The sequence below is a fragment of the Hyla sarda genome, chromosome 6 (assembly GCF_029499605.1).
Source record: "Hyla sarda isolate aHylSar1 chromosome 6, aHylSar1.hap1, whole genome shotgun sequence".
In the NCBI taxonomy this organism is placed as follows: domain Eukaryota; kingdom Metazoa; phylum Chordata; class Amphibia; order Anura; family Hylidae; genus Hyla; species Hyla sarda.
In genome coordinates, this window is record NC_079194.1 from 147,402,694 (window position 1) to 147,474,782 (window position 72,089).

Consider the following 72,089-nt stretch of genomic DNA (forward strand, 5'->3'; position numbering starts at 1 on the left):
GAATAAATATGTGATGTTGTGTTTACCGAAAAGTGCACTGCATAGAATCAGAAGCCCCCAAAAGTTACAAAATTGTGTTTTTTTGTTTTTTTACTGTATCCCACAAATAAGTTTTTTCTTGTTTTGCCGCAGATTATGGTATAAAGTAAGTGATTTCATTAGGCTAAGTTTCTACTTATTTTTTTATTTTTTTTTTAAAACGCCAAGAAAAACACCAATTCTGCCGCATGGCGTTTTTTCGGCCCTAAAAACGCTGCGGCCAGATGTTAGCTGTAAATCAATGAGAAATCGCTAAATTCTTATTCCACTTGGCATTTTTCACTTTGGCTTTTTTTTTATCCTTTTGGCGTTTTTTCACTCTTTTTTGGAGTTTTTCAGCTCTTTGGCGGTTTTCCTAAATCGCAGCATGTTGAGCCACTGGCGATTTTCTAGTCAAAATCGTGGCGTTTTTCTCCCATAGAAGTCTATGGGAGTGAAAAAAACGACAAGAAAAACGATATGTGGGTTTTAACTTTGGCGTTTTGCAGGCGTTTTTTATTATTTTTTGGACTTTAGCTTTCCAAAAAAGTGATGGAGATGCCTTTTTTAATAAAATTTCGGAGGGTACCATTAAAAAATTAAAATGATACAGTAGTGAAGGAAAAAATTGTATCTAACGAAATGTATCTTTTTTATAACAAAATTTTTATTAATTTTTAAAACAGGGATCAATTTGGCAGGCAGGGACCTAAAAATGTAGCCGACAATAATAAAAATGTAGTATGTGCGTATTTTTCACTTTTTCTTTATTTTTTACATTTTGTAGGTAGTACTACTACTCCCAGCATGGAACACACTGTTCAATGATGGGAGTAGTAGTACCTGTACTAATTGACAGATCGCCCGTTGCGATCCTCCTGTATAATGTATAGATGCGGCGGGCTGCTCTTCTATGGTCCCCTGCACTGACGTGTATATATATATATATATATATATATATATATATATATATACACCTATTCATATTTCCTGCAGAGAGCTGTGATTGGCCAGATGGTTCCAACCAATCACAGCTCTCTGTGGGAAATATGAATATGTGTATATATATACATCAGTGCAGGGGACCATAGAAGAGGAGGATCACAGCAGGTGTCAAGAGTGACATCCACTGTGATCTTTCCTTAACTGCAGGTACTACTACTCCCAACATGGAGCACACTCTGCTCCATGCTGGGAGTTGTAGTACCTGCATTAATAGACAGATTGCAACAGGTGTCAGAAATTACACTTGCTGCGATCTGTCTATTAATGCAGGTACTACAGCTCCCAGCATGGAGCAGAGTGTGCTCCATGTTGGGAGTAGTAGTACCTACAGGTAAGAACAGATCACAGAGGGTATCACTACTGACACCCGCTGCGATCGTCCTGTCTATTGCAGAGATGGAGCGGCTTTCTCCTGCACTCGCATCTCTGCACTACACTCTGGCCGGCCATTCACTCATTCATATTTCCCTCAGAAAGCGGTGATTGGCTGCAACCATCCGGCCAATCCCCACTCTGGAAGGAAAATATGAATGAGTGATGTTCTATTCACATCACTGGCTGGAGTACAGAGCCGAGATGCGAGCGATGTATAGAGCCGCTCCACATCTCTGCTATATTGTGGACGATCGCATCGGGTGTTACGACTCCTGGCCGATATGTCTATTAGTACAGGTACTACTATTCCCATCATGGAACAGTCTGTTCCATACTGGGAGTAGTAGTACTACCTAAAAAATGTAAAAACATTTAGAAAAAAAAGTGAAACACACACTTTATTAAAAAATAATAAAAATTTTGTTAGAAAATATATACATTTCGTTAAATAAAAAAATTTCCATCACTACTGCATCCTTTTTTTTTTTTTTTTTTGGTTCCCAAAAAAACCTGCCAAGGTGCAATTTCCACACAAATGAAAAAACAGCAGAAAAAACGGCAGACGCAGGAAATTTCAACCCAAAAAACACAGGACAAAAAAACAATGAGAAATTTAGCTTCACAAAGTACAATTGGTGACGCAAAAAAACAAGCCCTTATATGGGTCCTTCGGTGCCAAATTAAAAGCGCTATGATTTTTAGAAGGGGAGGAGAAAAAAACTAAAGTGCAAAAATTTAAATTGGCTGGGTCCTTAAAGGGTTACTCTGCTCCCTAGCATCCAGAACTCAATGTTCCGAACGCTGGGTGTGGGCTTCAGTGTGATGTCACGTCCCGCCCTCTCAATGCGGGACGTGACATCACGTGACTCCACGGAAGCCCACACCCAGCATTCGGAACATTGAGTTCTGGATGCTGGGGAGCGGAGTAACCCTTTAATGCCAAACTGGTAAGGCCTAACTTGGTCCTTGACTTTTGAAATATGACTATGACTAGAGATGAGCAAATTGAACCCACAGAAACCGAATTCGGTCAAAAGTTTGATAAAAGTTTGGTTTGGCTAGAACTTGAACTTTGGAATAAGGAATTATCACATGACCTCAGGGAATCTCATAATGCCTTTTAAACAGCTCTCCCAGCCAATCAGGAGGCCGTATAGGGGTGATGTCAAAACTACTAAAAAAAACCTATGCAAATAGTTTCAGCAGCCATTTAGAGATAGCAGATGTTAGGTGAAGATCTCTGTGAGGGACACTAAGCGATAGGACCACATGTATATAATTATAGTAAAGCAGCACTGCAGAGAGCATTCAGCAGCTTTTCTGTCAGTACAAAATTGGAAGTCTAATTGAGAAAAAGCCATGTATAGAGGGTTTTGTGTCACTTGTGTGCACTTTCTAAGATGCCAATTCTATTGCTATGCCCCACAGCTTGTAAAGAGCCATTGCATCTTCACTTTTCAGGCAGAAAACCTGTTTCTGCTCCTGATCACTTGGAAAAAGCCATTGTTTTGATACCTCTGTATACATATAAACACCGGCAGGTATCTTCCTCCAAATGTTGATTTTAAAAAATCCACTTGTCCAGTGTGATTTTTATTACATCTGTTCCGGCGGGTACCATACGTTAGCCATACATATTGTCATAACCTTTAAATTAACTCTACCTTAAAAAACAGCTCAAAAATGCAATTTTCTGACGCTTTTTCTGGCGTTTTTACATTTGAGTTGAAATTGCATTTTTGGCCCCTTTGGCGTTTTTTTTCAAAATGTGTTGGGTACCAAAAAAAAAAGGATGCAGTAGGGATGGGAAAAATTATTATTTAAGGATTTTTTTTTTTTTTATAATGAAAATTTTTTATAAAGTGTGTATGTATGTTTCACAGACTGTTCCATGATGGGAGTAGTAGTACCAGTACTAATATACATATCGCCCGGGGTGTCAGTCCTGACACCCGATGCGATCGTCCTATCTATTGCAAAGATGTGGAGCGGCTCTATACAGCGCTCGCATCTCTGCTCTGGACTCAGGCCAGTGATGTGAATAGAACATCACTCATTCACTCATGCAATAGATAGGGTGTAAGGTGTAAGGACTGATATGTCTATGATACTCTACTGATATGTCTATTAGTACAAGTACTACTACTCCCATCATGGAACAGTCTGTTCCATGCTGGGAGTAGTAGTACTACCTACAACTGCTGCTCCGCATCTCTGCATTAGATAGGACGATCACAGCAGATGTCAGTAGTGCAGGAGTGACATCCGCTGTGATCTGTCCTTAACTGCAGGTACTACTACTCCCAACATGGAGCACACTCTGCTCAATGCTGGGAGCTGTAGTACCTGCAGCTAAGGAAAGATCACAGCAGATGTCACTCCTGACACCCGATGTGATCCTCCTGTATAATGTATAATAGATGCGGCCGGCCGCTCTTCTATTGTCCCCTGCCCTGACGTATATATACACCTATTCATATTTCCCACAGAGAGTTGTGATTTGCTGGAACCATCTGGCCAATCACAGTATCTTTTTTATTATAATTTTTTTTTTTAGTGGTACCATATAAAAAAAATGTATTTAAAAAGGTCTTCATTACTTTTTTCGGATCGCTAAAGTCCAAAAGAGAATAAAACCACCTGAAAAAACGCCAACGTTAAAACCCACATGGCGTTTTTCTTCTCAGACTTCTATGGGAGAAAAACGCCACGATTTCAGGGAAAAAACGCCATAGGCTCAACATGCTACAATTTTTGCAAAACCACCAAGGAGCTGAAAAACGCCAAATAAGAGTGAAAAAACGCCAAAAAAGAGTGAAAAAACGCCAAACTGAAAAAAGCCAAGTGGAAAAAGAATTTTGCGATCTCTTATTGATTTACAGCTAACATCTGGCCGCAGCATTTTCTGGTCGGAAAAACGCAGAATTGGCGTTTTTCTTGGCGTTTTTCCCACAAAAAAACAAGTGGAATTCCAGGCTTAGGCTGAGTTCACATGGCAGAATGTACACACGGAAACTCTCTGTGTGGACATTCTGCAGACTTACTAATGTTCCCACGTAAAGTGTGGTGGTTTTGAGCTCTGGAGAAGATGGCAGCTCAGTGCTTGTGCAAAAAAAAGCTAAATGTAGGAAAAAATACCTGTCGGGAAAACCCCCTCACAAAGAAAATAACACTCTACTCTTAGTGAATGAGGCCCAGTATGAATAGGCCATCAATTTTAAAAGTCTGAGAAACTCCTGTAACATAGTTACATAACAGAAAAATAATTTAATTTTTATGGCTTTAGGGTCTATTCACACGTACAGTATTCTGCACAGATTTGATGCGCAGGAATCCAAGCTGTGTTCAGTCATTGAGTTTACATTGAAATCTGCAGCAGAAAATAATGCACATCCAATCTGCGCAGAATACTGTACGTGTGAATAGACCATAAACCTCTTAAGGACGCAGTCCATTTTGACCTTAAAGGGGTACTCCGCCCCTAGACATCTTATCCCCTATCCAAGGATAGGGGATAAGATGTCTGATTGCAGGGGTCCCACTGCTGCGGATCCCCGCGATCTCTCCTGCAGCACCCCGAGTCATCAACTCTCCGGAGCTAAGTTTGCTCCGTGGCTGATGACAGGGGCTGGCGGTTCGTAATGTCATAGCTCTGCCCCCTCATGACATCACACCCTCTTCCATAGACTTGCATTAAGGGGTCGGGGCGTGATGTCATGAGGGGGCAGAGCCATGACGTCACGAACCGCTGGTCCCTGTATCGTGAGTCATCAGCCACAGAGCTAACCATGGAGAGCTGATGACTCGGGGGGCTGCTGAAGAGATAGCGGGGGTCCCCAGCAGTGGGACCCCTGTGATCAGACATCTTATCCCCTATCCTTGGATAGGGGATAAGATGTCTAGGGGCAGAATACCCCTTTAAGGACGCAGCCATTTTTTGAAAATCTGACCTGTGTCACTTTAAGCATTAATAACTTTGGGATGCTTTTACTTATCATTCTGATTCCAAGATAGTTTTTTGTGACATATTCTACTTTAAGATAGTGGTAAAGTTTTGGGAATACTTGCATATTTGTTTTATGAAAAATTCATGAAATTTCATGAAAATTTAGACATTTTTGCATTTTTCTAACTTTGAAATTCTCTGCTTCTAAAGAAAATGGACATGCCAAATAAATGATATATTGATTCACATATACAATGGGGGAGATTTATCAAAACCTGTCCAGAGGAAAAGTTGCCCAGTTGCCCATAGCAACCAATCAGATCGCTTCTTTCATTTTTAACTAGGCCTCTGCAAAATGAAAGAAGCAATCTGATTGGTTGCTATGGGCAACTGTGCAACTTTTCCTTTGCACAGGTTTTGATAAATTTCCCCCAATATGTCTACTTTATGTTGGCATTAAAAAGTTGACATGTTTTTACTTTTTGAAGACATTAGAGGGCTTCAAAGTATAGCAGCAATTTTCCAAATTTTCATGAAAAATTCAAAATCTGATTTTTTAGGGACCAGTTCTGTTTGAAGTGGATTTGAGGGGCCTTTCTGTAAGAAATCTCCCATAAATGACCCCATTATGAAAACTGCACCCCTAAAAGTATTTATAATGACATTCCGAAAGTTTGTTAACCCTTTAGGTGTCACCCAGGAATAGCAGCAAAGGTGAGGAGAAAACTCAAAAATCTCAATTATTTACACTAACGTTTTCTTGTAGCCCCATTTTTTTTTTTTCATTTTTACAAGGGGTAAAAGAAATGGTTTTTGGGGGGCATGTCACATTTAGTAAGCCCCATGGTGCCAAAACAGCAAAAAAAATTAATAAAACCCACATGGCACACTATTTGAGAAACTACACCCCTCAAGGAACGTAACAAGGGGTAAAGTGAGCCTTAACACCCTACAGGTGATTGACAAACTTTCGTTAAAGTGAGACGTGAAAATGAAAACTGTTATATTTTTCACTAAAATGCTGGTTTTACCCCAAATTTTTTATTTTCACAAGGGGTAATAGGAGCCAGTTTGCTCTATAGTGATGATGGCGGGGTGCTGCTGCAGATATTGCGGGACCCCCGCGATCAGACATCTTATCCCCTATCCTTTGGATAGGGGATAAGATGTCTGGGGCGGAATACCCTTTTAAAGGGGTACTCCGGTGCTTACACATCTTATCCCCTATCCAAAGGATAGGGGATAAGATGCCTGATCGCAGGAGTTCCGCAGCTGGGGACGCCCGTGATCATGCACGCGGCACCCCGTTTGTAATTAGTCCACGGAGCGTGTTCGCTCCGGGACTGAATACCGGCGACCGCAGGGCCAGCGGCGTGTGACGTCATGCCCCCGCCCCCGTGTGACGTCACGCTCCGCCCCTCAATGCAAGCCTACGGGAGGGGGCGTGACAGCTAGGCTTGCATTGAGGGGCAGAGCGTTACGTCCCATGGGGGCGAAGGCGTGACGTCACACGCCGTCGACCCTGCGGTCAACCGTAATCAGACCCGGAGCGAACACGCTCCGGGGACTGATTACAAACGGGGTGCCACGTGCATGATCACGGGCGTCCCCAGCTGCAGGACTCCCGCGATCAGGCATCTTATCCCCTATCCTTTGGATAGGGGATAAGATGTGTAAGCACCGGAGTACCCCTTTAAAGTTGGATGTGAAAATGAAAAATTTCCTTTTTTTTTCACTTAAATTCTGGTGTTATCCCAAATCTTTCATTTTCACAAGGAGTAATAGGAGATAAATTCCCCCAAAATTTGTAACCCCATTTCTTCTGAGCATGGAAATACCCCGTATGTGGACATAAAGTGCTTTGCGAGCATGCTACAGGGCTCAGAAGAGAAGGAGCAAAATTTGGCTTTTGGAGAGAGAATTTTGCTAAAATGGTTTTTGGAATTGCATTGCAATTTAGGAAGCCCCAGAGGGGCCAGAACAGCAAAAAAAAAAAAACACATGGCACACTATTTGGGAAACTAAACCCCTTTAGGAACGTAACAACGGGTGCAATGAGCAGTTTTTTTTGTTGTTGTTGTTTTGCATTTATGTCAGAACTGTTTCAACTATCAAACATTCCCATGCAAATCACCAATTTAGACCTTCAATGTACATGGTCCGCTCTCACTCCTGAGCACTGTGGTGCGCCTGCAGAGCACTTTACGTCCACATATGGCATATTTCGGTACTCGGGAGAAATTGTGTTACACATTTTGGGGTCTTTTTCTCCTTTTACCTCTTGTGAAAATAAAAAGTATGGGGCAACACCAGCAAGTTAGTGTAAAAAATTTCTGGTGATGCCCCCAACTTTTCCTTTACATAAGGGGTAAAAGGAGAAAAAGCCCCCCACAATTTGTTACGCAATTTCTCCCAAGTACGGAAATACCCCACATGTGGCACTAAACTGTTGCCTTGAAATACGACAGGTCTCAGAAGTGAGAAAGTGCCATGCGCATTTGAGACCTGAATTAGGGATTTGCATGGGGGCGAACCCGGACCCGGAGACACCAAAGATACCCTGCAGCAGTGTTTCCCAAACAGAGTGCCTCCAGCTGTTGCAAAACTCCCAGCATGCCTAGACAGTTAATCATGGCACGGCTGTCCGGCAATGCAGGGAGTTATTGTTTTGCAACAGCTGGAGGCTCCGTTTAGGAAACACTGCCGTGCGAGCAGTTTTGAATTTTTATGGGGGGGAGAAGGAAACTGTGTAAGGGTGTGTGTATGTAATGTTTTACTCTCTATGTTGTGAAGTGCAGTGTTTTAAGGGTACATCCACACGGGCATGGGGTTCACAGTGAGTTTTCCCGATGGGAGTTTGAGCTGCGGCGGAAAATTTATCACAGCACAAACACACAGGGGGAAACTCACTGTAAACCCCCACCCATTTGGATGTGCCCTGTACTTTAATCTTGGTGGTGGCGGGGTGGGGGGAAACTACAACTCCCAGCATGCACTGACAGACCGTGCATGCTGATAGTTGTAGTTTTGCCACAGCTGGAGGGTGGGAAAACAATGAGTTAACTAACAGACCCTAACTCAGTGTTTTGCAACCAGTGTGCCTTCAGCTGTTGCAAAACTACAACTCCCAGCATGCGCTGACAACTGAAGGTCATGCTGGGAGTTGTAGTTATGCAACAGCTGGATGCACACAACAACAACTCCCAGCATGCCCTTTGGCTGTCCGTGCATACTGGGAGTTGTAGTTATGCAACAGCCAGATGAAAAAAGTGCCACTAGCAGCTGCATAACTACAACTCCCGGCATGCACAGACAGCCAAAGGACATGCTGGGAGTTGTAGTTTTGTGCCTCCAGCTGTTGCATAACTACAACACTCATCATGCCTTTTGAGTGTCCGTGCATGCTGGGAGTTGTAGTTATGCATCAGCTGGAGGCACTTTTTCTATCAATAAGTGTGCCTTCAGCTGTTGCATAACTACAACTCCCAGCATGCACGGACAGCTGAATGGCATGTTGGGAGTTTTAGTTGTGTGCCTCCAGCTGTTGCATAACTACAACTCCCAACATGCCTTTTGACTTTCCGTGCATGCTGGTAAGTGTAGTTATGCAACCGTTGGAGGCCATTTATTTCAAGCAAAAATTGTACCTGCAGTTATTGCATAACTACAACTCCCAGCATGCACGGACAGCCGGAGGACATGCTCGAAGTTGTAGTTATGCAACAGCTGGAGGAACACCACTACAACTCCCAGCATGCCCTTTGGCTGTCTGTGCATGCTGGGAGTTGTAGTTATGCAATAGCTAGAGGGAAAAATAGTCAAAGGGCATGCTGGGAGTTGTAGCTGTGTGCCTCCAGCTGTTGCATAACTACAACTCCCAGCATGCCCTTTGGCTGTGTATGCTGGGAGTTTTACTTATGCAGCAGCAGGAGGCACACAGCCATATCCTTCTGCAAGCTGCCTTGAGGTCCCACCGCTGGTCTTCCTCCTCCGCTTCCCGCTGCTGCTACTGCTGCCGCCGGTCCTTGGATGCCTCCTCCCGCTGCCCTCAGGTACTCCAGCCCCGACATCCCCATGCTCTGTCCCTCCCAGCAGGCGCCATGATTAGCTGGCTAGTCCCAATTCATGGCGATCGCCAACAAGTGATAACAGCAGCCATCTCGGCTCGATCCCCTCGACCAGAGTCACGGCAATCACGGAACGCAGCACTGTACATGGCTTAGCTATGTGCTAAGTGACGCTTAGCAGCGCCGTACATTTACGGCGCTTGTCCTTAAGGGGGTTAAGAACAAATATGTTACCTATTATTCTGTAATGTTTATCCAGTGGAAAAAACTCATCGACTTAAATGTGCCATGCTAAAAGACAAATGACTCTTCAAGTGACTATGGGGGAGATTTATTAAAACCTGTACAGAGAAAAAGTGGTGCAGTTGCCCATAGCAACCAAATAGCTTCTTTAATTTTTCACTTTTCCTTTCCATAAGTTTTTTTTTTTTATCTCCCCAAGTTACCTTAAATATTATAAGACTCAAGAAGAAGTTCTAGGCCCCTCACATACATTGCCCCCATATCCCCTCGCATTGCACCATATATTTCCTGATATTGACCACATATCCCTTCACATTGCTCCCATATATAAAAGGCCCCTCATGTACATTGCCTCCATATATAACAGACATCTTAAATACATTGCCCCCATATTCCTAACATTGCCCCCTCATTTATATTGCCCCCATGTGTAGCAGGCCCCTCACATATATTGCCCCCCTTATTCATCACATTGCCTACTCACATACATTGCCATAATAGTTGTAGAACGTCCGCAGCAAAAATTCTGCTGTGTGATGCTGTGGACTGCGGAATCCCTTTGGGAGATTTATCAAAACCTGCGCAGAGAAAAGTGGTGCAATTGCCCATAGCAACAAATCAGATCACTTCTTTCAGAGGCCTGAGAAAAATGAAAGAAGCAATCTGATTGGTTGCTATGGTCTGATATTCCTCTAGACAGGTTTTCATAAATCTTCCTCAATAGGTTTGAAACATATGCAGAATTTCCATGCATATTCCAATGCGGAAATCCATGCAGAAATTCTGTCATGTGAACATAGCCTGCCTGTCTGCATGAATTCTGCATCCGCATTGGTTCTGCAGTTTTTAAATACATGCGGAATTGGTGTGTAATGTATGAAGAATTTCTGCATGGATTCCACACGGATTCCGCAGCTCAGTAAAAGACAGACTTTATTTAATTAAACAGTCAAAGTTCGTGCGGATTTTGTGTGGAATCTGCATGCATTCCGCATGCTTTCTATGCGAATTGCGCACAATTTCTGCAGAACTCAAGCCCCATTGACTTCAAAGGTATTCCACAGAAGTCCAGAAAAAGTAAGACCAGACTTATATTATTCCAAAGCACGGAAAAACGAATTTCAGCAGCGAAATTCCACAGGCGGAAATTCTGTTGTGTGAATGACATTGTGAAATCCCATTAAATAAATTTAGAAGGAATTCCATGCAGAAAATTCACGCAAAATTCTGCACAGAATTTCCAACGTGTGAACGTGGCCTTAATGGGCAATGAATTTAAGTGGAATTCTGTGCTGAAAACACATGCGAAATTTCCACCATGTGAACGCGGCCTGAGGCCGGATTCTGCTGGCATCCCCCACTGTACAGAATGTCCGCACAGATATTTTCCGTGCGGACATTCCGCCGTGTGAACGCGGCCTAAGGCTATCAGAATTTTGGGCACGAAATTCTTCATGAAATGAAAATTCTGCAGTAGATTACTCAGAAATGTATTGCCCATTAACTGCAATGGGCTGTGTGAATGGGACAACAAAATCCCATTGGCTGCATTCACACAGTGGAAATTCTGTGCGAACTTCCGCTCGGAATGTCCACACGTAATTCACAGGATTTTGCTGCGCTGTGCACATGGCGGAATTTCCATGCCAGATGTTTCTGGTATGGAAAATCCATTTACATGTCGCACAAAGAATGAGCACGTTCATTTTTAGGAGGAGTCCACATGGAATGGATGGCCATCTATGAGACGGTACATTCCGTGCGGGCCACTATACGGAATGTCCGCACAGAGATTTTCCATGCAGACATGTAATGGCAATAAATACATGCAGAATTTATATGCAGAATTCCATGCAGAAATTCTGCCGTGTGAACGTAGCCTTACTGAGCACACCGCAGTACATACAGACTGCAGACAGCTCCCTCTGCACAACCAGAGTTCAGCACTTTCGAAATAGCACATAGGTCCCAAATGGAATCACTAGGGGGGAGATTTATCAAAACCTGTCCAGAGGAAAAGTTGCTGAGTTGCCCATAGCAACCAATCAGATTGTTTCTTTAATTTTTAACAAGGCCTCAGCAAAATGAAAGAAGCAATCTGATTGGTTGCTATGAGCAACTCAGCAACTTTTCCTCTGGACAGATTCCCCCCCCCCCCCCCCCCCCAAGTAACTCAGTTCGGCCATTAAAACCGATAAGGTCCGCTGCTTCTGTTTAGTGCATACGTCAGCACACTGTTCTCGGCAAGTGCATGGCTGTAGTGTGAACCTACTGTGGTCTTTTTTGGGACCTAAAACAACCCAGAAACATCAAATTTACACCCCAAAAATGTTCATTCATTTACTATTGAATTTTATTGTTCTCAATAGTAAAATGTCTTTTAGCTCCCACCCATAGTAATTTAATGATCATATTTGTCAGGCCCTTTTTTCAGATATTCACATGTCATATTTTGGCATGTTATTTGGGAAGTATTGTTGGCCAAATGAAAGAAAGGAGCTTTTGCTGAAAATGTATCCCAAGAAATGACCGTACTTTGCAGCTCAAAAACACCCCAAAAGCAAAAATAAAAAAAATAAAAATTTCTGGACTGTATTTACCGTTAGGCAGCCATGGGCCTGTGCGATTGATGGGGGAGATTTGTGCAGAGGAAAAGTGGTGCAGTTGCCAATGGCAACAAATCAGATTGCTTCTTTCAGCAGAGACCTGTGAAAAATGAAATAAGAAATCTGATTGGTTGCCATGGGCAACTGCACCACTCTACACCACTCGTCGTAGGTTTTGATAAATCTTCCCCAATATGTTGTGGATTTGTGGTTCATTATACCACTTCTGTGCATAAGGATGAGATCCACAGGGAATCTTCAATAAAATCTGCATCCAAGGCTTGTTTTATTTATTTCCGATACTCATTTCATTTAGAGAGAAACAGAAATTGAAAATAAAGGTTAGGGATCCCATCCATTGCAATGGGCTTTTTTTTTTTTATCTCTGTTGTACTCAGTTATCATCAGTTATGTCTCATTTCAGTTATTTATAATAGAGAAAAATTCAGTGCATGCAGTTTTTTTTCCAGTCATAAATAACGGATATTCTAATGTACATTGAATATCTATGGCGATGGAAGTAACCTCTGTTAGGGTCTAATCACACGTACAGTATCCTGCACAGATTTGATGCGCAGATTTGATTCAGTTTACATGGAAATCTGCAGCAGAAAATCCTGCCAATTAAATCTGTGCATCAAATCTGCGCAGGATCCTGTATTTTATTTTTATATCCGTTTATTTTTATATACTGAGCATGCTCAGAAAAAAATGGTTAAAAAATAACAGAGATAAACGGATGTTTTAACGGCTAATAATGGATGTTAACGGTCTGATTTTTTATATGCACATTTTACAAAATCATTTACCATTTCCATTAACATCAGTTTCATATCCATTATGAATGACCTCATGTGTCAATAACAGACATATCATAGCACATTTGAACAAGATTTTTTGCTTTGTTTTTTGCATGAAAAAATTCTGATACTTGTGGAGTCACCCTAATAGGGTGTATTTAGTCCCAGTGCCTAGAGCAGCACCAGCTGTGAATACAGCAGTTGTTACCATCACGTCACCGGTCGGGGGCCTCTTCTTGTGTTGCCCTCTCTCTATCGTTGACGACATGGTTATTAACTCCTTCAGAGAATGTAGTGTATGATTTTCTTTTATTCACAGGATGCAGTGTGTGATGCTCTTTTCTTCAAGGAATGCAGTGTGTGATGCTATTATATTCATGGGATGCAGCGTGTGACACACTATGTTTCTACTCGCTTAAAGCGTACCCGTCAGATCCAACGAAAAAAAATATTTTAAATATATCACTCAGTACCTAATCCTGACCATGTATATCTAATTTTTATTTGTCTAGCACCTTTATATTTTTTTTATTGCACTTTTAATTTAGCTCACTATTCTGAATTCCTCTCAGAGGGAGAAGGCGTAACCTCACTGTGCAGGTCTCCCCCCCCCCCCGCCCTCAGTATGGTGTCTGCTCACATCTCCCCTAGCATTAGAAAAACTACAACTCCCAGCTTGTCCTCGCTGACAGTAGCGGGACACAAGCTGACAGTGCAAGGACTTTTCCTCCAGCTCTGAGCCCTGCACTCACAGTTGTCAATCAAGGAAGTGTGTCCATGACATAGGTGATGATGCAAGGACAAAGCAGGACTAGTATGTGTCCAGGCAGGCAGGGGGGGGGCAGTTGTTTGACTGGCTTTTTCCATATGAATTACAGAAAATTTTCTAATGAAAGCAAATGCAAAAACTATTGGTTTTGCATGCTTTACAACATATCAAAAGTTTTTGTATCTGACAGTGCCCATTTAAGTCATATTCATCGGCATCTCACCAAAAATGGGATGCCAGAGTAACGTTTTCAAAAGGTCAGGGCCTCCAGACAAAATGAAATACATGCACACTTGCACACTGCTAGTTTTGTGTTACCAATAAGGGACTAGAGACAAATAATACTGCCACACCATGACCACCAATAACATTGACCAATGACTGACCAATACCGCTATACTGTTACTGAATGAAAACCACTATACAAAGATTAATATTCCCATAGAGTGGTAGATACCTGCTTACACTAGCGCTGTGCAGACCATATATTGCAGTTACATCCAATAAATAACAGATTGGAGTTGTTTACTGTTCCATTTCTTCTCCATCCAGCCCAGACCATCATGAAGAACTTTCCTGGTCATGACTCGTCTCCACACAACCTGCCAGAAAAACATTTTAGACCCCTCGCACCAGTACAATCCTTACCTCTTCAAAACTCCTGGGGGGGGAGATTTATCAAAAAAGCATATTACGTGTCCATTTATGCTACATTTTTATTCATCTTTTACAAACATGGGGAAGATTTATCAAAATCTGTGCAGAAAAATAAGTGGAGCAGTTGCCCATAGCAACCAATCAGATTGCCTTGTTTATTTAAAAGCAAAAACTGGTGCAGTTGCCCATAACAAAAACTGGTGCAGTTGCCCATAACAAAAACTGGTGCAGTTGCCCAATCAGATTGTCTCTTTTATTTAAAACGAAAAGGCCTCTAAAAATAAAAGACACAATCTGATTGGTTGCTACGGGGAAGTGCAACACTTTTGCTCTGCACAGGTTTTGATAAACCTCCCTTATGGTGTCTCAGGGACAGATTTATCAAAACCTGTGCAGAGGAAAAGTTGACCAGATCGATTCTTTCATTTTTCAGAGGTCTTTTTAAAAATGAAAGAAGCGATCTGATTGGTTGCTATGGGCTACTGCACTACTTTTTCTTTACACAGAGCTTGATAAATCTCTCCCCCAATGTGTGTCACCCCTCACAGAAAGGCCATGTTCACATGATGGAATTTCAGAGCAAAATACTTTTCAGAGAAAATGTGGTGCAGTTGCCCCTAGCAACCAGATTGATTCTTTCATTTTTCATAGGCCATTGAAAAAAAAAAAAAAGAAGCCATCAGATTGGTTGCTATGGGCACCTGCTCTACCCTATGGGGTAGAAAGTGGGTGGAGTTTCATTAATACCTAATGTGGGATATCTAGAAAACCAAAACAGCTTAAATGTTCATTTTTGTTGCACAAAGTATGCAACTTTTGTATTCATCTTTTACCAATATGGGGAAGATTAATCAAAATCTGTGCAGAGGAAAAAGTGGTGCAGATGCCCATAGCAACTGATCAGATCGCCTGTTTTATTTAAAAGCAAAAAACTGGTGCAGTTTCCCATAGAAACCAATCAGATTGCCTCTTTCATTTAAAAAAAAAAAAGGCCTCTAAAAATAAAAGCCACAATCTGGGGTTGGTTGCTACGGGCAACTGCACCACTTTTGCTCTGCACAGGTTTTGATAACTCTCCTTTATGGTGTCTTAGGGAATGATTTATAAAAACTGGTGCAGAGGAAAAGTTTACCAGATCAATTCTTTCATTTTTCAGAGGCCTTTTTAAAAATGAAAGCGATCTGATTGGTTGCTATGGGCAACTGCACTACCCTTTACACAGATTTTGATAAATCTCTCCCGTCCCCATGTGCATTGCCCCACACAGAAAGGCCATGTTCACACAATGGAATTTCCAAGCAAAATCCTTTGCAGAGAAGAGGTAGTGCAGTTGCCCCTAGCAACCAATCAGATTGCTTCCTTCATTTTTCATAGGCCATTGAAAAAAAATAAAGAGGCCTTCAGATTGGTTGCTATGGGCAACTGCTCCACTGTTTCTCTGCACAGGTTCTCATAAATCTTCCCCATGGGGTAGAAAGTGGGTGGAGTTTCATTAAAATCTAATGTGCAATACCTCAAAAATCAAAGCAGCTTAAGGGTGCGTTCCCACAGGGCGTATACGCAGCGTATATGATGCCACGCAAAATTTACAGCAGCAGCAGGAAATACGCTGCGTATTCCTTGCTCACTATACACACGGGGCTTTCCGGCGGCAGCCCTATGCGTGTAGTGAGTTTTGGAGGCAGAGTCGCGCGTCACAGACGCGCCGGCACACAGCCCGCCTCCAAAACTCACTACACACATAGGGCTGCTGCCGGAAATCCCTGTGTGTATAGTGAGCAAGGAATACGCAGCGTATTTCCCGCTGCTGCTGTAAATTTTGCGCAGCATCAAATACGCTGCGTATACGCCCTGTGGGAACGCACCCTAAATATACATTTTTGTTGCACAAAGTAGGCTACTTTTATATCTTTTAGAAATATGGGGAAGATTTATCAAAATCAGTGCAGAGGAAAAAGTGGTGCAGTTGCCCATAGCAACCAATCAGATTGCCTCTTTCATTTAAATAGATAAGACCTCTAAAAATCTGGTTGGTTGCTACGGGCAACTACACCACTTTTGCTCTGCACAGGTTTTGATAACTCTCCTTTATGGTGTCTTAGGGACTGATCTATAAAAACATGTGCAGAGGAAAAGTTTACCAGATCAATTCTTTCATTTTTCAGAGGCCTTTTTAAAAATGAAAGCAATCTGATTGGTTGCTATGGGCAACTGCACTACCCCTTACACAGATTTTGATAAATCTCTCCCGTCCCCATGTGCATTGCCCCACACAGAAAGGCAATGTTCACACAATGGAATTTCCAAGCAAAATCCTTTGCAGAGAAGAGGTAGTGCAGTTGCCCCTAGCAACCAATCAGATTGCTTCCTTCATTTTTCATAGGTCATTGAAAAAAAATAAAGAGGCCATCAGATTGGTTGCTAGGGGCAACTGCTCCACTATTTCTCTGCACAGGTTCTCATAAATCTTCCCCATGGGGTAGAAAGTGGGTGGAGTTTCATTAAAATCTAATGTGCAATACCTCAAAAATCAAAGCAGCTTAAATGTCCATTTTTGTTGCACAAAGTAGGCTACTTTTTTTTATCTTTTACAAATATGGGGAAGATTTATCAAAATCTGTGCAGAGGAAAAAGTGGTGCAGTTGCCCATAGCAACCAATCAGATTGCTCCTTTCAATTTAAAGTAAAAATGGGTGCAGCTGCCCATAGCAGCCAATCAGATTGCCTCTTTCATTTAAAAAGAAAAGACCTCTAAAAATAAAAGATTCAATCTGGTTGGTTGCTACGGGCAACTGCACCACTTTTGCTCTGCACAGGTTTTGATAAACCTTCCTTATGGTTTCTCAGGGACAGATTTATCAAAACCTGTGCAGGGAAAAAGTTGACAGATCCATTCTTTCATTTTTCAGAGGCCTTTAAAAAAAATGAAAGAAGCGATCTGATTGGTTGCTATGGGCAACTGCACTACTCTTCCTTTACACAGATTTTGATAATTCTCTCCCTCCATGTGCAATGGAATCTCTGTGCGAAGTCCTATGCAGAGAAGAGGTAGTGCAGTTGCCCCCAATTTAGGATTTAGGAAAACCTGTCCAAAAGAAAAGTTGCTGAGTTGCCCATAGCAACCAATCAGATTGCTTCTTTCATTTTTGAAAAGGCCTCTGAAAAATGAAAGAAAACCTCTGATTGGTTGCTATGTGCAACTCAGCAACTTCCCCTCTTGACAGGTTTGGATAAATCTCCCCCATTGCTTCTTTCATTTTTTATTTTACTAACTACAACTGCCAGCATGCCCTGATACAGTCTGTGGGCCAGCAGCTGCCCCAAATGAAATCTACAACTCCTAACAAGTTGGAAAACTACAACTCCCAGCATAGTATACAGTATAGGCCAATGTTTCCCAACCAGGGGAGCCTCCAGCTGTTGCAAAACTACAACTTCCAGCATGCCCGGAAAGCCAACGGCTTTCCGGGCATGCTGAGAGTTGTAGTTTTGCAACAGCTGGAGGCACTCCTGGTTGGGAAACATTGACCTATACTGTATACTACTATAAACCCTTGATAAACCATTTATTTTTGTTCAGCACTGAAAGGGTGTTGGTGATTCCAGCCCTGGAGGAGGCGTGGCCAGCTAATTAAGGAGACTTAAATACAGCTGCTTGAGTGCAGCTCTGGTTACATGGAGGAGGTGAGGACAGCTCTGCACCTACAGCTGGAAGCCAGGTAAGTGACCCTCATGGTATAGGACAGATACTCTCTTTCCATGTGAACATTGAGCCACAGAACTGTAGAACTGTGTAAGTAACCATGTTAGCTGTTGTGAAACTACAACTCTCAGCATGCTCTGACACTGCACCTTTTTTGGAGCCATGTTTTGCTAACATTCCCACTAGTCTATGACCTGCCATTAAAAAAAGGAATTACCTGGATTCTTATGGGTGTTTGTTTGTTTTTTTTCCCTCCAAAAACTGCATTGTAGTAGTCTATGGATTTTCTGGTATTGTGTAATGTGGAGCTGCAATGAGCCACAGAATAAATCAGCCATGTTTTTTCTCCTCCTGTACGTATTAAGATTAAACATCTAACAGGAACGGTCAATGCTGCCTCCTACTGGACACCAATTCCCAGGACAGAGGGCCAGAACCACCAACCTTGGCACCAGTCTCTACCACATCCAGTCATCAGACATCAAACAGCTAAGTTCCTAAATATATGTCCTGTGGCATTTCCTTGTTCTATCACATATATTATGTTCATTATTTGCCCTGTCTTTATTTTATTTTTTTGTCAGATCGATTTTCATTTTTCAGAGGCCTTTTTAAAAATGAAAGAAGCAATCTGGTTGTTATGGGCAACTGCACCACTCTTCCTTTACACAGGTTTTGAGAAATCACCCCCCCCCCCCCCCCCCCCCCAATGTGTATTGCCCCACACAGGCCGTGTTCACACAATGGAATTTCCAAGCGAAATCCTTTGCAGAGTAGAGGTAGTGCAGTTGCCCCTAGCAACCAGATTGCTTTTTTTCATTTTACTATCTACAACTCCCAGGATGCCCTGCTCAGCTCAGCAGCAGCCACAAATGAAAACTACAACTCCTAACAAGTTGTATTATATAGTAGTATACAGTATAGGTCAATGTTTCCCAACCCGGGGCGTCTCCAGCTGTTGCAAAACTACAACTTCCAGCATGCCTGGACAGCCGTTGGCTGTCCGAGCATGCTGGGAGTTGTAGTTTTGCTGGAGGCACTCCTGGTTGGGAAACATTGACCTATACTATATACTATAAACATTTGATAAACCATTTATTTTTGTTCAGCACAGAAAGGGTGTTGGTGATTCCAGCTCTGGAGGAGGCATGGCCTGAGATGAGGACAGCTCTGCACCCAGCTATTGGAGGGAACCTGCAGCTGGAAACCAGGTAAGTGAACCTCATGGTGTAGGACAGGTACTTTCTCTCCATGTGAACATTGAGCCACGGAACTGTATAACAACTGTTTAAGTAACCGTTTTAGCTGTTGTGAAACTACAACTCCCAGCATGCCCTGATACAGCCTGTGGCTCAGCAGCTGCCCCAAATGAAAACTACAACTCCTAACAAGTTGGACTATATATTAGTATAGTCACGGTTTCCCAACCAGGGGTGCCTCCAGCTGTTGCAAAACTACAACTTCCAGCATGCCCGGACAGCCGTTGGCTGTCTGGGCATGCTGGAAGTTGTAGTTTTACAACAGCTGGAGGTATTCCTGGTTGGGAAACATTGACCTACACTGTATACTATAAACATTTGATAAACCATTTATTTTTGTTCAGCACTAAAAGGGTGTTGGTGATTCCAGCTCTGGAGGAGGCATGGCCTGAGATGAGGACAGCTCTGCACCCAGCTATTGGAGGGAACCTGCAGCTGGAAACCAGGTAAGTGAACCTCATGGTGTAGGACAGGTACTTTCTCTCCATGTGAACATTGAGCCACAGAACTGTATAACAATTGTTTAAGTAACCGTTTTAGCTGTTGTGAAACTACAACTCCCAGCATGCCCTGATACAGCCTGTGGCTCAGCAGCTGCCCCAAATGAAAACTACAACTCCTAACAAGTTGGACTATATATTAGTATAGTCACGGTTTCCCAACCAGGGGTGCCTCCAGCTGTTGCAAAACTACAACTTCCAGCATGCCCGGACAGCCGTTGGCTGTCCGGGCATGCTGGGAGTTGTAGTTTTACAACAGCTGGAGGTATTCCTGGTTGAGAAACATTGACCTACACTGTATACTATAAACCTTTGATAAACCATTTATTTGTGTTCAGAACTGAAAGGGTGTTGGTGATTCCAGCTCTGGAGGAGGCATGGCCTGAGATGAGGACAGCTCTGCACCCAGCTATTGGAGGGAACCTGCAGCTGGAAACCAGGTAAGTGAACCTCATGGTGTAGGACAGATACTTTCTCTCCATGTGAACATTGAGCCACGGAACTGTATAACAATTGTTTAAGTAACCGTTTTAGCTGTTGTGAAACTACAACTCTCAGCATGCTCTGATACCGCACCTTTTTTCAGAGTTGGTTTCTCAGCAGCTGGAGCCACATTGTGCTAACATTTCCACTAGTTTTTGACCTGCCATTAAAAAAAAGGAATTGCCTGGAAGTTTATGGGAGTTCTTTCCCTCCAAAAACTCCTTCATGTAAGTCCATGGATTGTCTGGTATTGTGTAATGTTCTGCAATCAACAGAATAAGCCACAGAATAAATCAGCCATGTTTTTTCTCCTCCTGTAGATCCATATTCAGATAAAACATCTAACAGGAACGGTCAGTGCTGCCTGCTACTGGACACCAATTCCCAGGACAGAGGGCGAGAACCACCAACCTTGGCACCAGTCTCTACCACATCCAGTCACCGAACATCTGCCCCAACTGGAAGAAGCGGCCATCAAACAGCTAAGTTCCTAAATATATGTCCTGTGGCATATCCTTGTTCTATCACTCTTATCCTATGTTCATTATTTGCCGTCTGTTCTTTTCTCAAGTGTTATCACTGTTTATAGTGATTGTCTGTCCCATCCCTAGTACCGGCAGGTTAGATAGTGGCTATCTAGGCATGACTTGTTGTGTTGGTAACTTTGGGGGGAGTTATCAATGTTGCACCATGTGTAGATCGCCTTAAAACTAGTTAAACCTCCAGAATCTATTAGTGATTCTGTGGCTTAGTCATATATTGTATTACTGTTCTGCAGCATAGCCATTTACCATATAATCCTATGGTGATTGTCTGCCCCATCCCTAGTACCAGCAGGTTAGATAGTGGCTATCTAGGCATGACTTGTTGTGTTGGTAACTTGGGGGGGTTATCAATGTGACACCATGTCTAGATCGCCTTAATAACTAGTTATAAGTAATGAATCAGTTATTTTTGTTCAAGCATCAATAGAATAGTAGTAAGTGCCTATAAAGTGAAGGTAGGTAGGAATGCATCAGGGAAGTCATAGCTGCTACTTCAACTGAGAATCTGCAGTGACAAGAACGATTGATTTTTCATATGTGCTGTTTCATGTTTGTGCCGTATCCCGCTCTCTAAACAATGCATACCTTTCTGTTTTCTACTTGTTTTTGTGCCTGTCACACATACAGTATATTTAGGTACAGTTTTGTTTTTGTGTGTTTTTGTTTTTTTCAGAATCCTGCTGCCTGCTAGCCCTGGATACAAATTCCCAAGAAAGAGGGAGAAGACCACCAACTTTGGGATCAGCCTTACATCCAGTTACAGGACATCTGCCCAAACTGAAAGGATCTGCTATGAAACAGTAAGTTATTTTCTACAAGACCTATGTCATATACTTGTTAATGCTTTCTCCAGAAGATGTCATTGTGCAAGGCAGTGTTTCCCAACCAGTGTGCCTCCAGCTGTTGCCAAACTACAACTCCCAGCATGCCCGGACAGCCAACGGCTGTCCGGTCATGCTGGGAGTTGTAGTTTGGCAACAGCTGGAGGCACACTGGTTGGGAAACACTGGTGTAAGGCAACTGGCTTGGGTTTCTTCCTTTCCTGGTCACTTCTTGCAGCCACAAACAAGTCAGAGAAGGCTGTGAAGCCATGTTTTATGGAGCGGAGATTACCATTATTAATGACATTATGAAAACAATCCTTATCTGATTCTGCTGTGTTCTCTTAAAGATCCTGTTTGGACCTAGAAACCTCAATATCAAAGTCCTACCTTGAAGACCATAGAAGATCGCCAGAGCAGGTGAGCACATCTCCCCCACATCCAATCTCCCCCACACCATTAAGGTTAAGGGAAAGGGTTAACCTGGGACTGCTGCTGACTCCAGTCCAATAAGGCTAGGTTCACACTGGAGAATCTCCAGATGGAATTTCTTCCAGACGGCAATGTGTTTCTGAGCAGATCCGCAAAAAGATCTTCACGGTCCCAGCGCTGGATACAAATTACCAAGAAAGAGGGAGAAGACCACTAACTCTGGGATCAGCCTTACATCCAGTTACTGGACATCTGCCCAAACTGAAAGGATCTGCTATGAGACAGTAAGTTATTTTCTACAAGACCTATATCATATCTTTGTTCTTAATGCCTTCTCCAGAAGGTGTGTCCTTGTGTAAGGCAGTGTTTCCCAACTAGTGTCTCCAGCTTCTGCAAAACTACAACTCCCAGCATGCCCAGATAGCAACGGCTTTCCGGGAATGCTGGGAGTTGTAGTTTTGCAAAAGCTGGAGGCACACTGTTATCTTAAAGATCCTGTTTGGACCTAGATACCTCAATATCAAAGTCCAACCTGGAAGACCATAGTGCAGTTGCCCCTAGCAACCAGATTGCTTTTTCATTTTACTAACTACAACTCTCAGCATGCCCTGATACAGCCTGTGGCTCAGCAGCTGCCCCAAATGAAAACTACAACTCCTAACAAGTCTGACTATATAGTAGTATACAGTATTGGTCAATGTTTCCCAACCAGGGGTGCCTCCAGCTGTTGCAAAACTACAACTTCCAGCATTCCAACGGCTGTCTGGGCATGCTCGGAGTTGTAGTTTTTCAACAGCTGGAGGCACTCCTGGTTGGGAAACATTGACCTATACTGTATACTACTATAAACCTTTGATAAACCATTTATTTTTGTTCAGCACTGAAAGGGTGTTGGTGATTCCAGCTCTGGAGGAGGCATGGCCTGAGATGAGGACAGCTCTGCACCCAGCTATTGGAGGGAACCTGCAGCTGGAAACCAGGTAAGTGAACCTCATGGTGTAGGACAGATACTTTCTCTCCATGTGAACATTGAGCCACAGAACTGTATAAAAATTGTTTAAATAGCCGTTTTAACTGTTGTGAAACTACAACTCTCAGCATGCTCTGATACCGCACCTTTTTTTGGAGTTCTAGTTTCTCAGCATCTGGAGCCACATTGTGCTAACATTTCCACTAGTTTTTGACCTGCTATTAAAAAATAAGGAATTGCCTGAAAGTTTATGGGAGTTTTTTTCCCTCCATGGACTTCATATTAGTCCATGGATTGTCTGGTATTGTGTAATGTTCTGCAATCAACAGAATAAGCCACAGAATAAATCAGCCATGTTTTTTCTCCTCCTGTAGATTCATATTAAGATAAAACATCTAACAGGAACGGTCAGTGCTGCCTGCTACTGGACACCAATTCCCAGGACAGAGGGCGAGAACCACCAACCTTGGCACCAGTCTCTACCACATCCAGTCACCGAACATCTGCCCCAACTGGAAGAAGCGGCCATCAAACAGCTAAGTTCCTAAATATATGTCCTGTGGCATATCCTTGTTCTATCACTCTTATCCTATGTTCATTATTTGCCGTCTGTTCTTTTCTCAAGTGTTATCACTGTTTATAGTGATTGTCTGTCCCATCCCTAGTACCGGCAGGTTAGATAGTGGCTATCTAGGCATGACTTGTTGTGTTGGTAACTTTGGGGGGAGTTATCAATGTTGCACCATGTGTAGATCGTCTTAAAACAAGTTAAACCTCCAGAATCTATTAGTGATTCTGTGGCTTAGTCATATATTGTATTACTGTTCTGCAGCATAGCCATTTACCATATAATCCTATGGTGAATGTTTGTCCCATCCCTAGTACCAGCAGGTTAGATAGTGGCTATCTAGGCATGACTTGCTGTGTTGGTAACTTTGGGGGGAGTTATCAATGTTGCACCATGTGTAGATCGCCTTAAAACTAGTTAAACCTCCAGAATCACTTAGTGATTCTGTGGCTTAGTCAAATATTGTATGTATTACTGTTCTTCAACATGGCAATTTACCATATAATCCTATGGTGATTGTCTTCCCCATCCCTAGTACCAGCAGGTTAGATAGTGGCTACCTAGGCATGACTTGTTGTGTTGGTAACTTTGGGGGGGAGTTATCAATGTGACACCATGTCTAGATCGCCTTAATAACTAGTTAAGCCTCCAGAATCAATGACTCTGTGGGTTAGTTTTGTATTGTTTAGCAACATAGCAATTTTACCATATCCTATGGTGAAATGTTTGTCCCATCTCTAGTACCAACAGGTTAGATAGTGGCTACCTAGGCATGACTTGTTGTTTTGGTAACTTTGGGGGGGAGTTATCAATGTGACACCATGTCTAGATTGCCTTAATAACTAGTTAAACCTCCAGAATCAGTATTTCTGTGGGTTAGTCATGTTGTCTTTATCACTGTTAAATAACATAGCAATTTACCATATAATCCTATGGTGATTGTCTGCCCCATCCCTAGTACCAGCAGGTTAGATAGTGGCTATCTAGGCATGACTTGTTGTGTTGGTAACTTGGGGGGGTTATCAATGTGACACCATGTGTAGATCGCCTTAATAACTAGTTATACATAATGAATCAGTTATTTTTGTTCAAGCATCAATAGAATAGTAGTAAGTGCCTATTAAGTGAAGGTAGGTAGGAATGCATCAGGGAAGTCATAGCTGCTACTTCAACTGAGAATTTGCAGTGACCAGAACGATTGATTTTTCACATGTGCTGTTTCATGTTTGTGCTGTATCCCGCTCTCTAAACAATGCATACCTTTCTGTTTTCTAATTGTTTTTGTGCCTGTCACATACAGTATATTTAGGTACAGTTTTGTTTTTGTGTGTTTTTGTTTTTTCAGAATCCTGCTGCCTGCTAGCCCTGGATACAAATTCCCAAGAAAGAGGGAGAAGACCACCAACTTTGGGATCAGCCTTACATCCAGTTACAGGACATCTGCCCAAACTGAAAGGATCTGCTATGAGACAGTAAGTTATTTTCTACAAGACTTATGTCATATACTTGTTAATGCTTTCTCCAGAAGATGTCATTGTGTAAGGCAGTGTTTCCCAACCAGTGTGCCTCCAGCTGTTGCCAAACTACAAATTCCAGCATGCCAACGGCTGTCCGGGCATGCTGGGAGTTGTAGTTTTGCAACAGCTGGAGGCACACTGGTTGGGAAACACTGGTGTAAGGCAACTGGCTTGGGTTTCTTCCTTTCCTGGTCACTTCCTGCAGCCACAAACAAGTCAGAGAAGGCTGTGAAGCCATGTTTTATGGAGCAGAGATTACCATTATTAATGACATTATGAAAACAATCCTTATCTGATTCTGCTGTGTTCTCTTAAAGATCCTGTTTGGACCCAGAAACCTCAATATCAAAGTCCAACCTGGAAGACCATAGAAGATCACCAGAGCAGGTGAGCAAAGCTCCCCCACATCCAACCTCCCCCACACCCAACCTCCCCCACACCATTAAGGTTAAGGGATAACCTGGGACTGCTGCTGGCTCCAGTCCAATTAGGCTAGGTTCACACTGGAGAATCTCCAGATGGAATTTATTCCAGGTGGCAATTTATTTCTGAGCGGATATGCAAAAAGATCTGCGCTGCCCAAATGGATCGCTGGGGGAAAATCCTTCTGGAGATTTAGCAATGTTAACCAAGCCGAAGGAACTGGCGAAGAATTCTCACTTAAAAATTCTGCTGCAGAATTTCCATTTTTTTTCTGTGCGGAGTTTGAGGAAGTTGGTCAGAATTGATGCGGAACGTAGAAGGAAACCGGATTTGTTTTTGCTGGACGAGAGCCACAAATCGAAATTTCCCGTATTTTTTTTTCTCTTTTTCGCGCAGAATTTCCACGCAAATTCCGCACGAAAACAAGTCAATGGGGATTTACTTGCGGATTTCGCATGAAGAAAGAACATGTTCATCCTTCATGCAGAACGGAATTCCGCTCGCAGAAATTCCTCAGTGTGAACTGAGGAGCGGAATTCAATTCAAATCAAGGTGGTTTAGCACTGCTGATTGAATTGGAGAGGAATAAGAGCGGAATTACTTTAGGAAATTCCTCTCAAATTATTCTTATACATGTGAGGAGGAGTTTAAACATGTAAAAGGATTGTAATCATCCCCTCACATGTATCATCTACCCCCACATGTATAATCCCATGTATAAACTCATAATCCCCCTTCTCACATGCATAATCTGATAATCCCCTCCACACATGTATAATCCCCTCACGTATAAACTCATAATCCCCCTTCTCACATGCATAATCTGATAATCCCCTCCACACATGTATAATCCCCTCACGTATAAACTCATAATCCCCCTTCTCACATGCATAATCTGATAATCCCCCTCCTTACATGTATAATCCTCTCACATATATAAACTCATAATCCCCTTCTCACATGTATAATCCCCTCACATGTATAAACTCATAATCCCCTATTCATATGTATAGTCCCCTCACATGTATAATCTCATAATCCCCTCCCATGTATAAACTCATAATCCCCTTCTCACATGTATAATCTCCTCACATGTATATTCTCCTCACATGTATAATCTCCTCACATGTATAATCCCCTCACATACATACATGTGAGGAGGAGTTTAAACATGTAAAAGGATTGTAATCATCCCCTCACATGTATCATCTACCCCCACATGTATAATCCCATGTATAAACTCATAATCCCCCTTCTCACATGCATAATCTGATAATCCCCTCCACACATGTATAATCCCCTCACGTATAAACTCATAATCCCCCTCCACACATGTATAATCCCCTCACATGTATAATCCCCTCACATGTATAATCCCCTCACATGTATAAACTCATAATCCCCTTCTCACATGTATAATCCCCTCACATGTATAATCTCCTCACATGTATAATCTCCTCACATGTATAATCCCCTCACATGTATAATCCCCTCACATGTATAATCCCCTCACATGTATAATCCCCTCACATGTATAATCTCATAATCCCCTCCTCACATGTACAATCCCCTCCTCACATGTATAATCCCCCCTCACATGTATAATCTAATCACATGTATAAACTCATAATCCCCTTCTCACATGTATAATCCCCTCACATGTATAAACTCATAATCCCCTTCTCACATGTATAATCTCCTCACATGTATAATCTCCTCCTCACATGTATAATCCCCTCCTCACATGTATAATCCCCTCCTCACATGTATAATCCCATAATCCCCTCCTCACATGTATAATCCCATAATCCCCTCCTCACATGTATAATGCCCTCCTCACATGTATAATGCCCCCCTCACATGTATAATCTAATCACATGTATAAACTCATAATCCCCTTCTCACATGTATAATCCCCTCACATGTATAAACTCATAATCCCCTTCTCACATGTATAATCTCCTCACATGTATAATCTCCTCCTCACATGTATAATCCCCTCCTCACATGTATAATCCCCTCCTCACATGTATAATCCCATAATCCCCTCCTCACATGTATAATCCCATAATCCCCTCCTCACATGTATAATGCCCTCCTCACATGTATAATGCCCCCCTCACATGTATAATCTAATCACATGTATAAACTCATAATCCCCTTCTCACATCTATAATCCCCTCCCATGTATAAACTCATAATCCCCTTCTCACATGTATAATCTCCTCACATGTATATTCTCCTCACATGTATAATCCCCTCACATACATACATGTGAGGAGGAGTTTAAACATGTAAAAGGATTGTAATCATCCCCTCACATGTATCATCTACCCCCACATGTATAATCCCATGTATAAACTCATAATCCCCCTTCTCACATGCATAATCTGATAATCCCCTCCACACATGTATAATCCCCTCACGTATAAACTCATAATCCCCCTCCACACATGTATAATCCCCTCACATGTATAATCCCCTCCCATGTATAATCCCCTCCCATGTATAAACTCATAATCCCCTCACATGTATAATCCCCTCACATGTATAAACTCATAATCCCCTTCTCACATGTATAATCTCCTCACATGTATATTCTCCTCACATGTATAATCCCCTCACATGTATAAACTCATAATCCCCTTCTCACATGTATAATCTCCTCACATGTATATTCTCCTCACATGTATAATCTCCTCACATGTATAATCCCCTCACATGTATAATCCCCTCACATGTATAATCTCATAATCCCCTCCTCACATGTATAATCCCCTCCTCACATGTATAATCCCCCCTCACATGTATAATCCCCCCTCACATGTATAAACTCATAATCCCCTTCTCACATGTATAATCCCCTCACATGTATAATCCCCTCACATGTATAATCCCCTCACATGTATAATCCCCTCACATGTATAATCCCCTCACATGTATAAGCTCATAATCCCCTTCTCACATGTATAATCCCCTCACATGTATAAACTCATAATCCCCTTCTCACATGTATAATCCCCTCATATGTATAATCCCCTCATGTATAATCCCCTCCTCACATGTATAATCCCCTCCTCACATGTATAATCCCCTCCTCACATGTATAATCCCATAATCCCCTCCTCACATGTATAATCCCCTCCTCACATGTATAATCCCCTCTTCACATGTATAATGCCCTCCTCACATGTATAATGCCCCCCTCACATGTATAATCTAATCACATGTATAAACTCATAATCCCCTTCTCACATGTATAATCCCCTCCCATGTATAAACTCATAATCCCCTTCTCACATGTATAATCCCCTCACATGTATAATCCCCTCACATGTATAAACTCATAATCCCCTTCTCACATGTATAATCCCCTCACATGTATAAACTCATAATCCCCTTCTCACATGTATAATCCCCTCACATGTATAAACTCATAATCCCCTTCTCACATGTATAATCCCCTCCTCACATGTATAATCCCCTCCTCACATGTATAATCTCATAATCCCCTCCTCACATGTATAATCTCCATAATCAGATTATATGGGAGGGGATTATACATGTGAGAAGAGGATTATGAGTTTATACATGGGAGGGGATTATCAGATTATTCATGTGAGTAATTGAACGCAAGGGTTCTAAATGGTTAATGGCAGGCATCAGGGTAAATGTCTGCCATGATCAGTGGCTGATAGCAACTGGGACCCACAGTCTATAGTGTACGCAGCTCCTGCGTTTGCTTCAGTGTCTGGATGAGACTCAGGACTTGTATGTCCTGGTGCACCAGGTAGCCAGGGCGTACAGGTATGTGCTACATCCTCTGGTAAAGTGAAAGATGAGCTTTGATTAGTTGTGGGCAAAATCTCCATTTGTTCTTTCACACATAAAGTAGTGCTTTGTTTTGGCTAAAAATACTGACCAAAAATCAACCAAAAAACTGTTAAAGGAAAGTAAGACTCTGCATGTCACCAGTACAAGTAGCCTGTGATGTAGTGTAGGGGCCAGGTTCCTTTTGGCTTGTCTGTTTCCCTAAGGAGAGGACCAGTAAGCAAGCAGAGTTAGTTTTACAACAGGAACCACAGGTTACAAACAACTCCACTAGTCTATGGCCTGCCTGAGCTGAAAGTCTAATTCTCACACTGGTGTCTGTGAACCTCTTGACAAGCTCCACGCTATCCGATATGGCAGAAGCATAACAAACCAGCTTTGACGAGTTGTATGAGATTAGAAAATCATGGCTGCTTTAAAGAACTGCACCCCACCTGTCCATGGGTTGTCTGGTATTGGATCTAAGCCACAATTAATAGCACCAAGCTGCAATAACCACACACATTATTCACATTTAAGAACAAACATTTAGTAACCTTCTTTCTGTTAACATTTGACACTGCTTGGACATCTGTCCTTCCTGGTAAGAGCTATTAGACAGTAAACTTTCCATCTATGACCTATGATATATCCTTGCTCTATAAACCTCCATCTTTATGCATTATCAATGTGGCCCTGTGTGTAGATAGGATTTAATAGCTAGTAATTTTCTGTTATGGTTCCTGTCACACAAATATCGAGGTTTTTGTTTTTAAGAATCTTTTTTTTTTTTTTCCTAGTGTGAAAATGTTTAATGCTAGCACTGGACACTCATTCCTTAAAAAAAAGCAAATAACCTCCAACTTTGGCATAAGCCTATACTGCAACCAGTTACCAGACATCTACCCAAACTGGAAGAATCTGCTACAACATGGTAAGTTCTTTCCTATATGACCTTCATGCTTTCTCCAGAAGATGTTCCATTATATAAGGCTACATTTACATCACATTGTCAATATACAGTTTTGTATCAGTTCTTACCTACCCCCCCCCCCCCCCCCCCCCCCCAAACAGAAACAAAACTGGGCACACTGTATGTGAAATTGTATGTTATAAAAATTGTACGGTTTTTATAAAGATGAAAAATCCATTCCACAGCCTACCGGGACTCCTTCAGCACTGCGGTACTACTACTACTCCCATTATGTTTGATGGGAGTAGTAGTACTGCAGTGCTGAGACAGCCCCTGCACATCCACTGGCTGCGGGAGTCTGTGGGCGGCTGTGGTGACTCTGCAGGAGTGTGGGTACTAATTCTTCTTTCATGGAACAGTCTGTTCCATGTTTAGTAGTACCAGCACTGGGGGACGGATCGCGCACCTGGTCTCACTCCAGAAACCCGCTGCAGTCCTAACTTATAAGTCTGTGGAGCAAGTTGCAAGTTGCTCAGCATCCCAGACGGTGTGCTCCCCTGTGGCGATGATAACTTCATATTCAATCTGTGCTGACCAATCAGTACTCCTGGCGTGGAATATGAAGTTACAGTGCAGAGATTTTATAATGCCCGCCAGGGATCCAGACGGCTGGGGAACGGAGCGACATGCTGCCTTCTTCCCTGGTTTATAAATAAGGATTGCAGCAGGTCTCAGGAGTGAGACTCATAGAGATCAGTCCCTAAGCCCCTGTACTACTACTCCCAACATTGAACAGACTCTCTTCCATGATGAGAGTAGTACAACTGCTCCCGCAGTCACCACAGACTTGTGAATGCACCCTGTCTTGAGCTGCAATAACTCAGTACTCCAGAATAGGAAAACTGTACTCCATACTGCCAGCAGTAAAAATAGAGGTACATACCTTCCTCCGCTCCCCTGGATCCTCCCGTAACCGCTCCAGTCTCCGCAACGATCCTCTTCCTGGTTGCCGGTGGTCGGCGGGTCATACTGCGCTCAGCCAATCACCGACCGCAGCAAAGTCCCGACTCGGTCAGCAATAGGCTTAGCGGCAGTGGGACGTTTTCGACCCTGGCAGAAGGTGCCGGGGAGGAAAACGTCACACTGCCGCTCAGCCTATTGCCGGCTCAGTTGGGGCATCGCTGCGGCGAGTGATTGGCTGAGCGCAGTATGACCCGCCGACCACCGGCAACCAGGAAGAGGATTGCGGCGGAGACCGGAGCAGTTACCGGGTGAGCGAGGGAAGGTATGTACAACTTTATTTTTTTTTTTACTGCTGGCAGTATGGAGTACAACTTTCCTATTCTGGAGTACTCCTTTGATAAATCAGCCATTTTTTGGACTGTACATCCACATTAAAGGGTTCTCCAGAGGGCAAAAACAGCTTTCAAATTGCCTAGTGCTGAAATACAGATTACTTCTATTTAATAAACTTCAACTTTCCACCTTCTGTATGCTACAGTGGAAGTTGAGTAGTTCTATCCCCTCTCTACATGTCAGGAACTGTCCAAAGCATGAGCAAGTCCCCATAGCAAACTTTCCTGTTCTGTACAGTTCCTGGCACGGATAGGGGTGGCAGCAGAGAGCATTGTGGTCAGACTGAAAAGAACTATCCAACTTTGTCTGTAGTTTACATCAGCTGACTTATCATTAATATACTGGAAGGCTTAGGATTTTTTAAATAGAAGTAAATTACAAAAGTATATAACTTTGTACCAGAACGGGTACCAGTTAGTTTCCTCCAGAGTAGCTCTTTATGAATAAACAGCTAATAGGTTTTTCTTAACAAGAATGTTTGACTCTGCCTGCTTGCGCTAGTGAGACCCATTTGTCTCTACCACATTGGGGGGGCATTTATCATTGTAGGTGTAAGTGAAGCATTTTTCTACACCTTTTGTGTGCTGGTAATGTGTAGGAGCACCAAATTTAATGGTCGCAAAGCATTTCATAAATTTTGTGCAGGACACATTTTCAGAAATTTTCTCTTCACTACCTAAAAGCTAAGCTAAGTCTGGGCTGGTGTAGTTTAAAAACTTTTCAGTGGCTTTGCACTTTTTTTTTGCACCTTTTCACAAAAAGGCTCAGTTCATAAATCCCTTCCATATCATGGGTATTGCCAAAATCAGTGGATTGCAACTCAAAATCAGCAGAAATGTGTAAACAAAAAGGAGAAAAAAAGGTGCAAATAAACCTTGATTGCGCCTTTTTTTCGCCTTTTCTAGACACAAAAAAACTGTCTAAAGACAATAAATGTCGGCCATTGTTACTTGGCAAAGTGTCTGTCTATATGATCTGTAATACTATAAGCCTCGATCTTCATGCGATATCCAGAAGGTGTTCTGTTGCAAAGGAACCTCTGGCAGCCGCAAACAAGCCGAAGGGGGCCTGGAAATTGTTTTAACAAAATGAGAATACCCCTTAAATATTACATAAACTTCTGAAAAAATGGCCTTGTCTGACTCTTCTGTGCTGTCATAGGGATCCTGTTTGGATCCAGATACCTCAATGCTGACAAAAAATATAGCTACCTTATTCCAAAACAAGTATTGCACCTGTCCTCAGTTTGTGTGAGAGATTACAACTCTATGCACTTCAATGGAACTGAGCTGCAATACCACACACAACCTGAGGGCAAGAGTTGTGCCGTTTATGGAATCCTAGAGAACGTTTTTTCTAATGATTATCCTAGGTAACTTTAAGGGTCTATTCACACATTCAGTATTCTGTGCAGATTTGAGCAGGATTTGAAGCTGTATTCAGTCATTCAGTTTAGCATCAAATCTGCGCATCGAATCTGCGCGTGTGAATAGACCATGAATGAATATTTTGGTGTATTGGGGCAATTTAGGGTGTCCAAGCCTACACTTGGATAGATTAAGAATGGGACATGTGATCTCAGTTGTCAGACTTTGGGACAGTAAATTTATACATTTTTTTTTTTTTTTTACAGATATGAAAAATCTTTCCCACATCCAGATTCTGAACATCTCTCCTATATGAAAGGACCTGCTGTGAGATGGTAAATTGCTACATGATCTGTCATATTCTTCTATGAACCTCTATTGCAGTGGTCTCCAACCTGCGGACCTCCAGATGTTGCAAAACTACAACTCCCAGCATGCCCGGACAGCCGTTGGCTGTCCGGGCATGCTGGGAGTTGTAGTTTTGCAACATTTGGAGGTCCGCAGGTTGGAGACCACTGCTCTATTGTCAGGTGTTCTATTGCATAAGACTGCCAGCTCAGCTGTTCTCAGTTTCCTGGCAATAGGTATCCAGCTGCAAACAAGAGCATTAAATGAAAATGTCCTTATCTGACTCTACTGTGCAGTCATGGAGATCCAGATAACTCAACATCTAACCTATTTTAAAATGATTTGTGGGGGATCATTAAGAATTTGGGTGTTTTCAAGCTATGTAAGGTGTCCATGCCTACACTTGGATGAAATCAGAATGAGACATGTCACCTCAGTGATGTCACCTTTTTTCAAGTAATCTTGTATGTCTTCCTGGTAGGGCTCATTTAAAGAGAACCTGTCATCAGTTTTAAGTGGCTTGAACTAAAATTCACTGGGATGGTCCCCAAAGGCTTCTGTCCTGCTGGCCTGGATTGATATCTCTCCCTGTACCCAGCAGTGATTTATAAATGAAGCAGCCAGGACCACAACAATGACTTAAGGTTCAGGCAGCATAAAATGGCATCAGGTTCACAGGCTGAAATAAGTTTTTGAGGCAGCTTTTTGAGCCAAACATTTCTAGTGTTTTTTCTTTGGATCCAATGCCTGAGGACAAAAGAGGTAAGTCATCCACCAAAACTGCATGCGTCTTCAACCTAAAGACAATGTGAAATTGAAAAAAACTAAGCCATAGTTCTTATTTTGGTATAAAAGTAGCCTTGTTTTTTCTATCTGGGCAAGATTTAAATGCTGCACATCACTAGATCCCATACCTCCATTACTACTTGAGAACCCATGGGAACTTGAGGCTAGATTCACACGTAGGATGAGATAATTTAAAAAAAAACTGTTTTAGTTGCCCATGGAAACCAATCACAGCTCAGCTTTCATATCTTGATGAACTCTTGTAAAATGAAAGATCAACTGGTTGCCAAGAACAACAAAGATAGTCTTGGTATTAGTGCTATTTTCTAACCAAAATCTGTCTGAGATGCCAAAACCCACACCATAAATCCACCATGTTTTTCTACTATTTTACCTCTACATTAAGATTTAGCATCAACATTTTTTATAATCTCTTCACTTTTGCCAGGAACATTTGACGCTGCCGGCTCGTGCTAGGTACAAATCCCAGGCCAAACCGCCATCAGTCTCCTCTGCATCCAGTTACCGGACTCCGGAGAAGTGCTGCTGTCAGTTAAGTTATTATCTCTGACCTATGACATATCCTTGTTCTATAAGCCTCTAACTTATTGCTTTCTCTAAAAGGTGTTCCAGATCTTCCCTGGCTGGATTTCCGAACCCTGCTCTTGGACCTATGTGTAAATCATGGCTATTCTTGTCACAATGTGTTGTAATTTTGATGCAATAAATTTAATTACTTTGTCTCTTGTTTTATGCCCTGGCCCTCTGTGCCAGTTACCATATACTTTGGCTCTCTGTTGCTGTATGCGCTGGCCCTCCTTGTCACAATGTGTTGTAATTGATTAATGCAATAAATTTAATTATCGTCTCGTTTTATGCCCTGGCCCTCTGCCAGTTACTCTGGCTCTCTTTGCCTGTTGCTGTATGTGCTGGTCCTCCTTGTCACAATGTCTTATAGTAATTGTTTAATGCCATAAATAAATTACTGTGTCGTTTGTCATTTTACTCTGGCCCTCTTTGCCAGCCGCCGCTGCATGCTCTGGCCCTCTTTGCCAGCCGCCGCTGCATGCTCTGGCCCTCTTTGCCAGCCGCCGCTGCATGCTCTGGCCCTCTTTGCCAGCCGCCGCTGCATGCTCTGGCCCTCTTTGCCAGCCGCCGCTGCATGCTCTGGCCCTCTTTGCCAGCCGCCGCTGCATGCTTTGGCCCACCATCAACTGTTGGCCACTGTCATTTAGAAAAATAAGCCTCTCCTAGGCTGTTAATCTTTAGTGTAGCGTCCATCCCGATGAGGTCACCTTACCGTGGTGGGATGGTACACACTATTTGGCCAAATGGTATGCTAAGAACCTGCATGTTATACCTTGAGCAGCTGAAACAGTCTAACCACAGCCACCATCAGCCCTTGGCAGCTGTTTTTGATGAGGTTACCTTATCATGGTAGGATAGTACACACTATTTGGACAAATAGTATGCTAAGAACCTCAATAGATTTATTTAAAAAAATATATGCACCCACTGTTGTCACTTGAGCCACTGCATATTAGTCTATTATCCTTTCAGTTGCATCAACATAGTATAATGAGCATATCTGCCAACAGCTCTTTGCCGCTGTGTAAAAAAATATATATATATATGGGCGCTACAAAATAGTCTAAATACCACAGCTTCCATTAGTTCTTGGGTGCTGAAGAAAAGACTACTTTAACACGAAAAAATCCATAATTTTGCTTATAACAGCAATAAAAAGCTATTCGCTTGTCACTTGAAGGTATAACTGTTCATGACCCCCCTCAAATTATAGATCCTAACTATATCGTGCTAATGGATCAGTGGTAGACTGTGGTTATTGGTTACCTTACAGTTGCTCTTAAAGAAGTCAGTGGTTCCAAAGATTAGCATTTTATAGTATATTCACAATTACTTTAATAACATACTGTGTTTCTTTTGTAGGTTTGACTAGTAGACCATGGGAAGTACCTTAAACAACTTCTTACATCACCATACTCAAGTCATTCAATCATGACTGCATAAGGCACGTCACATCTAGCCAAAATCCTATGGTAGGTCAATTTTTTATTTTGATAGATTTAAGATGAGCAGTGTGTTAGCTTACTTCAGTGTATTTGCTGAAAATAGTAGTACAAAGCTATTCGCTTGTCACTTGAAGGCATAATGGTTCATAATCCCCCCGTTATGGATCCAAACCTTTTTTGTGCTGGTGGATCAGTGGAAGACTGCCATTTTTGGTTAGTTTGGCTTTGGTGGGAGGAGCTTAGATTTATTTAGGATCAGCATTGTGTTGGCTTTAGTGCAAGAAATGTAGTGTAATTGCTGAAAATAGTAGTACAAAGCTATTCGCTTGTCACTTGAAGGCATAATGGTTCATAATCCCCCCGTTATGGATCCAAACCTTTTTTGTGCTGGTGGATCAGTGGAAGACTGCCATTTTTGGTTAGTTTGGCTTTGGTGGGAGGAGCTTAGATTTATTTAGGATCAGCATTGTGTTGGCTTTAGCGCAAGAAATGTAGTGTATTTGCTGAAAATAGTAGTACAAAGCTATTCGCTTGTCACTTGAAGGCATAATGGTTCATAATCCCCCCGTTATGAATCCAAACCTTTTTTGTGCTGGTGGATCAGTGGAAGACTGCCATTTTTGGTTAGTTTGGCTTTGGTGGGAGAAGCTTAGATTTATTTAGGATCAGCATTGTGTTGGCTTTAGTGCAAGAAATTTAGTGTATTTGCTGAAAATAGTAGTACAAAGCTATTCGCTTGTCACTTGAAGGCATAATGGTTCATAATCCCCCCGTTATGGATCCAAACCTTTTTTGTGCTGGTGGATCAGTGGAAGACTGCCATTTTTGGTTAGTTTGGCTTTGGTGGGAGGAGCTTAGATTTATTTAGGATCAGCATTGTGTTGGCTTTAGTGCAAGAAATGTAGTGTAATTGCTGAAAATAGTAGTACAAAGCTATTCGCTTGTCACTTGAAGGCATAATGGTTCATAATCCCCCCGTTATGGATCCAAACCTTTTTTGTGCTGGTGGATCAGTGGAAGACTGCCATTTTTGGTTAGTTTGGCTTTGGTGGGAGGAGCTTAGATTTATTTAGGATCAGCATTGTGTTGGCTTTAGCGCAAGAAATGTAGTGTATTTGCTGAAAATAGTAGTACAAAGCTATTCGCTTGTCACTTGAAGGCATAATGGTTCATAATCCCCCCGTTATGAATCCAAACCTTTTTTGTGCTGGTGGATCAGTGGAAGACTGCCATTTTTGGTTAGTTTGGCTTTGGTGGGAGAAGCTTAGATTTATTTAGGATCAGCATTGTGTTGGCTTTAGTGCAAGAAATTTAGTGTATTTGCTGAAAATAGTAGTACAAAGCTATTCGCTTGTCACTTGAAGGCATAATGGTTCATAATCCCCCCGTTATGGATCCAAACCTTTTTTGTGCTGGTGGATCAGTGGAAGACTGCCATTTTTGGTTAGTTTGGCTTTGGTGGGAGGAGCTTAGATTTATTTAGGATCAGCATTGTGTTGGCTTACTTTAGTGCATTTGCTGAAAATAGTAGTACAAAGCTATTCGCTTGTCACTTGAAGGCATAATGGTTCATAATCCCCCCGTTATGGATCCAAACCTTTTTGTGCTGGTGGATCAGTGGAAGACTATTTTTGGTTGGTTAAGCTTTGGTGGGAGGAATTTAGTTTTAAGATGAGCAGTGTGTTAGTTTACTATTCGGGGTATTTGAGTTTGTCAATTTTGCTTGTGCTCTTGTGTAGGTATGAAGTTTATTCTACTACTTGGTATAGAAGACCATGGAAAGAACACTCCAGTCACTGTTAGCATAAGACGTGACATCTAGCCAAAACCATATGGTAAGTCCTTAGGTTTTTATTTTGACTTTTCATACCCCATAAAATGGCAAAACAAAGCTATTGTCACTCTAAGGCATAACTGTTAATAATCCACCATTGTGAATCCAAAACTTTCACTTATGGATCATTGGTAGACGGCTGTTTGGTTTATTTTGCTTTGGTTGGAGGAGCTTAGTTTTAAGATGTATAGGAGATGACTAGTGTCTTAGCGTAGTTACTTGAGTCAGTGGTTCCAAAGATTTTTAGTTAACTGTTAATTTTAATTGGTTTTGCTCTTGTGTGTGCGAGACATTGTCTATTGTCTCTTAAAACAAATCAGGATTCATTACTCTCTAATAATGTATTCAAACTTATTGTGCTGATATAGCAGTGGATGAGGGTTTACATGGAACAGGTAAATTGAAGTAAAGGTGGATATTCTACTGCTAATTTTGCTACACATTGACTTTCATAGGTAGAAAATTCTGCAGTAAAATCTGCATGTATGTAGTGTATTTTGCTGCATATTTGCTGCTTCATATTTTCCAAACCAATTGAAGTCAATGGGTAGCAAAATACACAGCTGATTGTGCTACTCATTGACTTCAATGGGTAGGAAAATAAGCAGCAGCAAAAATGGCACATGTGACGCTACCCATAAATTGTAAAATCATATATAATTTTTTTTCTTTTTTCTCCAGATCCTCACTGACTTGGCACTTTGAATTTCTGCACTTTCTGTTCCGTGAAGTAATCCACTGTTTCTGTGAAATATAATTACTTTTTTTCTGTAAATAAAATTTTATTTCATTTTTAAGTACTTTTTCTTTTGTAGTTCTTTGTCGTCTCATGAGATCATGTTCACTGAGCACTGCCAGTACTGAATACATGCTCCCAATCACCGAACACAACATATATTGACTTATCAGAGGGTCTGCAAAGCCCTGTATCTCTGGAATGGGGGCCTATCAACATGCTAATAAGATGTGACCTCAGGTCCTCTTTAAGGGAGTATTCAAACAGTATTCTGTACATATTTGATGCTGCAGATTTCAATGTAAAATAAGACTGAACACTGCTTCAAATCTGTAGCATCAAATATACATAAATAAACTTGATGTGCCTAAAATGTAACTCTTCATATTCACTAGGTGTCACCAAAACTGTAAAGAAAAACACAAAACAAAGTAATATGAACAAATACAGAAAAATAGCGGTAGACCGCCACCAAGGTAATACATGCCAGAGATCAGAACTAGAGATGAGCGAACTTACAGTAAATTCGATTCGTCACGAACTTCTCGGCTCGGCGGTTGCTGACTTTTCCTGCATAAATTAGTTCAGCTTTCAGGTGCTCCCGTGGGCTGGAAAAGGTGGATACAGTCCTAGGAGACTCTTTCCTAGGACTGTATCCACCTTTTCCAGCCCACCGGAAAGCTGAACTAATTTATGCAGGAAAAGTCAGCAACCGCCGAGCTGAGAAGTTCGTGACGAATCGAATTTACTGTAAGTTCGCTCATCTCTAATCAGAACTTCAATGCCGAAAGATAATGCAGAATATTAGTTATCAAGATGGACAGTATATTCATACCTCCAGGAAAGAGTACTCATTATCTTGGGGTTGTAATAGTCAGCATTCTTTCTGCATCAAGATGCTGACTTCTGGCATGTATGACTGCGGAGGCAATCTACAGCTATTTTTCTGCATTTGTTCATATTAAATGGGCACTGTAGGGTTCGAAAACTTATATGTTGTACATCTTGGCAGAACATTAACCTTTCATACTGTGGTAGGCCTCTGGGGTAGGGGTAGTGTATTCAGGGTGTTGCTTCAGTATATTAGGGGTTAAGGTTAACCCTATCACTTGTGATGCCAGGCTGAGGGCTAGTATGCTGAGGTAATTCTCCGGCCTATCGCCGCCCTTCCCAGTAACGATAGGTGCATACATATGACTGTCAACAAGGTAGTTGAACTTGGATAAACTTTAAAGACTTGTGGTACATCCAATGAACAGTAACAGTCTCATTAATACAGTCTCCGTACACCTCAGTGACTGACAGTTGTTGCGGACCTTCACTTTTGATATAAGCCTCAGAATTTAGGGTAATTTGCAAAGATCCGTCCACATTTAGGGGTTAGATATGGTCCGGTGATCTTGCAGAGTGCGTAGGGATTGATTATACTCGGTATGGTAAAGATAAGCCGTCACCGCAAGGCTCGGGCCTAAACTCACTGACAGCAGCGCAGATCCTTCCCTGTCAACAGCCCAGGAACAAGAGAGCGAGCCATGGCCTTATATGGGCAGGGGCGGGGCCTTTTAGAATTGGTCCATGGTCACTCACCGTTACATAGCCTGATGGGTGAACACCTGACTTCCTCCAAAGGTCCTAGACACAGAAACCATAGTGTCTTTGGAACGCATCACGTGACCCACAGGTCCTGCGACACTAACCAGGCAAGTACACTTACTATACAAATATATACACATTAAATTTAAATAATTTTAATTACAAAAGGGGTGACAAGGGGCTAAGGATGAGGACCCCACCTACAGCTAGGGACTGACTGGGGACCTCACGACAAGGCAACGGATGCAATCCGGTGCTTGGACACCACAATACTTCATAAGAAAAATGTATTTCCTTTTTTATAGAAATCATGGCTTACAAAAAATTCCACTAGCTTCTTCTATACCATGCAGAACATAATCCTGTGCAGCTTCATCTTTGTCAAATCTGAAGCACAGGCAAGACAAAGTTCAGGAAGGGTGGAACTAGCACTCCTGTGTTCACTCTTGTCCTATCAGACTGCAGCATAAAAACAGGGGACAAAGCAGCCTGTAGTGACTGAATAAAGAGACCCAGCACTAAGGCTATGTAGTGCTGGCCAGAATACCAGTTCTTACTGAATACCGGTGTTTTTTATGAATTTTTCATATACCGCAATACCGGTGAGTGTACCCTGTTGGGGGATGGAGGGCATACCTGTATGCCCCCCACCAGCTCCCTTCCTATAACGCAGGGCCACGCCATGGCCCGGCACCTATTAACGGCCGGGACCCGTGGCTAATAGCGTGCGGCAAAGTTGAACGCCGTGTCTAAAGCTAATCCGTGCCGATTAGCTCAGTGGGCTGTTCAGGACGCCACGGTGGTCCCGAACAGCTGAAGGACATGAGGAGGGTCCCCTATTTAAAAAAAAAAAATACCATGATATACATTTTTGGTCATACCGTGCAACACTAAGGCTATGTTCACATAGTGGAATTTCTATGCAGAACTCTGCAGAAACATTTCAGACAAAAGCAGAGTCCGATTGATTTCCATGGGATTCTGCTGCACTGTTCACATGGCAGAATTTTCACACCGCTTGGGACCCCCGCAATCTTGTATTCGCCACCCACCTGTTTCAGCTGCACACCGCAGTGCCAGCTCACAAAAAGCCGGGTGGCGACCATAGGGCCAGAGTATTGACGTTACCCCCCGTTATGCAAGTCTAAGGGAGGGGGCATGACAGCTGTTAGTAAGCTGTCACCGCGCCGTGCAGTTCAAACAGGTGGGTGGCAAATACAAGATTGCGGGGGTCCCCAGCGGCGGGACCCCGTGGAGAGGCATCTTATTCCCTATCCTTTGGATAGGGGATAAGATGTCTAAGGGTCGGAGTACCCCTTTAAGTCAGAATCTAAAGTTTTCAATAAAACACAAGCTGGTAAAGAAATAGATGGGGAAAGAGCACACATGCCAGTAAGCATGTTGATGGCAGTACCAGCACTGTGGCCACCATTCATTTGCCCAGGTCTAGTACAAGTAGAAGTTGTCCATTTCGGCCAGGGGTTGTTACTTTGGGGGATAATACGGCTATTGTGGACTAGTTGGCTTTTTCGCGGACATCTCAGGAGGAAGATCTAGGTGGATTCCTCTACAGGTATGCAGCACTGTCAGTAGAAGAGACCTTTCTAGACTGTTCAATCACTTGGTCTTTGCTCCCCTCCCCCCACATGTAGGACTGCTGGTATGATCAGCTTAGGAGCAGGTGATGGCAGCACTTAATGTATTTGTAGGCTTTAGAAAAAAAAGCACACTATAACACACCCAAACAAATGAGTCAAAAGTATTAGACAGTATCTGGTATGACCCCTGTGTACAGCAATTCTAGATTAGTTCTGCACCTCCATGCTGACTTATTCCTGGCTAGCTTCTCCCTGCAGTCACTTTTCCCTCTTTCAGTATTCCTTTCTCCTCCTCCTCTTTCTGTCTTCCCCAGGATAAATCAAACGCAAGCCCCAAGCACTCCTGGTTTAGGCCTTACAAGAAGACCCTCTAGTACCATGTTTCCCAACCAGAGTGCTTCCAGGTGTTGCAAAACTACAACTCCCAGCAGGCCTGCTGGGAGTTGTAGTTTTGCAACATCTGGAGGCACCCTGGCTGGGAAACACAGCTCTAGTATATGGCTTCACCCCTTGTTCATAGCCAGGAAGTAGCACAAAATGTCAACATCATAACAATCTTATAATACATAAGATACAGCACCATAAACCTCCACATAACAAGGCCTGCATATTACAGTGGAGCACTGCCGCAGCTTCAGATGTAGACCTACTGTATAGCAAGGTGGTGTATCCTGCGCTTCCTGGTTTATACTTAGAATACAATAGCTGCATTGAAGATGGACAATAATAAACGTAAATAGCTTAGGATACTCAGGAGTTGGACAAAATAACTAGAACTCAAAATACAGATCAAATTATTAAGGGGTTGGACCTTTTGTACATAATACAGCTGAAATAAATCAAGAAATAGATAAATATAAATTGCAAAAACATTTTTTGTTAATTTTGTTCCACTTTTCAACTAAGGGGTTTGCATTTTTTTTCTGTATAGCATATATGGTGTGTCCCCGTACATTTCTCCTGACAGTGTAACCCCTATTGTATATATGTTTGTGTGGCGTGCAATGTAGGGCAGATATTACTTTAACCACCCATAATACCGCTGCACGGGGGCAATGAAGACACCGACGCAAAGTTACAGACAACGGTAGTTTTACAGAGGGTAGACAGGTGACAGTCTATGCAGTACAGCCAATATCCCAAGGAGGTGACCAGTGACACGGGGACCTTGCAGGCTTGCCTGGACTTGCAGTATGTAGAGACCCTTTAGTGCAGGCCACGGTGACTATATAGAAGACTGACTTGACATGAAGATGACTGAGCTGACTTTCTGGGTGCAGACTTTAGGCCTCCAATGCTCTGAACCTCAGCAAGAGCAAGAATGCTGGAAGAGAGATTGTAGCCCCGCTCCTGTTTTTTTTAAGGGTGTCTAGCAAAGAGCCCTAAGGTCACCTGGTCACTAGTGGCTCCTGGGTAACCAGCACATGGTCACAGTAATTAAAGAAATATTACACTTAACATATACATAGGGGATAACACTGCAGGGGCCCCTGGGGACATAAACAGACTCTGCCTGACATGGCAGGAGAAGGGTACAAGAAAACACCATCCCGTACTGGGTCACCACAAACTCCCCCTCTTTAATAAAGTTGCCCTCGACGCCCAGTCTTGGAGGGTGGAGGACCGGAATGACCACAGACAGTTCCTGGGGCATTTCAAACATCGTTCATATCCACGTCTGGTGGTAATAAACAGGTGAACAAAAGGAGTCCATGTGGCATAAAAATGTCCTTACACACTCAAAACGTGGAGGCTTAACCTCCTAAGGACACAGGGCATACCTGTACACCTTGGTCCCGATCTATAACGCAGGGTCACCGGGGGCTAATGGAATCCAGTCGTTGTGCTGCGTGCTATTAACCCCCTTAGATGTGGCATTCAAACTCCCAGCAGGTCAGGGCTGATCAGGACAATCACAATGTCCCAATCAGCTACAACGCAAGCGGAGGGTCTGCTACCTGCCTCCGGCGCATCCGATGGGCGCATCCAGGCTCGAGCAATCGACTGCCGATAACTCATCATTGCCATGTTGATGCATGGCAGTGACCTGTGTAGAAGATCAGTGTGTGCAGTGTTATAGCCCCTAGAGGGGGCTATAACATTGAAAAAAAAAAAAAAAAAAGTTCAAGGAGTACACCGGCACGCACTTTTTTTCCCTTTTATCCTGTCCGGGCTGCAAAATAAAAGAAAACACACTTTCTCTTACCTGCCAACGAGCCCCCGGAGCTCCGGTACAGGTGTTTGGTCCCCGGGCTGTATTCTTCTTACTTCCTGTTAGCCCGGCACGTCACACGGAGCTTCAGCCTATCACTGGCCGAGGCGGGACATCGCTGCGGCCGGTGATAGGCTGAAGCTCCGTGTGACGTGCCGGGCTAACAGGAAGTAAGAAGAATACAGCCCGGGGACCGAACACCTGTACCGAAGCACCGGGGGAGCGTATGCAGGTAAGAGAAAGTGTGTTTTCTTTTATTTTACAGCCCGGACAGGATAAAAGTGTGCGCCGGAGTACTCCTTTAAAGATCATTTAACCCCTTCCCTAATAAAAGTAAGAATCACCCCCCCCCCATTTAAAAAAAAAAGTGTAAATAACAATAAATATGTGGTATTGCCGCGTGTGGAAATGTCCAAGCTATAACAAGATATCGACCAAGCGTATTTTTGGTCTCACTTTTGTATCATGAAAAAATGAATAAAAAGAGATCAAAACGTCTGATTAATACAAAAATGGTACTGATCACGGCGCAAAAAATTAGCCCTTATACCGCCCCGTACGCAGAAAAATAAGTTATAGATGACTATTTTAAACATTTTCATTTTTGTGCATATTGTTATTTTTTCAGAAGTACGCCAAAATCATTTTAGGGTATCATTTTAATTAATCGTATGGACCTACAGAGTAAAGAAAAGGTGTCATTTTTTTACCGAAAAATGCAGTGTAGTAACGGAAGCCCCAAAAAGTTACAAAATTGCATATTATCTTAAATTTTGTTGCACAATGAATTTTTTTCTCGTTTCGCTGTGGATTTTTTGGTAAAATTGCTATTGTCACTGCAAAATAGAATTGGTGCCGCAAAACATAAGCCATAATATGGAATTTTAGGTGCAAAATTTAAAGGGTTATGATTTTTTAAAGGTAAGGAGGAAAAAAACAAGAGGTCCTTAAGAAGTTAATAACCTAGTCACTGCTGTAGTAACACGATCAAAGGACAATATACATAACAATATACACTGCTCAAAAAAAATAAAGAACACTTAACCTCTCAAGGACCCAGGACGTATGGGTACGTCCTGGGTCCTGGTCCTGCGATATAACGCGGGCTCACACGGTGACCCCGCATCATATCGCGGTGGGCCCGGTGTCATAGTGAAGCTGGGACCGACCACTAATAGCGCGCGGCACTGATCAAAGCTGAGCCGAGCGGCTAAAAACGAAAGTAAAAGTGCCCGGCTAGCTCGGGGAGCTGTTCGGGATCGCCGCGGTATAATCGCGGCATCCCGAACAGCTGTAGCACAGGAGGAGGTCTTCTTACCTTCTCCTGCACTGTCCGATCGCCAAATGAATGCTTCAAGCCTGAGATCCAGGCTTGAGCAATCAATCACCGAAAACACTGATTGATCCATTCCTATGGAGATGCATCAATCAGTGTAAAAGATCAGTTAATGCAATGTTATAGCCCCCTATAGGAGCTATAATATTGCACAAGAAAAGTGTAAAAAAAAAATCATTAACCCTTTCTATTATCCCTTCCCCTAATAAAAGTTTGAATCACCCGGCATTTCCAAGAATAAAAAAAAAAAGTTTAAATAAAAATAAACATATGTGGTATCGCCGCATGCGGAAATGTCCGAATTATAAAAATATACCGCTTTTTAAACCGCACATTCAATGGCACACGCGCAAAAAAATTCCGAAATAGCGCATTTTTGATCACTTTTTATACCACAAAAAAGTGATCAAAAAGTCTGATCAGAACAAAAATGGTACCGCTAAAAACTTCAGATCACGGCGCAAAAAATGAGCCCTCATAGCACCCTGAACATAAAAAAAGTTATAGGGTCATAAGATGACCATTTTAAACGCATAAATTTTCCTGCATGTATTCATGATTTTTTTTCTGAAGTGATACAAAATCAAACCTATACAAGTAAGGTATCATTTTAACCGTATGGACCTACAGAATAAAGATAAGATGTCAAAATGTACTGCGTAAAAACGGAAGCCCCCAAAACTTACAAAATAGTGTTTTTCCATCAATTTTGTCGCACATTGATTTTTTTTCCCGATTCACCGTAGATTTTTGGATAAAATTACTAATGTCATTACAAAGTAGAATAAGTGACACAAAAAATAAGCCATCATATACAATTTTAGGTGAAAATTTTAAAGAGTTATGATTTTTTAAAGTTAAGGAGGAAAAATTGAAAATGAAAAAAACGGAAAAAGCCCGGGTCTTTAAAGGGGTACTCAGCTGCCTAGTGCTTATTTCTCCAACTTTTTCCCCTCTTACTTGATGACTTCACATAACCCTGCTGTACTGTATGCGCCTTATCCATTCGCGTTGTCGTTCTGTGAGTTGGCGTTCTGTCTGGCTCACGTTGTTGTTTATTTCCGGTTGTTCGTTCGTTGAAAACTACCATTCCCCTAATACTTTGCGGCCTGATTATGCACTTAGGCGCCACCTCTTTTTCCTTGTTATTCCGCCCATCCATTTTTGTGTTCACACCTATGTGCAAGCCCCTTTTTTTGTTTGTTCCGCCCATAGGCGTCCTAGCTTCCGCCCCTTGTTTATTGTTTCCACGCCCATTATGTTCTGTCGTTCGGGAGCTAAATGTGCCCAGGCGCATCCCTACACTGCCAGCGTAGTGCTAACGTAGCATACGTTAGTAGCGTAGCCATGCGCATGTGCAGTTCTCCTTCCAGTTCCGGGCTTACGTTCCTAGCGTAGTTGTCTTTATAGCTCAGGGCTACGCTACTAACGTAAGCCCTTATCTGGAAGGGCTACTGCGCATGTGCTGGGCTACGCTACTGACGTAGCCGATGTTAGCATTATGCTGTAAGCGTAGTGCTGAGAACGCAATTCACTAAATGCCCAGACATGCGCAATACGCGCCGAAGACAACTCCGAAAATATACAGGACGCATGCGCCAGGCACTAAGGAGGATTGGACCAGGCTAGGACGCTCACACAAGGGGCGGAAAAGAAAGAGAAATAAGTCATTCACACACAATTGCAAAGAATTAATATTCAACAAGTGGGCCGGCTTGACTGCCGACACGGGAGGAGGGAAATGCGGATGTCAATGCCGACACTGCAGGGCGGGCTGACAACAACATGGCCGCAAACGTTGTCAGCAGTCACGGATCAAAAAACTACACTACTTCCTGCACATAGAAACAGTAAGTATAACGGAAATAATATGCATTATTGACACAGCAAGCATATTAGAGAGTTAAGCAACTTGACACAATGGGCAAATGTATTGATAAGGTCATAGCAGTGGAGTACCCATTTAAGGGGTTAAAGGACAACTGTAGCGCAACACTTTTATGTCCTCCTGTGCCTGGGCTGCAAAGATAAACCAAATAAACTTGAACTCACCTTCTTACGAGCCCCCGTTGGACCGGTATCGGGCTCGAGGTCCAGCGCTGACATCCTCTTCTTACTTCCTGGGCACGGAGAAGCCACAGTGCCGTCGGCGTATCACCGGCCGCAGCGATGTCCCGCCCCGGCTGGTGATAGGCTGAGCGCACTGTCATGTTTTCTACATTCTTCTCTTGGGTTTACTTCTTATTTTCATTTACAAAACTGATGCAAAATACTGAACCAAATATAGTCATGTGAAACCAGCCTTACATTATAAATAAAAAAAAAAAAGTTAAACAAAACGATAGCAACGTGTACTTCTTTCTATACACAATAGTGTAGAAGACTAAATTTTTTGTGTTAAGCAAAGTTAAATGTACTGCAACAGAAACAGTGGCTCATGGGGAGATTTATCAAAACCTGTCCATAGGAACCAATCAGATCACTTCTTTCATTTTTGAAGAGGCCTCTGAAAAATAAGAGATCTGATTGGTTTCTTTGGGCAACTCAGCAGCTTTCTTCTGGACAGGTTTTGATAAATCTCCCTCATAGAGACTAAGGCTGGGTTCACACTACGGTTTGTAACTACTGTTCCCGTATACGGCTGGGCTTAATCGCAGCGCCCGCACTGAGCCGTATTCGGGAACCGTAGTTAATGTATGTCTATGAGCCGACCAGAGTGAACCACAGCCTCCGGTCGGCTGATTTTTCGGCCGTATGCGGTTTCCCGACCGTAGGCAAAAATGTGGTCAACCACGTTTTTGCCTGCGGTCGGGAAACCGCATACAGCCTGAAAACGCAGCTGACCGGAGGCTGCGGTTCACTCCGGTCGGCTCATAGACATACATTAACTACGGTTCCCGAATACGGCTGAGTGCGGGCGCTGCGATTAAGCCCCGCCCTCCCCTCCTCCCAGCCGTATACGGTAACCGCAGTTACAAACCGTAGTGTGAACCCAGCCTAAGATGCAGTGTGAACCTATTATACTACAGATGCTGGAGGAGGCACGATTGCCCCACACAGGCTCAGTAATATTCAAGTCTTGTGACTAGGCTATCCATGGTAGATGCTTAAAGGGGTATTCTGCACTTAGACATCTTATGGATAAGGTGTCTGATCGCGGGGGTCCCAGCACCGGGACCCCCGCAATCTCTGTGCAGTACCTGGCATTCTGTGCCTGGTACTGCTCCAGTCTCAGGAACGTGACGTCATGTCTCCGTATCGAAAACCCAGGGTTTCCGGGACTTGAGCAGCACCCAGCAGTGTGACCCTTCTCCCCACCCACCCACCCACGCGTTCAGACATTTTATCACCTATCCTTTGGATATGGGATAAGATGTCTAAGGGCAGAATACCCCTTTAACTTTGCTTTCATTCTTCTTGAAACAAGGTCCAATGCACCGAGCAGTTTTCACTATCTGGAAACAAACTCTAGACCATGGATGGAGTTTATCACTTACAATATGCAAATATTTCTGGGCTGTTAGGCCGGGTTTACATATGTCCGACCTCCGGCTCAGTGAACCCAACCTAAACTCACCACAACTGATGACGAAACGCATCACTTGTTTAGATCCGGCCTTCGTTAAAGGGATTATCCAGTGGGAGGAGAGAGTTTTTAGAACTTTTTTCACTTAACAGCATATAAAAAAAAAAAAAAAACATTTACTTACCTCCAGCACTGCCTCAAATGTCCTGCTCCAGTCTCTGGCTGCGATCCTGAGAGAAAGCGTGGTGCTATAGCCCAGAGTGCCATACTGCCCTCAGCCAATCACTGACCGAAGCGGGACATCACTGCAGCTGGTAATTGGCTCAGGGGCAGAGTGACATCACTCGGCCCAAGCTTCACAATTTCTGACAGGTAGTCCAAATACAGCACCACACCTGTCCTTGTGTTGTGAATGGAGGTGTAACTTGTAACTTCTGGGCCTCACTGCAACTGTTATCTCGGCACCCTCTATAGCTACCAGTGAGTGGTATTACCGTTTTGCTCCATTCATTTCAATAGAACTGAGCTGCAATACCACACACACTCTAAAGACAGGTGTGATGCTACTTTAAAAAAACATTTTTTTATCATAAATAACCCCTTAAGGGCAGGGTCAAACTGAGCACATCTGCAGCGTGTTTCACACTGCGGATGCACCAATGGCAGTCACAGGGGAACAGCACAGCAAGCTAAATAGCTCTGTGTGTCCACTGGTAGTGGCGGATTTGTACAGCGGCGGGCTTGCTAACAAGTTTTTAATTTCACAACTTTCTTTAGTGTACTTGTGTGAAATTTACCGCCAAAACGTGAACTTTTAATAAATTTCCCTCAACTCCATGAAATTCAATGCAAAAAAAAAATGCAGAGAAAAGCAACTACACACAAGAACCAATCATAAGGTCCCCCATCAAATTTGCGCAGTGTATAAAATTTCACTGGTGCTAATGCCCTTACCTGCAATATACGCTACTTGACAAGAGATAAAAACGGTGGTGCCACCACCGATTCCTCTGCTGCAACAAATTGTGCGACTTAAAGTCATGACCACTGCAGAAAAACTTGATTTTAACATACCAGCTCAATCATGAGAAAATCATCTACTTGTCCAACTACAATCCCCAGCCTGCCCTTACAGATCACACACATAAGACTGTCCGCACTGACATCAGGGGTGGCTGTGCTTTTCTCAATAGTTTGGCCTCTCTGGGCTGCCATACACGTAGAAGACACGTGGAATGTGCAGCTGTTGTGTAAGGAGCAGCTGATCAGCTGAACATGGAGCCTGTGATCAACCTTAGAGCCGGTGAGTCTCACTAATGCAGTGTTTTCCAACCAGGATGCCTCCAGGTGTTGCAAAACTACAAATCCCAGCATGCCTGGACAGCCTTTGGCTGTCCAGGCATGCTGGGAGTTGTAGTTTTGCAACATCTAGAAGCACTCTGGTTGGGAAACACTGCACTAATGTATACCTCCAACATCACTAATACAGGCGTACAGCGGTTATCGGCCATAAATGTTAATAGAAACATATACTGCATGCTATATAGGTGGCCCTCTGTATAGGGAAGAGTAGGCTGCTGCACTTTCCTATATAGTGAACAGAAGGTATGTCAGCACATAGCAGCAGGGACCTATGGCTATGCTTGTTGTATGCACCAGAAGCATATGCCAAATGTGAACAGATCCTATACCTTATACAGCATGAGTTTAGTATTAACCTATGAACATAAAATGGTAATATAACAACATAGAAAGGCTCTGCTCACTTTCTGGCTATACTGTAGGCATGCAATGGGGCTATTCACTAAAGTATGCCACTGACATTCACTTCTGTATAGACGTACACTATCACATGTCAGCCGTAAAAAAATAAAGTGTTCATGTATATTTACTGTGTTGCTCTGCAGAGGAAAGTGATAATGTTCACGTATGCATACTCGGCCAGTGTAACCCAAAATGACTCCCTTCAATGAGGTGGAAGTCAATTGTCTTTATTTTAGGGAAAATATATGTATTCTGACCACTCATATCCAGTTTATCACTGCTTTTTCTGCAACTTATCCCAACCCCCCACCCTAATGAAATAACAATATAATTCTGTCCTGTCCTGTGGTTGACTGAGGTTCGGTTCTCTAAGCTGCACAATGGTAAAGAGTTGGGCCCAGTGGAACTCCATGTGGTGTATATTGTACCAGCAGATCTGATTGGTTCATCTCCCCACCACTAACATCATGTGACCTGCATCTTCTCTCTTTCCAGGGTGCAATAAATGGGACATTCGGCAGAAAGTTTGGGATTACATAGAACTCAATAATCTTGCGGATTTCCCACGGCCCGTGCATCACCGGATCCCGAACTTCAAGGTATATGAACATGGAATAGTTTGACAGCTGTGCCTTTCCTCCCCAGGAGATTGTGACATTATAAATGTGTGGTGTACGCCTATGTTTATTCCAAAGATGGACTTTCCTGTCCTGGATACTTTGGACTCTGCTATTTTGTGTGCCCCAGCTTTTGGTGTACCACTGTGATCTGACCCTCCTCTTGCTGTGCAGGGGGCAGCGCAGGCTTGTGAACGATTAATGACCTTGCAGGAGTTCCAGTCAGCGAAGATGGTTAAGATAAATCCTGACACACCTCAGAAGAACGCTCGCTTCCTTACCCTACAAGTAAGTAACTGTTCTCCCTCTGCTCCCCAGGCATCCCACCAGGCCTGTCAAAGGGTAACTTCTCTGAAGTTTTTTGATCAGGCGAAGGAAATTAAGGTGGATCCAGATAAACCCTTGGAGGGTGTCCGTCTGGCGGCTCTACAGGTAGACCCAGGTCCAGTCATGTTCTTGATCAGTCATGTAATTATCCCCAATCCATCTCTGACCTCTCTGACATTGCTGAATATTAGGATCTTCTGTCTGTTATCCACAGGCCAATAAAACATTGCTAGTTCCAACTCCACGGCTCAGAACCGGACTCTTCAACCGGATCACTCCACCTCCAGGGGCCAGTAAAGAGGTGCTGAGGATCTGCTCCACTTCACAGGTGAATATGTACAAAGAGATAAGCACAGAGATCCAACCGACTAGTGCCTTTATTAAAGTGGTCCTTAGGGACTTTAATGATGATCTGTTCTTAGGACAGGTCATTAATTTGTTATTGGGGAGGGTCCGACTCCCAGCACCCTACTTAATCCACTTAATAAAGAGCAACACATCTTCTTCATTGTATGTGGATGTTCCTGGTACTACAGCTCAGTTCCCAACTGCCAAGGCTGGAAATGGGATAAATACCAGCCCTGGAAATATTTGCATACCAGCCCCACAGTATTGTGGCAGCCGCCAGCCACAGAGAAGAGTCGGGGAAGCCTGGGATTTGCCAAGCTTCCATTTTTTCATGTTGCAGGCTTGATGCTGTGCAAAATTTGAGTCAAATGGCACAGCATCAAGTGCCCAACACAACAGACTTCAATAAAATCTGTCATCAGTGTCACACGCACTAATCTGTTGGTACAGGTATGTAGTGTGGGTGACACTGATGATAATGATACTTACCTATCCGTGGTCCCATTTGTCTGTTATCTTCCTCATTCTGGTGACAGGCTTGGTGCATGGCAGGAGATAGCAGTATACACCATACATATTACCATCACACTGTTACTGACAAATCCTGTATACTGAGACCAATATTACCAATAATACCAGTATACAAGGAGGAATATTATCACTATACATATTACCATCATACTGTTACTGACCAAATCCTGTATACTGAGACCAATTTTACCAATAATACCAGTATACAAGGAGGAATATTATCACCATACATATTACCATCATACTGTTACTGACCAAATCCTGTATACTGAGACCAAAACTACCAGTATACAAAGTGGAATATTATCACCATACATATTACCATCATACTGTTACTGACCAAATCTTGTATACTGTGACCAATGTTACCAATAATACCAGTAAACAAAGTGGAGTATTTTCACCATACAATTTACCACCAAACTGTTACTGACCAAATCCTGTATACTGCAGAGCTTTAAAGGAGCACTCTGCTACTTTACTACTTATCCTCTATCCACAGATAGGGGTTAAGTGTCTGATAGCAAGGCGTCCAACCACAGCACTCTCCTACTGTATTCATCTCTATGGAAGAGCTAGATATACACGAGTGTTGTACTCATGTATCTCCTGCTCTCCTAAAGAGTGTGAACATTTGGTCCATGTGTGAAGAGAGCCAGGGCATTTTTTTAGTTTTTGAGAGGTGGTTGTTATTTTTTTTTCTCTCACTATTTTCCCAGTTATATTTTGCACAGGGAGTAACATGTCACGGGACCAGCCCCAAGGACCAGTTACCCGAGTTGCGACGAAATTTTCAAATATGATTGCTCTGGAACAGCACAGTCTCCACTCGCCCCCCACGCACACACACACATAACAGGTCTCCCCTCTACACCCCCCTCCCCCCAAACAAAGCAGCCCCTTCCCCCACACAGACACACACAAATTGCAGGACTCTCCAGCTGTTTGGGACCCCGCGATTTCATCAAGGTGGTCCCTATCAGCCCGCTGAGCTAGCCGGAAAGCTAATTTCCTGCATTTAGATGCCGCAATCAACTTCAATCGTGGAGTCCAAAGGGTTAATGCCGGACATCTGACCAATCAGCAATGTCCAGCATTAACTGTGGGTCCTGGCTGCTGATAGCAACCGAGACCCACCAGGTATGAAGTGCGGGACCAGACACAAGACGTTCCTGTATGCCAGCGGTCTTCAAACTGAGGCCCTCCAGATGTTGCAAAACTACAACTCCCAGCATGCCCTGACAGCCAACGGCTGTCCGGGCATGCTGGGAGTTGTAGTTTTGCAATATCTGGAGGGCCACAGTTTGAAGACCACTGCTGTATGCCCTGCGTCCTTAAGGTGTTAAAGTAGTTTTTTTTTTTTTTTCACTTCACCCCACAAGCAATTTTTTCAAGTTTTTCAATACATTATGTGGTACATTAAAGGCGACACATCCCACAAAAAGCATATGTTAAAGGAAAACAGCCACATCTTAATAGTACTTGTCCAACATTTCACGTCTGGAATTATTATATTAGTATTAACATTTCTTTCTTCCTTTAGTTTATGTTTTGCAGCCAGCGCTGCCCCGACGGATTTTCTTTTTCTCCTTTTATTTACTTTTATTTAATCTTTACCTTCTTCTCCTCTGTATTATAATTTCTGTGTGTTTATTATAAATGATCACAGTCGTTATCTCATTCCAGGGTTGTTTCTGCTCTTCTCCCCACTACAGGGTGTTAAGGATTTTAGCGTCCCATTGGGCCTGGATTCTGCAGTGCAGGTGGATCTGGTGGTTGTGGGATCTGTTGCTGTATCGGAGAAAGGTGATTCTTACATTCAAGTAACCGCAACGATAAGGGGGAGATTACTGGCAGTGACCAGGGGCCCAGCACTTGAGGAAGCCTTAAAGGGGTACTCCGCCCCTAGACATCTTATCCCCCTGATAGGGCATAAGATGTCTGATCCCAGGGGTCCCGCCGCTGGGGACCCCCGCGATCTCTCCTGCAGCACCCCTGTATCGGTGGGACCCCAGCGATCAGACATCTTATCCCCTATCCTTTAGATAGGGGATAAGATGTCTAGGGGTGGAGTACCCCTTTAATGTCCTCACTCCATCACATTTAAGAGGGGGCCATGTCCATTAGGTCTATATGTCCCTATCACCACACAAAAGAGATTAGTTATTAAAACTGTATACTCAGCTTTTCTATTGATGAGTAAAATACTAGGTCTACAGTAAAGACTGAAACATTTAGATTAGTAGTACAGTGATCCCTCAACTTACAATGGCCTCCAACATACAATAGTTTTAACACACGATACAATGGTCTTTTCTGGACCATTGTAACTTGAAACCAGACTCAACATACAATGCTATGGAATCTGCAAAACGTGTCATTGGCTGGAAGAACCTAAATGGATATTTCACTGGTAAAACACCTGTATTCCTAAAGTGCAGGAACTGACTGGTGTCTGGTAGCGCTCCCTACAGTACAGGGAGGTATTACATGTTCTGTACTCTTTACCTGTACCAGGGTTACCTGCTCCTTTGGACACCAGGTGAGGGCGGCTCCATGTTACTTTTTTTAGGACATTGCCTGTTCTGTACAGGACCCTGAAGAAGCTCCTGTCCTCTACATAGACCAGTGTTTCCCAAAGAGGGTGCCTCCAGCTGTTGCAAAACTACAACTCCCAGCATGCCCGGACAGCCAAAGGCTGTCCGGGCATGCTGGGAGTTGTAGTTTTGCAACAGCTGGAGGTACCCTGGTTGGGAAACACTGACAGTGATTACAGCTCCCAGCAGATCTTTCTTACTTTTATATGTAAGGATTTGCTTTATCTGTATTTGTTATCTACTTATTTATCTTTAATCCTCACTTTTTCCTATTTTTTGGATGACATTTTGGTGGCTTCAGAACCAATTACCAGGTTTCCATAGAGTTATGGTCTCAACATACGATGGTTTCAACATACAATGGTCATCCTGGAACCAATTAATATTGTAACTTGAGGGACCACTGTACTACGGGATGGAGGTTTTGTCGTCTCTTGCTGTATTTTCATACAGTGACATTACTGCATCATTGAACCATTATGGGAGAAATTTGTGACACATGTTTTCCTGCGTCTTCCTCAGGCTGGAGAATTGGGAAAGGTGAGGGCTTTGCAGACATGGAGTACGCAATGATGAAGGCAATGGCTGCGGTGACAGAACAGACCATAGTGGTCACTGTAGTCCATGACTGTCAGGTAAGTAGGGAGTTAACATCAGTTATGAACTATGGAAACACGTAGGATCTCTAAACATGTTTTGGGATCTAGTTCAGTTCTCTTTTCCTCTATATGACCTATATTCCATTCTACTATGTATAAAATGTTACTGGACTTCACTGTGTGTGATGATGTTGTGATGGTTGTCTGGGCTGTTATACGCTCTGTTTTATTTCTATATGGTTCAGTACATTGCATGTGTTTGTGCTTCTTAAAGGGGTAGTCCAGTGGTGAAAAACGTATCCCCTATCCTAAGGATAGGGGATAAGTTTGAGATCGCGGGGGGTCCGACCGCTGGGGCCCCCTGCGATCTCTCTGTACGGGGCCCCGGCTCTCCGCCGAGATAGCGGGTGTCGACCCCCGCACGAGGCGGCGGCCGACACGCCCCCTCAATACATCTCTATGGCAGAGCCGGAGATTGACGAAGGCAGCGCTTCGGCTCTGCCATAGAGTTGTATTGAGGGGGCGTGTCGGACGCCGCCTCGTGCGGAGGTCGACACGCCCCCTTCCAGCGGGCTGTCGGGGCTCCGTACAGGAGATCGCGGGGGGCCCCAGGGGTCGGACCCCCCACGATCTGCAACTTATCCCCTATCCTTAGGATAGGGGATAAGTTGCTCACCACTGAATCACCACTGGACTACTCCTTTAAAGTTGCTGTGTATCATAGACTATAGAGTGGTGGAAAAGAATGTGGGGCAGTGCGTGTGACCACATGAAGTGCAAGAACATCATTTATTTTTGTACTAGACCAAGTTGCCAGAAATACCTCTTTAAAGATGCTTGTTGTGTTTGCAGGTGCTAAATATTCCAGAGGATCTGATGGACGACCACGACCTGACAGTGGACTATATCCTGACCCCCACCCGGGTTATCAAAACAAACTGTACTCGCCCAAAACCTCAGGGGATCATATGGTCTAAGGTTAGTCTGTTCTGTAGCATGGGATATAAGAAACTTTGTAATATATCTTATGCACAAAAAAATGCTTCTTTCTCCTATTATCAAGTTTCTTTTCCTCCACCCCATAAGACTTTACTCCGCTTTGAAAATCAGCCCAGCTTTTCCATGTGTCTGTAAGACAAACAAAATAAGTCTGTGGAGGTAGGAGGAGGGAGCTCTGCCTACCAGCTCTGGGAGAGCTGCAAATTAAAGATTAAGCCTGCAGAGCAGAAATCTGCTTCAAAATGGCATATAAAAGTTATATAAATGACCAAAAATAGTGCTGATTTTCATGTACACACAAAGGACAGCTTACCCTGAAAAGTCAACTGAAATGACAGGCAGTGGTGTTCCTACACTTTGATGAACCCGAAACCTGCTGAGGGTCCTTGCTCTGGGGGAGGAACAGACCACCAAAGTGTTGGTTGACCACTGCCAGAGGGCCCGAAACAGAGAGGTGGCCTGCCGACACAAGCACACTCCAGGAATCCAGGGGCAAGCGATGATTTCAGGGGTATGTGAATCCAGGGGCAAGCGATGGCGAGCAAGCAATGCTTTCAGCAGTATGTGCACACTTGTATACAGTGGAAATTTCCACAGAGGAAATTCTGCAGCAGAATATTTGCTGTGTGAATGGGACATAGAAATGCCATTCACCACAATGTTGACTTCATGTAGCAGAATTTCCTTGCTGAATTTTTCGTTAGGATTCGGCATGGAAATACTGCTGTGTAAACATAGCCTTAGGCTCTGTTCACACTTCAGAATGTCTGCATGGAAAATCTCTGTGCAGAAATTCTACAGACTGCAGGCACTGACATAAAATGCCAGCGCTAGGACTGCACAGGAATGCGCCGTCTCATATTCAACGGGACTCTGCTGCAGCGTAATCTCCCTGCAGAACTCCAATGTGGAATCCCACACGGAAATTCTGAGGTGTGAACATAGCCTTAGACTGGGCTGTTAGCTCACATTAGGCTGTTTACCTAGATTCGTTACAGATCCTTAGTTGTGAGAAGTTAGTTAACAGCTTCCCTTTCCTATTCAGCAAGCAGAGATCTATGGAAATAGTAAAGACACAAAGTGTGTGTGTGTGGGGGGGGGGGGGGTAGAGGGGAGAGTTTACAAAGCTTTTTGTGCTTGTTTTCTGGCATATGTTGCACTATTTTTGCTCTCCTAGACTTTTTAGGCAAATTTCTCAAACAAGTGCGCCGTTTGCTTTTGCAAATTTTTGCCATGCTCATTTTTAGTTGTTGGCTTAAAGAGGTTATCCAGGAATAGAAAAACAGAGCTAATTTCTTCTAAAAACAGCATCACCCCTGTCCTCAGGTTGGGTGTGGTATTACAACTTGGATCCATTCACTTCAATGGAACTGAGCTGCAATACCGCACACAACCTGAGGACAGTTGTGGTGCTGTTTCTATAATTTTGCTCTGTTTTTATAATTTTGGATAACCACCTTTTTGTGTGACTTAGGTTTTTTGGCTTTTTAGACAAATTTATCATATGAAACTTTTTACATTGTTACTTATTTTTTTCACAATCCCACTCAATGGCTGTCATAAAATCCACAAGACATAAAAAATCTCATGCAAAAATTTCATCGTACATTGGGCAACAAAATAGTAGATTTTATCCAATAAAAAGGGTCATTTATGACTTTTATCCCGCTTTTCGAGCTTGTACTTTTCTCTGTTATGCCAAATTCCTCCCAAAGTCTATTAGTGAATAGCAGGATTTATTTTTCTGTAGACTGACGGTGGGGGTGGAGCAGCATTTATGTACTTGTGGCCAAAATGTTAAAATATTTGTTTCCAACTCTCAGATAAGTAGGGAGATGATGAGCAAGATTCCGATCCTGAGGAAGCTCCAGGAAATAGAGCGCAGAGCTGGAAAAGATGTGACACTAAAGGGTGAAGAGGACCCCACCCCGAGACACCCAACTGGCAGGTCAACAGGACCAGACAACACCAGTCATACCCTACCCATCATAGACAACCATGGAGCTGCAGACCAGAAGGACATCACTACTGTTTATATTGGGAACATCCCCCCAACTACACGGGTCAGTGAGCTGAAGAACATATTACGAGAGAGGGGGGCTTCTCCTGTGCACCTCACATGGCAGGGAGCCCAGCACCGAGCCTTCCTGGACTACAGGGATCCACACCAGGCCCAGCTGGTACTGTCCAGCCTGGAAGGGTTGAGTATAAAGGGGCAAGACTTGCGGGTAGAACTGTCCAGAACCCATCAGAACAGCCAAAATGGACACCAAGTCTATGGAGATAAGAAGAAAAGAAGCAATAACTTCAAACATGGTGGTGATTCTACTGGAAAGTAGATGTCACCAGGCTGTGAGCTTGTAACAATGAAGTTCAGACGCTTTTTATGATTTCTGTTTCTGGAAAAGCTGGATGGTAAATAACATGGCAATATTTACAGCTCATAAGGATTGTCACTAGGCAACCTCTGACTGGTTATATAGTAATATATGAATATTTGACTAAGTAGATCCACCTTCTAGGAGTCTTGGAAAGCTGGGTTACAACAGGTGACAGAAGCTGTAATGGTGGCCATATGTGTTACATATAATATGCAGTATTGATAACCTTTAAGACAATAAATCCACAAATTTAATTAATAAAACCTACTTTGTAAGTGCCGTAATAATAATGCTGTCCTCCGCTGCCTCTATTCTCTGGTCTTGGCTTCCAGAGTAGAGTCTTGGCTAAACAGCGCAGATCCCAGAGCTACGCAATTTATGCACCTCCCATTAACGTCAATGGGAATAATGCAAATTGTATAAGACAGCCGATTTGGCTGTTTCGAGCGCCTGACCATGTCTGCGGGCTTCAAATGGCCAACCATTAATCTTTTACATTCGTAGGTGAGCCCCTTTAAGCTTCAGTGTATGCAGGTGACAAGCACTAGAAAGCAGGATAATGTATATTTTCTGACTGGATTAGTCAGACTGGGGGAGATTTACTATCACTGTCTGTTCTCCATAGTACTTTAGACAAGAAAAGTCTGAGCATTGGTCTATTGTCTGGAAAATTAATGAAGAGTTGCACAGCGTTTAGTACATTTAGCAAATGGACTTTAGTGTCTATTCTCCACAGCAATTTAGACAAGAAAAGTCTCCCAGAAGTCGCACAGCCTGAGACAATTAAAAAGTCGCCCACAAACTTCTAATGTCCATTTTATAATCGGCCTCCCAAACGAACTTACTTTACCCTATTAGTCCTCTTTTTGCCTTTTCTTCCATTCTTTCACCTTAGCCTAAATATTCTACCTTTTCCTCAGCCTCCATGCCCTTCTATCTCATTTGTTTAAAATAATGTTTTGGTAAAATTTTGACTTTACAAATGCACAGAGAAAAGAAGGCTGGCATGGCATGCTGGGAGTTGCAGTTTAACAACCACTTTGAGGCACAGTAGTTTGGAAACACTGCTCCATGCCCTCAACTCTGTTAGTCTGGGTTCAAAAGAAGGATTATCCAAGGCTAGGTTCACACGATGGAAATTCAATTCTGAATTCCGGATAGTAAATTGGCACGGAGATTCCGCTGCAGCAGAATCATGTTTCATTCAATGTGACTCAGCTGCTCAGTGCACACAGTAAAATTTCCATGCCAGATCTTTCCTGAATGGAAATTCCTTTTGTCCGTGTCCGCACAGAATGAACACGGTCATTCTTCGTGCGGAAACCTGACAGAATGCATAACGGTCTATGAGACAGCGCATTCCTGTGCGGTCCAAGCACCGGAATATTCTGCCAGCGCGCGCACTGTAAGGAATGTGTGCTTAGAGATTCTCCGTGTGGACATTCTGTTGTGAGAACATAGCCTTAGGCACAGCCGTTATTCAGCAGCATAGTGTCCTGGAATTCAAAAGGGGCAGAATGATGCAGTAACCAGAAACAACCAATCAGATTGCTTTTTCAATTTTACACAGGTCACAACAAAATTAAAATAATGAAAGAAGGAATCTGTTTGGTTGCCATAGGAAACTGCACCACACTTCCACTACATATGTTTTGGAGAAATCTCTAAAAAGACTATCTCCGGCACGGCACCACGGACATCCGTGCAGGAATGACTGGTGACTACAGCCTCCACGCCCTTCCCATTCATGTCTATGGGAGGAGGTGTGACGGCTACGTACTAGCCTTCATGCCCCCTCCCATAGACATGAATGGAGAGGGTGTGGGGTGACATTCCAAGCACGGAAGCTCCAAGCTTCCGTGTTCCAGCCGCCGCCGGCCCAAGGATCACAGGGGTCAGACATCTTATCCCCTATGCTTTGGATTTTAATGGTGTTGGGATCAGGGTTCAATGTAGGCTATATCATCACTTCCAGGGACTCTTTGTCCTTATTTATGGTAAAGATGGTTCTTAATAACATTGACATCTAACATTGTATATATACATATTGCGCAACATTAGATGAAAGTTACAAACCTCAGAAATCTGCATGCAAACAGAAGAGAAAAAAAGGCAGAATGATGGAGGCTCCCAGCAAGAAACTGAATAAACAATCCTCATAGCACTGTCCATTGCTGCACTCAATTTGGCATTTTGCCGAGTTCTAGTTGTATAACCCCCTTGGCCTAAAACCTTTAAGGCCAGCCCTGCATACCACTATTCAGTGCACAAGTAATGCATCCACACCATGACCACTATGCCAGTATTAATATTCTAGGACTCCCTCTCCTCCCCTTACTGTAATTGAGCTGGGCCATGGCTAATAAGTAACTGTATTGTGACATCCATCCTGTGCCATTGTTTGGGCTGCCATGGGGCCCTGCGTGCCTCTGACCCTAAGCAGCTACCCAAACTGTCCATATTATAACCTGTCACTTTGTACTGCTGCCTCTAAAACTGTTCCCAAAAAAGGGATGTTCACGGCCATTACTTCTTCATTTTCCAGGATGCTCAGGCACATGTAGCCATTGTGGTGAATAATATTTATATATACAATTTTTATTTTTTAAATTACACCAGACCTTTTGCTCCTCCCCAAAAAGGAACATTTTTTGGATGGCTTTTTCTGTTGCCGCTTCCAATACTACCATGTATATAAAAAGATGTACAATGTATTTCCAAGGCCACAGCAACAAAGGTGAAAGACTCCAAGTAAAGTGCAAAGAGCTGTTGTCTTTTATTGGTTCCTGATATGCAACGTTTCAGCTACATAGTTAGCCTTTATCAAGCATGCTTGATAAAGGCTAACTGTAGCTGAAACGTTGCATATGAGGAACCAATAAAAGACAACAGCTCTTTGCACTTTCCTTGGAGTCTTTCACCTTTTTTGCTGTGGCCTTGGAACTACATTGTTTGGATGCTGGAGTGGCCCTCCTGCTGACCACATGCACGGTGAATGGATTCTGTGCTGTCCTCCGCTGTTTTTGGTTCTTAAAAAGATGTACATGTTTCTGCCCTTAAAGGGATACTTTGTGAACCATTTTATTTTTATTAAAAAAATAAATAAATCAACAGTGCATATACAGTGGGGGGAGACTTATCAAAACCTGTCCAAAGGAAAAGTTGCTGAGTAGCCCATAGCAACCAATCAGATCACTTCTTTCACTATGGAAAAGGCCTCTGGGAAAAAAAAGAAGCGATCTGTTTGGTTGCTATGGGCAACTCGACAACTTTTTTCCCTGGGCAGGTTTTGATAAATCTCCCCCAATGTGTAGTGGGCATTTTCTTTCAGAAGATGTCCACCTAGAAGACCACTTTTTAATACAATTTTGAGTGGCGTTCTCAAAGAGGGTTTCACTGTATGACAAATTCCAAAAGACAAAAAAAACACCAGGCACTGCAAGGGTTAAAGCAACAAAATGGTTTGAGTAGTGAGCCTGAGCCACTGGTGTCTGTAGCGGTCTGTTCATACAGGTCAAGGGGGTGCTTAGTGTCTATTACGGTCAGGCAATTCATATCCAGCAAAGAAAGGAAAAGAAGACACAGCAACTCACCAAGTAGACGATTGTGAAGGTATGATTTATTCCGGTGTGAGGTGGTTTTTTGCGCCCCCGTAGATCCATGCGTCCGCTCCTCCCCCAGCTCTCCGAACATTTCCGAAGCTAGAACTGGGGGAGGGCAGAGCAAGGGGAGGGAGAAAGTTCACGCCCCCTCCCTCATCTCCCCTCCCTGAGCTCGGCTGCTGGACGCAGATCGCCACGGCAGGTCCCTCCCTCCCTCATCTCCCCGAGCTGAGGACGTAAATCTCCACGGCAGGTCCCCTCAAAGGGGGACATACTGCACGGGCTACAGGCTAAAGGGGGACAAAGGAGGACATACTGTACGGGCTAAAGACTGCACAAGCTAAAGGGGGACATACCGAGCTCTATGTGTAAAGGGGGACCTACTGTACACGCTAAAGGGGGACATTTAGCCCGTACAGTATGTCCCCCTTTATACATAGAGCTCATTGGGAGCACTGCTCTATGTCCTCAGCTCGGGGAGATGAGGGAGGGGACCTGCCGTGGCGATCTATGTCCTCAGGGAGGGGGCGTGGCCGTAGAGATCTGCGTCCAGCCGAGCTCCGGGAGATGAGGGAGGGGAGATGAGGGAGGGGGCGTGAACTTTCTCCTTCCCCTTGCTCTGCCCTCCCCCAGTTCTAGCTTCGGAAATGTTCGGAGAGCTGGGGGAGGAGCGGACGCATGGATCTACGGGGGCGCAAAAAACCACCTCACACCGGCATCGGAGCAAAATCAGAACAGGTAAGACGAAGAGTCTACGAATAAGCACGCTCTGTGCGAAACGCGTCAGACGCTTCTGCTTCTATGTGTCTATCCTATCTGCTGGATTAATAAAGAATACTTCTTTTATTGCATCCCGGGAGCTGGACGACTTCTTTGTTCAAAGTTAGTAAACAATGAATAAAACCAACAACAATGATGATACACAGATCGAAGTTGCAATTCACGGAATTATAAGAAGGCACTTAGGTCATTGCGTTCGTTAAGCCCCAATGGACCTAAAGCACAGCATCTACTGATCCATTTGTATTTTTGTTGGAGCAAACAAACTGACAGGTGCAGTACTTCGAATTTTCTCAAGCCTTTTAATGCCTGCAAATTTATGGCATGAGGGGTCGGAATTATGGACTTTCCACTGACCATGAGCAACAAGATCCATGGATTTTGAGCAATCTACAGCCACCATTGACACTGCCATCCCAGCGGGGAGAGTGGACGCGGGGGCATTTTTTCTTTCTTGCAATTCCAAGAATGAATTACAACTCTAAAGCCTTAAAGCATAACAAAAGAAAATTTTCACCTTAGCTGAGAAGGAAACCAGAGTCTTTTGTACTATTAAATCGCTGACTGCCTATAGTGAAGGCAATCGTGTTCCTAGAGGATTGAGGTCATAGAAACCTCCTCATTTTGTAGATGACTATCTGTTTTTGAAGGAATGGCAAGAAGCGCACCTCATCCACTCTATGCAGTTACAACAAATTGTTCTAGATAAAAATCAACGAGACTATGAAAAAATGACCATTGAACTTTGTAAAGCAAAGCTGGAATTGTGTATGCCACTCAATGAAGAAGACTGTAATAACTTTTCTACTCAAATCGATAAAAAGATTTCCAAACTTCAAGCTGAAATTAAAGAGATCAAAAAAGATAAATTTGTCAGTGACAAAAAAGACAATAATCTCCTCTTTATTTGGTCCAGGACTAGCCAGAGGAAGCCGAATTTGTTGCATCCTAATAGAAGAAGAATTCCACCAAAGAAAACACGCACTACCGATTGTATGACAACTGAGTCAGACAGCAGTGTATCGGACGATGTTTCCGAACCTACAGGACTTTCCATTCCCCCACCCAATAATGCTACTTCTGTCCCTTTAGGAAACGCATTAGTGTGAACAGGGCAGGTCCAAGTCATCTAAGACCCCGATATCCCAAGAAAATAAAAAATATGTCTTGGCAGAAACCTTAGATTTTTCTAATGTGATCAATTTAACCAGTATTCCTTTGTCACAAGCCTGTTTATCTGTATTATCAAAAGGTTAAAATGCTGGCATAAAAGAAGAATTTGCATTTGAGAGATTTGAAATTGATTTACATCAAGCTTTACTTAAGGTCAATCTCCATAAGTTCTTCATCCATGTTCACATTAGTAATGAACAAAAATTTGAAGGTTAAACCCTATGATATGTAGGCTCTCTGGGCTTCCATCCTGTAAGAAGGTTCACCTCACAGACCTTCACAAGACAGCCATAAATAATTTTATTGATTTGACAAATGCTGTCTTGGTCTTAGAGTTTTTAAAGGGGGTTGGATACAGTTCTAGGAGTCCTCAGAGTGCCATTCACAACTTTTCTGCCCATTTGAAGCACTTCTGAATTAAATTAGACCCAAAATCCTTACAATCCTTTGTTATCCGTTTGGTTTCTATTCTGCAGTTTTTTTCCAGTATTTTTTTACTGTCAGAAAAAAAAATGTCAAGAAATGGATACAATAAATTTAACATTGAAGTCTGTGGCAAACGGATGAGCCTTTAATGTCCTCCATTTGTATCCATTTTTTCCAATCCGTTTTTGATCCGTTATTACTTCTTAGCATGCTCAGAAGAGGTGTGAGCAACCAGGAAGTAGCCAGACAAAAATAAATTGGGCAATAGGAAACAAACGGATGAAAAACTGACGCAAAAGGATGCCACTTAAATGGCATCCCTTTGCATCAGTTTGTTAGAATGGTCTGTTTAGCAGCAATAACAGAAGAATAGCGGGACAGGAGAGAACGGCCGTGGGAACCTAACCTAAGCTGCTACTAGGAGAGATGTAGGACCTTTAGTCACATGAAGGTCCTTTACCCAAGCACCGCAGAGGAGAGAGGACTACTCACCTTTACACACCATAAACTCTTACCAGTTTGTTATGAGTGTGGTGTGTGATGTTCTGCACTGGCAGAAAAACATTGCAATCACCACAAAGGACTTTCACAAAGATTTTTTTTACTTCATAGCAAATAGACAAATCACACATATGACACAGAACAGTGTTTGTTGGGTAGCTGGATATTCTGGCTTCATGAAAACATCCCTCATACAAATTAAATAAAACTATCACAATTAATAATATGTTTCTCCAGATCAAGTAGAGGAAGAAATTATGAAATCATCAAGAAAAACCATTGCTTGGTGTCACATCTAGGAATTGTTGTAATTAGTAAATAGCTGAGTGAATGTATAGGGCCCAGGAGGGTAACGGTGGGCCCACATGGGATGAGTACCCCGACACCGCGCCCCCCCCCCCCCCGTACCCCTTTTTAAGTTATGTGGATGAGGTCAAATAGAAGTATAAAGCTTTTAAGGGTTAAAAGGGCTGTACTTACGTTGGTGTTTGAGTTGTTGTTACAGAGCCGGCTGTTGCTGGGCAGAGTGGATCCAGAAAATGATTGGTTGCCAAGTGGCGGGAAAAAGATAAGGGATGGAGAGATAAGGGCATTAGTGGGTGTCACTCAGATTGGTCTGGCTGGACAGGTGATGATTTTTCAGTGGAGATATGGTGAGATTTTATCTCTGTCACAATAGTCATGAAGTTTTAATATTTTTGGTTTTAGTTTATGGTTAATTCATTGATTATTTATTTATTAATAATGTATTAGTCATTTATTCCCCTTAATAAAACGGCTGCGGCCTTTCATACCAATAAATGTCTCTGTCTTTATTTATTATTTAGTTAAGTTGGGTCAGGGAGTGGGGGGGGCTCTCTTATCCCTTATCTTTTACATTCTAAATATCTTTGGTTGCGCTCACATATAGGCGTATTTTACCATCTATGTTATTATGCAAACACTTCAATGGTTCTGCTGAGACAAACCCAGATCACCAGAGAGAATCCAAATCATAAGTTTTGCAGGGTTAAACCGCGGAGCTCCCCACACCTGCAGCAACATCCTATCAGGGTTTTACTTTTCTTTTCCACATCATTTGCAGTGCTTGAATTGTTTCCTTTTTCCAATATTAAAGGGGTTATCTAAGATTAGAAAAACAGAGCTGATTTCTTAAACAGCACCACCCCTGTCCTTAGGTTGTGTGTGGTATTGCAGATAATTTCCATGAAAGTGAATGGAGCCAAGTTGTAATACCACACACAACCTGAGGACAGGGGTGGTGCTGTTTTTTAAAGAAATTATCTCAGTTTTTCTATTTCTGTTAACCCCTTTAATATAGTAAAAGTCAAGCTTTGTATTACCAGGAGAACCATGGTGATAATTGGGGAAGATCCATCAAAACTTGTACAAAGGAAAAGTTACCCATAGCAACCAATCAGATCTCTTCTTTCGTTTTTGAAAAGACCTCTGAAAAATGGAAGAAGGCAATTGTTCAACTTTCCCTCAGCGCAGGTCTTGAATTCCCCAATATGTATACAGTGTTGTGAACACTTTGGCCACTAGATGTCACTCAAATCCCATGTTTTAACACCTAGGCTTTTGCATTGTAAATTTCTTTTTTCTGTTTTCTTATTGCAGTGTTTTCAATTCAGGGGGCCTCCAGCTGTTGCAAAACTACAACTCCCAGCATGTCTGAACACCCTTTGGTTGTTGGGAAACACTGTCTTATAGAAACACAAAAACCAAATTTGTCATATGGTGCACAACAGACCCCAGTAAATTGTAATGGGGTCCATCGGTTTCCATCATGGTGTTCATTTTATTATCATATTCATTTTATATTTGCTTACTTATCTTTTTAAATGATGAATTTCACCTCACAAAGACTAGAGCCGCCTCTGCTTGAAGAGACCATAGCCTCCTTATTCATGAATGGAATACCAGAACTACAGTATAGACTGACACATAGATTGTTATATGCAATTTCCAGACATTGTACAGATTGTAAGTCTTCTCCACAGCTAGGGAGACTAGGGGTCTATTCACACAGCAGAATTTCTGATTGCGGAATTCTGCCTCAAATTAAAGCCCGTAGACTTCTATGGGATTCCGCACTCCCATTCACACTTCTGAAATTCAGAAGTGTGAATTGGAGTACGGAATCCCAGAAAAGTCTATGGGCTTTAATTTGAGGCAGAATTTCGCGAGCAGAAATTCTGACCCTTAAGGCTAAGTTCACACTACAGAATTTCTGGGCAGAATTTCTGCCAGAGATTTAGACGGCGGCACTAGGACCGCACGGACTTCATTGCCGTCCCCATAGACAGCAATGCATTTCTGGGTGGATCATTTGGGAGATCAGCTCAAAAATGCATTGACATCTATGGGGACAGCAATGCAGTCCACATGGTCCTAGTGCCGCCGGCTTGATCTCCGTCAGAAATTCTGCCCAGAAATTCCACAGTGTGAACCTAGCCTTAGGCTAGGTTCACACTGTGGAATTTCTGGGCAGAATTTCTGCGGGAGATCAAGTCGGCAGCACTAGGACCGCACGGACTACATTGCCATCCCCAAATGATCCACCCAGAAATGCATTGCAGTCAATGGGGGCAGCAATGCAGTCTGCTCGGTCCTAGCACCGCCGGCTCTATCTCCAGCAGAAATTCTGCCCAGAAATTCCATAGTGCGAACCTAGACTTAGGCTAGAATTCTACTTAGGGTTTTTTTTTTTTGTTTTTTTGCAAAAACTGCCACATGGCATTTTTTCATAAAAAAAACGCAGGAGCCAGATGTTAAGCTGCAAGCCAATAGGGAACTGCAAAATGCCATATCCACTTGGCATTTTTAAGTTTGGTGTTTTATTTTTTGTTTTGTTTTATCCTTTTGGCGTTTTTTTCCCTTTTTTGAGCTCAGTGGCAGTTTTTCTAAAGTAACCGCATGTTGACACTATGGCGTTCCTAGAAGTCTAGGGAAGTGAAAAAAACGCCATTAAAAAAGCATATAGGTTTTAACTTTGGCTTTTTTGTGGGCGGATTTTATTCTTTGTTTTTTTTTCTTTAGCGTTCTAAAAAAGGGATGGAGTTAGCTTTTTTAATTACATTTCGTAGGGTTTCTGAAAAAAAAAAAAAGATGCAGTAGGGATGGGAAAATTTGTAGGGAACAAACGTTATCTTTTTTTTTTTTTTTTTTTTTATCAGGGAATGGTTTATGTGAGCAGGCAGGGACCTGCCGGCAATATTACAAATGGATTTTTTTTACTATTTTTCAATGTATTTTTGGTATTTTAATAATGTGATTGACAATAAAGTCTGTGTAAAATCCTATAACAACTATATGTCCCTCATTATTGCGGTACTACCACTACTCCCAGCAAGAAACAGAGTCTTCTCCATGTTGGGAGCAGTAGTACCTGTGCTAAAGGACAGATCACAGCGGGTCTCACTCCTGAGACCCATTGCAATCATCCCTTTTAAGGCTGAGAAGCGGCAACGGCTGGCCAATCACGTCTCTCAGTGGGAAATATGAAATTACAAGGAGAGTACATAGCAGGGATGCCCAGCAGTGTGGCGTGCAACCTGATTCTCAGGATTATAAGTGACGATCGCGAGGCGTCTCAGGAGTGAGACCCGCTGTGATCTGTCCCTTAGCACAGGTACTACTGCTCCCAACATGGAACAGACCCTGTTCCATCCTGGGAGTAGTGGTAGTACCGCAATAGTGACGGGCATATTGTATTTTACACAGAATTTATTGTCAATCACATTATTAAAATACCTTATACTTAATACATTATTAAAAAAAAATATATATATTATTTTTAAAATCACATGGGCCCCTTATCCATTTGTAATATTGCTGACTATCTTTTCAGATCCATGCCCGCTCACATAATTTTCCCGAATTTTCCCATCCCTACTGCATCTTTTTTATTTTATTTTTTTAAATGCCTGCAGGGAAACTGCAAAAGGGGCCAAATGCAATTTCCACACAAAGGTAAAAAAAAGTCACAAAAAACTCAAAAATGCAGGGAAAGTTGGTTTATAGGTGTTTTTTTTTTTTTTTTTTAGCGTTTTTAACCCTTTAGCCTAAAGTTAGGTTCACACTGCGGAATCGAATTTTCTGCCCGAAGATTCCGAGTGTGGCCAGCTGACTCAGGACTGGGCAGACACTGCGGTCCCCAATAGACTGCAATGTGTTCCGCGAGTATTTCAAATTTTAAAGTAGGTTTTCCGTTCACAAATTTCAAATCGTGAATTTATGGACAGAAACCCATTCACTATACTATATGTTTTAGTAAGCATAAGGCTATGTTCAGCCTAAGGCTAGGTTCAGACTACGGAATTTCCGCCGGAATTTTCACTTAGAAACTTCCGGCAGAAATTCCGCTTACTATAATGCATAGTGTAGTGAATGGTTTTCCATTCACAAATTCACACTTCGGAATTTGTGAAGCGGAAAATCCGGATGAAAAATCCGCTAGAAAATTTCCGCCTGAAGAAAGGGGTTGCTCTTTCTTCAGGCGGAAATCCTAGCGGAACACATAGCAGTCTATAGGAGACTGCAGTGTCCGTGCGGTCCTAGTGCCGACTAATTCAGCCCAGAGATTCCGTAGTCTGAACCTAGCCTAAGGGTCTATTCACATGGCAGAATTTCCGCTTGCAGAATTCCACCCCAAATTAAAGCCCATAGACTTCGCTAGTGGAAATTCAGAAGTGTGATAAATGGGAGTGCGGAATCCCATAGGAGTCTATGGGCTTTAATAAGTGGTGGAATTCCGCAAGCGGAAATTCCGCCGTGTGAATAGACCCTAAGGCTAGGTTCACACTGTGGAATCTCCAGGCGTAAAATTTCCGCCCGGAGATTCCGAGTGCGGCCAGCGGAATTGCAAGCAGAAATTCTGTAGTGTGAACCTAGCCTAGGGGAGGTTTTATGGTGGGTGTATTGACTGCTACCCAATAACATTATGTAACAAGAGGAGACTCCAGGACTGTTATTTACTAGGGTGCTCATATGACACAGCCACAGAAATGCTTTCACACCAAAATTTACAGCAGCAATTCCGCACCTTATTGTACAGATTTTGTGGCAGAACTGTCTCTGTGGATTTGTGGATCATTCTAATAATTGATAAAACAATGTAAGTTTATGTATTAATATGAACAGCATTTCCACAGCACAATCTACAACACTGCGGATGGTGATATACCCATTGGGTATTAGATGACATACCGCCGAATAAAAATCTGCACCGTAGGTCAAGAATTGTGCAGAAATTCTGTCTTTTTTCTTCCCTAGCAGAAAATCCTGTGCGAAAATCAGCATTATATCTGCCATGTGTGGCTCTATCCTTAAAACAAGAAAAAAAGAAGTGAAACAATTCCTGGCGATGTTATAAATAAACATTGTTCCTGCATCTCGCGGACACTTGAGGCTGCAGGACAATGGTGGAGATGTGTGCGTGTGACATGACAAGGGCTCAGGGCTCCCATCCCAAACAGCAGAGCCAGACTTCCTCACTGCTCTATATATAAGCACCCCTGGCCGCAGCCGAGCCATCTCTGGGGCTTCCTGCACACTCAGGAGGATATTGGGATGAAAGTGTCCCACACAACATTGGGAATGAACTCCCAACCCCGGATTGTCTTATCTCAGACACACCTGCTGAAGACATTTGCTTCAAAGAATGAGCCCCCCCCCCCCATGTATGTGCTAGCATCAGAGGCGCTGCTTATTAATGATCGTCTTCCTCAAGATGTATTCCCAGGATCTAGGAGCCTCCAACATGGAACTCATCCTATATCTATGGAATGGGCTGATAGACCCCCTGTCAGCTGCAGTCTAGAAATCATTATGTATAGGCCCCAGAGGTGAAACTATAGAGGGGTAGAGGTTGCTGTCACACATGAGGCCCTGGAAACTATGGGGGGTAGGTATTTTGGCCACCCTGCTGGTATTTTTATACTAAAAATACCGGCAATGCAATGACCGGTATTTATCCAACCAATCCTCCAACTCCCGGAATGTTGCACCATATACTATACCAGTGTTGGGAGGGGGGGTGGCAGATATATAATAGGCCACCAGGACTATAAATAACATGTGCCAGTTAAAGGGGTACCAACTGGTCAACTGGTGCCAGAAAGTTAAACAGATTTGTAAATTACTTCTATTAAAAATTTTTTATCATTCCAGTACTTATTAGCAGCTGTATATTACAGAGGAAATTATTTTCTTTTGGGATTTCCTTTCTGTCACAACAGTGTTCTCTGCTGACACCTCTGTCCATTTTAGGAACTGTCCAGAGCAG

At 42.9% G+C, this 72,089-nt stretch overlaps 1 protein-coding gene and 2 long non-coding RNA genes across 5 annotated transcripts; all 3 read left to right on the forward strand.

Annotated features, from left to right (window-relative positions):
• Positions 1–33,418: 33,418 nt before the first annotated feature.
• LOC130277637 (uncharacterized) lies at positions 33,419–35,450 on the forward strand. The gene is made up of 3 exons (XR_008845501.1): positions 33,419–33,488; positions 34,736–34,835; positions 34,912–35,450. It is a non-coding gene; the product is annotated as an uncharacterized LOC130277637 (long non-coding RNA).
• A 132-nt stretch (positions 35,451–35,582) lies between these two features.
• Positions 35,583–38,950, forward strand: LOC130277636 (uncharacterized). The gene is made up of 3 exons (XR_008845500.1): positions 35,583–36,347; positions 38,060–38,155; positions 38,836–38,950. It is a non-coding gene; the product is annotated as an uncharacterized LOC130277636 (long non-coding RNA).
• An 11,421-nt stretch (positions 38,951–50,371) lies between these two features.
• Positions 50,372–59,614, forward strand: MTHFSD (methenyltetrahydrofolate synthetase domain containing). Of its 3 annotated transcripts, none has more exons than XM_056528365.1 (8): positions 50,372–50,458; positions 51,415–51,518; positions 51,855–51,968; positions 52,078–52,191; positions 54,458–54,548; positions 55,862–55,974; positions 56,791–56,916; positions 58,761–59,614. In XM_056528365.1, exons 1-8 carry the CDS (start codon positions 50,431–50,433, stop codon positions 59,274–59,276), a joined length of 1,206 nt encoding a protein of 401 aa, XP_056384340.1. In that variant the 5' UTR covers positions 50,372–50,430; the 3' UTR covers positions 59,277–59,614. The 3 variants fall into 3 exon arrangements, with proteins under 3 accessions (XP_056384340.1, XP_056384338.1, XP_056384341.1); XM_056528363.1 differs by lacking the exon at positions 51,855–51,968 and adding an exon at positions 51,711–51,824 and having other exon boundaries at positions 58,761–59,613; XM_056528366.1 differs by lacking the exons at positions 50,372–50,458; positions 51,855–51,968 and adding an exon at positions 51,615–51,824 and having other exon boundaries at positions 58,761–59,611.
• Positions 59,615–72,089: the final 12,475 nt, after the last annotated feature.

Excerpts from the sequence above, each read along its gene's own strand:
- MTHFSD (XM_056528365.1), top strand. The coding sequence starts at position 50,431 with ATGGAGCCTGTGATCAACCTTAGAGCCG. Across the intron at positions 51,519-51,854 it reads ACCGGATCCCGAACTTCAAG|GCATCCCACCAGGCCTGTCA; the intron begins GTATATGAACAT and ends TCTGCTCCCCAG. Across the intron at positions 56,917-58,760 it reads AGGGGATCATATGGTCTAAG|ATAAGTAGGGAGATGATGAG; the intron begins GTTAGTCTGTTC and ends TCCAACTCTCAG.